Raw genomic sequence first — 63,658 nt, 5'->3', positions numbered from 1 at the left:
GCATTGCACCTGGAGACCCTGGACATCAATCGTGTAACTAAGGAGCAAACGTCCATTACACAGGGTGAAATAAGTGTTACTAAGAGCAAAGCAGCTGTTGCTCTGACCTGGAATGAGGATGTTGTGGTCAGTGAAAATCATGTGACTCTGAGGACACCATGGCGTTCGCAGTCACCAGATATCAACCCCATTGAACACCTATGGGAGATTTTAGATTGATGTGTTCAACACCTTCATCAAAGCACTATGTAAAGGAATATCATTCAGGAAGGATGTGTTTCATCCCTTCAGTAGTGTTGCCAAGCAGCATTAAAGCTGTGGTTGGTGGCAGCCCAACCACAGCTTTAATTGTCACATGGGTGACAAACCCCATTTGTCACCCATGTGTATGTGCTTGAATCTTGAATCGAAAAGTGTCTCTTCCAATTTGTGGTTATTGGTTAATTGGTACTAATCAAGGATAAATTGACCTTGCTGCTTCATTAAACAACAAAACTATTTACTGTTGTTTACCTGTGAACAAATATCACATTTTATGTGTGTTTCGTTAAAGTGTACAAATCGGACATTGTCTCTATTTTCCTGCAATCAGTCAAGGAAAAAAACATTTTATTTTTTTTTACAGGGAGCTTCCTGACTAATTAAGGAAGTTACAAACAAGTCATATAATCTTTCATACAGCGTGTGTACACCTTATGGGAAGTTCAATTAGCACGTGCATAAATTCAACATCTAATCAAACTGACGCCTGACACCTAAAACAACAGATTAACGATGAAACCAAAGGGGATTCCTGATGGACCAGTTTGTATAGACACATATATTTGTCAGCATAAGAACGAACTTTTCTTTTTTCTTGTTTTTATAATCATCTAATGATCTCTCCATGGCAGTTTCATTCCTGAAATAAACTGCTGGTTCACTTCACACTGACATCGGTGAACAGTGAAGCCAGCATTCAGAGCTGTGGTTGACAGGCTGACCTTTCTCTTGAAAGAAAACAACATGACTAGCTGCTCATTAGCAACAAAGAGAAGGTGCCCCGGCCAATTAGACACAAGTGTGATTCAGAAGCAGTGAACAAACAGGACATTTACAAGATATTTTCACTTTTAAAGAGACATCTTTACAGATTAATAGTTTCCAAGAGCCACCAACACTGTGACCTATTGTTTTCCGATAAGATCATTTGCTGCAGCTCTCCTTTAACACAGATCACCGGTCCTGTTATCTGTCTGTGATGCATTGAATGCAGTGAGCGGCTCCGAGTTTCTCTATCAATCAATATCAATCAGTATGCTTCGCCTGTCTGCACCAATCTCGGGACAGATATATGTCTGGAGCACATGCTATTACACCAGGCAGTTACTCATCATAATGCAACCATATCCATCAGATTTCAGTCACTTACAAACTGTCACACACATGTGTAAACACACACACACACACACACACACTCACAAACAGCCTTAGATTTCAAGGTCTAACTTAAAGCCTCCTGCTGTAATAAATTTTAGGAGACACTCGACTTAATCTGTTCTGTTCATCACTGTAGCCCCCGAGGTATCATGCATCACGTCAGCCTTATTACCTGAATGCACCACAGAGATGTGTCGGACTTGATCGAAACGGTAACGTCTAAAAGGCAGAAACGGCTGAAAGAGGAGGCTCAGGCTTACACAGGCTGTTACTGTCTTTGATGATAAGAGCCTCCGCTTTTACCCTCTGCAGCCGAAGGGGTCACGGAGAGCAAGAGGCTGCCTGTGGTGGTGCATTTCATTCGTTTGTAGAAGGAGAGTTGAAAAGTCTAAGACAAGCGAAGCATGAGCTGCCATTTTTCCAGCTGACCTTAAATGCAACATCTGGCTTCATCTCGTCAGTGTAGGAATGCCATTATTCAACAGGTAATAGAGGTAAGTCAAACACAACAATACATCCATGATATCCTTTTTAACATTATTCACCTCCAATGCATCCAATGCAATGATTTGCAAGAGAAACTGGAGGGTCTCACCTTCTTCTGCAGCAAGCACTAATTACAGTCCACATCAGGAACATCACCTACCCTCATTTACCATGTCACTAGTGTGTTGGCGCATTCATCAAGCACACTGCTGCCTCTGTCTCACTGCCTTGCCTGAAGGGAGACTTAACCTACTCCCGCACACTGCAGCGTGGAGGAATATGTTAACTCATGTCTTTTAATTTAGTAAGACAGAGGTTATTTTTACATGACGCAGTAGGCATTGAACTCACTCAGTTCAGGTATATACAAAAAAGTGTTTTGCAGAATGTCAAGAACAAAAGACTTCCAACATACAGAATAGTTGCAGTTCACATAATCTGGTTCTGATTCATATACTTCACACTTTTTTCCACAGCTAATAAAAACAAATGGTCTAGTAAAATATAAAAATATATATACAAATTGTCATATTGACGTTTAAGATGTGTTTATTGATTCACTACTTCAACTCAGTCAGTACTCCAGGCTAAAGCGAGCTAACGTAAAGACGAAAGAGGAAGCAAACTGTCTTTTTTTATTCGTGATATGTTTCAAAGAAACATTTTACAGCCAGCCTGCTAAACTCCGCCAGCTTGTGTCGCGTCCACAATGCCGGCAGGAAATGAAAGATGCTTCGCAACGTTTTCAAGCCTGAGGAGCTTGACCTCTGGCTGCACTGCAGCTCCTAATCAGAGTGGATGTTTCCAATGCTGCTTCATTTGCTTGGTACAAGTAAGTATATTAAATCATGTTTATTCGCCTGTACTGCTTAATGCCACACTAATTAGAACCTTTGAAATTATTCATAAAGTCAGTTTGACATTTAACCGTGTGGTCAGTTGTAGTTGACTATGTAAACTTGCCACCGTTGGAGCAGCTGAGCATATCTCCACCTTAGCTTAACTGTTGCATGCACGCATACATGCAAGTCAGCGGTGCACTCCAGTATTTAAAGAGCACTACAACTCTAATTCTAATACCAAAAACTTCCAAAAAAGAGCACATTTCATTGCAATAATCATGCGGCTGGGATTAAAGCAGATTTGTTGTGTTTCATATCAAGCAGGCAGCTTCATAAACCCAACATGTCCTTCATCTCTTCTGGTTGTGCCATTTGTGTCTCCAGAGGACACGACCGGCTCGACCTCTGCATCACAGGACAGAACGCAGCATTTCACACATAATACAGCACTGCTCATCCTGAGCTGACAGACCAGGGGAAGTGTATGTGTGTGCGTGTGTGTGTGTGAAATCCACACATGTGGGACCATATAAGTGAGAAAAGACAGGTCTGCGAGCAAGCAACGCTGGCTTTAAGAGAACAGTCATTTTACCTCTGCATGTTCAGGTACGCTCACCCTAACATTATCATGCATTATCATAGAATACAGCTTCTTTTCAGCCCACACAGCGACGGAGGGCACTGAGTACAGAAAAACAGGTGACATTCAGTACAGACATAATCCTCCCCTGGATGAATAGTGAATGGACAGAATCTATTTATAAGAGAGAAGTATAAGTTCAAGTCAAACCAACAGGAGGACTGAATACAATCCCTGGAGTCAGAGACAGGTCCTCAAGGTTAATTAAGTGTTTTTGTTAGCATTAAAATCAATATTCTTGTGTTGTTATCTTGAAAGCTCTCTTGAAATCCCTCAGAACGAAGCATAGAATAACAGCTCGATAATAGACACAAATCATCCAAGTGGACAGATTTCCAGCTCAGAAAAATAAGTAGATTTCAAAGGATGAAATAATGGCTATTTAAAAGTGTCTGTTCACTATGGAATTTGCCTTCAGGTATTCAGATGTTTTGTCTAAAGCTGCTGAGAAGAAATAAGCTTCTTTTAAAATGTGATTTGAAATCAAGGTCTACATGGTGGATAAAGGCGGTAGTGTTGAATTTAGACACAATTCACCTTGAATCCATATTTTCAGAAGCTAAAGTAAGTAGAATCGTTTTTGTTCACTAAAAAAATTTTTTTCATCCTTGTGTGTTCACTGAATAAGCAAACCTGGTTTTTGATAGCAGAGAGCAGTCCTCCAGCATCCTCTCACCCATATTCCAGATGTTCATCATCATAATGTTTCTGTGCGGCAGCAGACATATCTTGTTTAGTTCAGCAGTTGAATATGTCACAATAAACACTGGCAATAATGTTTTGTTCTCAGCTGGGAGTCCTCTGCAAGAGGCGCAAATCAAAAGCAACGGGAGGAGGAGAAAGATCATTTAACACAGAGACAGAAAGCTGCTCACAGAGGCAAAGGGGAAACAGTCCGCAGCCATGTTAGCAGCTCTCTGGCTGCACAGTGGTGCTAACATGCTGATGTTTAGCATGTATGATGTTTACCATGTTCATCATTTAGCGCGCTGATGTTTGTTAGTATGCATTTAACGCAATGCAAAATTACCAGTTTTCATGGAAATCCACCCAATAGTTGTTGTGAGATTTCCCTCAAAGCACACACCTCATGGTGGCGCTGGAGGAAAGTCAAGGAATTATAGTGGTTAGTAGGGTTCATTCTCCGGGGGCCATGAATGTATATTAAAAAATGTCACTGCGACCCATTCAATTGCTGAGATATTAAGGATTGAGTGGACTGAGCAGCCGAGAGACAGACAAAACCACGGCACTGGTGTAGCTAAACAAACAGCACAAATGAGTCTTAGCAACCACAACTTGTTCTCTGATTCTTAGAAAAGGGTTATTTTTAACTCTGCTCTTTTCTAACGCTTATCTAAAATTAGATGAAGACTCCTGATCGAATAAGACGGCTGTTGTGTTAGTCCCCACTGGATGTCCATGTGCAGCCTCTGGGCAGCTGTAGCATGGGGACACGCACAGATCTAACAGCAAGACAAAATAACTTTTTGTATGGCCTGACGTCACAAAGACAGATGATAATATTAACTGATTGTAAAGGTTATGTGAGCCCTCAGCAGTGGTCAAAGTGGACAGTCACAACACATTAGTGACCTGTTGTTCTAAATGGTGTCACTCCTCGGTGGCTTCACCGGAACCGAAAACATTCAGCTTGATATGAATGTTTTTGCCTCTGACCCCCAACCTGCACACAGGAACATATACTGTATTTGACATCAGTATTCCCAGCATGTGGCTGCTCTCCAGCAGAATGAAGCACTGAATGAATGTTTCATGAATGTGGAGTCTTTTTTGTGTCCGTCCTCTCTCCCCTCTGATGACGTAAAAAGGGACTGTGGTTTTCTGTCACTTGCATTATCAATACGGACTCGTTCACTGTCTGCCCCCGCCTCTCCTCCGATAGATGAGGCCGCCTCTGTCACAACAGCACAGATTCACTGATGATGGGGGAGGGGGGACGAGGAGAGGAGAGACGTCGGTGTTAACACCCAGCTGAAGAGGTAAACGCTGACCATGCATCCACTTTCACCTGGAAGCTGTGCATTCGTGATTTTTCTCTGAATCTAACTTGTATTATATTAAAGGCTTTAAATAAAGACATAAAGATCACCACGTAGCCTTTCACCAGCTCTTCAGCGTCTCATCTATACATCAGTCTCGATATTAGTGTCAAGTGTTTCAAGATGCACAAGTTACACACGTGTGTTACAAAGTAATTTATCAAAATAAAGTAAGAAAAAAGTATTTTATATGCGTTTATATGCACAGGAAGATTTTCAAAAGCAGATTTTAATAGGTTTATGAACTTTTTTTAACCACCGTCACATACTGTTGTGGTTTGGAAAAGCCATTTCAAAGCCTTGCTCCTGCTTGTGGATCATGAAACACCCATTGGCACCAGTGTGTGAGGACTCTCTGTCACCCAGGTCATAGTCATCCAAGGAGGGTTGAATCGAGGGCAGCTGGACTCGGTGGAAGGAACTTGAAGACGTTTCGCCTCTCATCTGAGGGGCTTCCTCAGTTCCAGCTGGCTACTGTTAGGTATTTAACCTTTGTTGGGTCATAAATATCCTCTTTCAAAAGAGGCTATTGATGTAAAAATAGAAAATAGAGGAGGAGGAGGTCTACGAAGGCACTTATCCCCACCTACAACGCTTTCCAGGGAGATTCAACATCTCCTGGGAAGGAGGCTCACACAGCCAGCCGCACCCAAGTGGCATCAGCGACTGTGATAACCACACAGAGGTTAAATACCCAGCACTCCCCACCAGCCTGTTACAACTGAAGAAGCCCCCTGGATGAGAGGTGAAACAAGGCGAGCCCCCCTCGGATGCCAAGCACACGCTAATCTGTACGCTCTGTTCCTCGCTGTTTCCTGCGCAGGCCCCTCTCTGACGTCACAATGACCTCACTGATCTTTTTTTTTTCTTCTCGTGTCTCCGTTTGGCTACTTGAGCGAAATCACTTCGACACATTTCATGTGTTTTGTCCACCTTTTGTCATGTTGGCTGAGCCGTGGCCGTGACTCACGCTGAAAGAATTTTATGTAATCAAGGGTCAAGTCATTTTATGTATCGTGTATGAAAATGCTTAATCACGCACTTAATCACACCGAATGTGCTTAATTGCACTTCAGTGTTTTCACACTGAATTGGAGCAGCTGTATTAGCGGCGGTGGATTAGCTGCAGGCTCTAAGCATCACATTGAGCGTCCTGCTGATTAGCATGACATTGAAGACAGGTGAAAACATGGCGTCTCCCAGATGGCAGATTATATGACCTGAAAGAGATTCAGCTTGACCAGTGTTAACTTGGGGGTTTCTGCAGCGGGTTTTTGAAATGCATGTGGTTAAATATATCCCCCAACCCCCTGCACACATGAACAGACATCCAGACAGAACCACCTAACAGCACTGAAAGGTAATAAAAATGGGGCATGCATCACAAACACATGATTTTGGACGCAATTACTATTCCTGGGCCTTGCATCTTCTTATCTTTGCAAAACAGAATGCAGCAATAGTATGTGTGCAATGTCGCATATATACAGTATTTGTCTTGTTGACACAAAGAAGGCATCATAAAACTGAGAAAGCAGAGGCAATATTATGTACTACTTTATGACCTGATTCCTCAGTGTCATGTTTATATCCAACCCTGTTATAGCTCTGTGAAAGTGAAGTGTCTCTTGTTTTTACTCACATCACAGTTTACTACATTTTTAGCAATTCGCCAAGGCTGCAGGAGCTTTATGAAAAACTTGGATATAACAATGTTTTGCAGAGGTAGCTGGAGGTGCTTTATTTATGTTTCGGGCCAGAAATTTCTCTGAACACTCCAACTATGTGGCCATGGTGATGTGTTAATTCACACATTCATATGCATGCATATTTTTTCCACAGGCACACAGAAGGCGATATACGACGGCAGGCTGTGAACTTCATTTTCACAAGCTGAAAATATTAACGACCCTTAGCTGCTCCCATATCTTATCTTTTCGTTATTGCTTGTGGCTTGTGTAACTTGTGCATCCTGACATGTGGAGTAAGAAATGAGCGACTTGTACAACTGTAAGCCTACATACTGTATTATCATCTCAATGGGATCTGTGCGTGGGCTTCTTCAGTTTGGTTTCCTGTTTGCTGAAGGCCGCAAAAGCATCATCGTATGATCACCCAGTGGTTCTGTCCAGTCTGTCACATTATAATCCGCAACAATATTTGATAGGTAAATAAGAAGCCAGACAACCCAGTGCACACAACAAGAAAATGATTCATAATTACACTCAGGCTGAAAACTGACCAAGATATAAACTGGCAAATGTTTCAGTGAGCAGCACATGCTACGAGTTTACAAAATGCAATGCCCAGCCACAAATTACATTAAATAACATGACCTGGTCACCATGGCAACAAAGCACGGCCATTTACAGAGACGAAAAGAGACCCCGTCCTGCTCGGATGAAGGTCAAAAAAAAAAAGAGAAGGGATGAAAAACAGAGAGACAAGACTGGATGTTAGCATCAGGCAACAGATGATGCATGGGCACCAGGCTCCGCCGCTGCTTATTGCCTTCATGACGAACAGCAGCAGAGTGATGAACTTCCACAACCGCTCAGGCTGCGCACCGAACCGTAACTCCATCCTCGCATTCTGGCCTTTCAACTTGCAGCTCACCCTGCCCACTTTTTGTGCTAATCACAGGGGCATGCCGACTTTTTAATTAGGTTAATGACAAGAGGAATGAGTTTGTGCCTGCGCGTGTGTTTGACCATCCTGCAGCCTGCCAATCTTTGATTACAGGATTCTGCTGCCTCCAACTATTCGGTCGACCAAACACTTCTTCTGGATATCCTCGTTCCTGGCAACGAGGGACTAATTACTGCTTAAAAGCTGGAGATCCTATCAATGATTCAGCATACGTTATATCAGCTAAAAAGCAAATATAAGCAAATTAGATAATTACTTGCGAGTTTATTTCCTTTTTCCATCCATATACATAAACATAAACAACCATACAACTTCTTATTATGCAGAACCTCCTCACACATCAATTAATTTGCTCACTAATTTATTTCTTTTCCCCTTCATTTATTTTACCTACTTACTGGTTAGTTTGCAGACTTATCTTCTGCCTTTGTAGTATGTCTTTTGTTATATATAATAAAGATTTCTTCATTTCCATAACCATCAATTCCCCTGAAGACGGCAAAACCTGTGATTGGGCTCTGGGGGCTGAGTGGGGTTTGTTGGGGTGTGCACAGGTATGGGTGACAGAAACAAGCACACGGAAGAAGCAGTGCGTGGCTCTAATGGCTGCTTTTCTTGTTTTCTGGCACTGTTTCCCTCTGCGCTCCTCCAGCCTGCTTTTCCGCCCACACTGTCTCCTCAAACCTGCCCTGCATCAGCCTCTTTAGCCCTGCGCTGCTCCCTGTGTCTCCCCCAGCCAATCAGCTCCTTCCCTCTTATCGCCTTTGCATTCCCCCCACCTGAGCTTCTCCACCCATCTCTCCAGCTGCTCCTCAGGGGATGCCCTGATTATTTTGTATTTTAATCCTTGGTTCTTTCGTTTGAAACATTGTGATTGATACAAAAATGTGAATCGATGATCCCAGATCAGATCAGACTTTTAGGTCTTATTCAACGGAAGTCCTCAAGGCCTCTAGGGGGACTCAATGGAACAGCTTGATTTTTGACCGAAATAGAGAGACCAGACCAGAGAGAGTGTTGAGAGGTGTAAAGAGATGACAAGATATTAAAAGGTATATTGTTTTTACATTTGGCCTCAGTCTTTTTCTTCCTGCAGGCCGACAGGAGGCACGATATTACATCTCGAGAGCAAACTTGTCAATCACTGACACTTTGACGACAGGAGGTTTTGGTTGCAGTCACACACATTCAACTTAGACGTAAAAGCTCAAATTATTTTATTAATTAATGAATTTCCCTCTCTGCTCACAGTTACTGTCACTGTTTTTACTGAGATACCAGAAGAAGAATGCGTCCTGAAGTTGTCAACTGACTCAGGAGCTTGTCACAGTAATGGTGCGTTGGGACAGGACACAAGCTTAGTAAAAAGTTTAAGGCATCAAGGTGACAAATCACAAGAAAAAAACACCATCAAGTGTCTGAGTCTCCGGTCATTCTTCCATATGATAATGCTCCTCAGCTGGGTTGAGATCTGGTGCATACTGTAGCATATGATTCACCTCATTTTCATCCTCATCAAACCATTCAGTGACCCCTCATGCCCTGTGTGGAAGCATCTGCATTCATTATGTTTCTCCACTCATTTATGCAAGTTTTTCCTCTAATGTTTCGCCCATCTACAGGTAAAGGTTACTGTCTCTAAATCATTCATTTATATGCAAACACGTCTCTGTGTGGTTTAAAAAAGGGCAGCAACCCGTTTTACAAATGCAATAAATGGAGAATAACAGTTGGAATTATTATGAATTACATCAAAAACCTGCCCAGAGCTAACAATGTTTTGCAAATTGTCAATGAGCTCTGACTCAGTTGGATGTACTACAAGTAACTTCTAACTAGATGAACTCTTAGAGCTAATGGCTACAATGAATAGCATTTCAAGCATTAGTTAATGTGTCAAATAAAACAGTTTGTAATCACAATTTGGCATAGTTCAGTAGTTCACTTGTACTTTACAAGCACAAACAAACAAGATTTACTGCAGCAGAGTGATTTCACAGTAGCTGCTGCTTTGAACGGATGTTAAGAGGAACAGATAATCAACGTGATTAAAAATCGCAAGGGGAAGAATAAGTAGTTAGACCTCCCTGTGAAGTGATTGTTAATAGCTTAATTTGTGTTCACCAGCACATTCAAGAGCATAACTTTCTTTTCAGAATTGGAGGAGACTGGGAACTGCTCCAGCCAAGACAATTTTATTGTTCACCAGGGATGATGGGATACCACAATACCCTGCGTCTATACTCCGCATGTCATCCTTTGGCGCCTAAAATGACAACACAACCTGACAAGTATGAGGAACGAGCATGTTGAACCTTTTGTCTGACTGAGATTTAACCTGTGGTGTTCTCATAAGGGCTGATTTGGTTTTTATTAAGGCTAGCAGAGCCTTGGTATTTTGTCTTATAAATAAACAACACACACACACACACACACACACACATTCGTGTTCACTTTTGGGGACATGTGACTCACAGCATGTTAATTTCCTGGATCCCTACCCCTACCCTGGATTTTTCAGATCACAACTATAACCGCTACTTGTCTAACTCTAATCCTTACCCTATCCTTAATATAACCAAAATCTAAGCGTACCCTTACTTTAACCCAAGTCTTCACCCTAAAATTTAATGATTTACATTATGGGGACTTGCCTTTTGTCCCCGTAAGTAAGGTGAGTCCCCGCAATGTGCCTGTGTAAACATATTTATGTCCCCACAAGTAATTGACATTAACGTTCGACCCAGGCAAACAATAGACATTTGTGAGGTTATGGAAATACTTGCTGGATAACACAATAGCATTTTTTTTACGTAGGCGACAATATGTGACTGAATCAGGGAACACCGTATGCATGAAGAGCTGTCTTCACAAAAGGAGCTAGACTTGTAGCATGTAGTGTACAGTATGCAAACAAAAGCTTAATCTGCAGCACACCAAAAAACCTGGAGGTTGTACTGATTCGTCAATTAATCAATTCGTCAGTATGCATCGGACCAGGGTACTGCTTCCCACAATGCAAAGCACTGGAGCGGTCACAACAACCAGCCAGGCCAGCAATGGGGAGGTTTTTTATTCGTTTGTTTGTTTGTTTTTACAATTTTTTCATCTCTAAATTCAATTCTGACAATTTCTGAGGTGGGAAACCAACAGTTTTCAGAGATTTCAAATATTAGCAGTTTTACAAACATTGATGTCAAACTAAAAAAGGGTTGCAATGTTTTTGGAGTTGAGACGCTCCATAAGCACCTGCAGGAGTAGCTTGCTAGCCAGCCAGTCACTTCTGCTAAGCCCACAGTCACACAGACCAGTGCAGCCAGCACTGCAGACTTCAGCAACAATGACCGAGGAAAGCCAGGCCCACTACTGAAAGATATTTTTAATTTTTTGTACCACTGTTATCCTGCCACTACTTGCATGTTTTAAATGTATTTTATTGAACTTATGCAGCTGTTGCCAAGAAGGAAGTGTGTTATTGTCACTTTGTAAGGTTGAAAAGCAGCAAATGTTTAAACTTTAATAACAGCAGCAGTATATATGTCTCGTCTGCTGCTGGAATGGGAAAGATCAACAGTCACTAAGGAGACAAGGACTCCCATAATTTGTGTTGTCAGTCAGTTTCAGAGTTCGTGCTCAGTTCACTTTCTCCAAATTTCACGAGACTGTTCGTCTCCCTCCTCGTCTGAAAGCCCAAGACTTGTGCTGCTGCTTACAGGCATGAGACAAAGATAATGAAAATTGCATTCTTGAATTAAATCAAGGATTATATTTCAGCCGGATGAGAAGGGTAATTTAATTTCTCCAAATTCAGGGGTCACTCGTGGTAACAAATACAGGAGCGTCCTCTCAGGGCAAGTCCCCCATCCCTCTGCAGACTCAAACCCACTGCGTTTGTCAGCACGATAAACGCTCAGATAGCAGCAAATAATAAGTGCTCTCGATCTGATCATAATGAAGGGCAGCAGATTTTAGAAGCTTAATACTGATGTCTTTGTTTTTGCCGTCAGTGTGAAAGGCTTTCTCTCGTCTACACTGCAGTGGCCGTCGTGACGACAGTGTGCGCACGGGGAGAAGATTACATAACACACAATGTAAATGTTGCATTTTGTGGTGCTGCCGCAGCATATTTTTTTCATGTGATGTGTTTGTGCATGTGTACCACAGTCTGTGCAGTGAAATCCCAGATTCCCACAGCCTCTTTTAAAGTGATGATCTTAATTTCATAGAGTAAATATTGAAAATTTAAGTCCACCTTCTTATTGTGGTACTAGACTTCTGAAACAAATCAGTCTAATTATAGGCTGCCGCACGCCCGTATACTCCTGCCAAAGCTCTCCTGCTCTCGGTGGCACAGCAGTGGCTGAGTGCAGTGCTAAAAATTGCTTTCATCTTGAAGAAGCTGGTCAACAGCTGGGCACTGTAGTTTTTAGAAAATGCCACTGAAACAGGAGTAAAAAGTGCATTTGTTGGGGATTATTTTCAACAGTGCATTTATACATATTTGGTCCTCGAGAGTATATTTAGGGCAGCAGGTCAGAGTATGTGGGATTGACTCAAAAAAACCCTGCAATGCCAGGTTCATGGTAATGAGGGGAGGTAATGAGGGGAGGTCAAGTTATGTGTTTTCAACACAACAACATCAGACTTTGACTACATACTATTTAATGGCATCAATTCAGTGTTGTTTTTTGTCTTTTCATGGGAATTGTCGACAGTAAGAAAAACATATAACATCACCAGCGTTAGCCTTTCAGCGGGCACAGATGTTTCACCTTGGCAGCTGTGCATCTTTTCTCTGGAATAAGCTGAGCTATTCACATCTTTTACCTCTCAACACCGTGTAGCCTCTGCAAGACCGTACACAATAAATGAAAAGGGCTTTTCAAATCCAACTATATGCAGAATGTGTATATTTAGAAATAAATCAGAAAATAATGACAGACTCCTACACATAGGCAGAATTGGTTGGAGGTAATGTGTATTAAATGAGTACTTGCAGGAAACTACAAGTACATACAGTACGCGGATTAAAATGATGATAAAAGTCTAATTTATCAGTGAGCCAGGAGCCTTGTAGCTCCCTTACAACATCACTCCTCATTGTTATTCAATCTCACATCATGCCCTCACTCAGCTAATGGTGCCTGTGATACCTACAGTGTCTGGGAGAGAAACATTTGCTCTGTCGGTGAAGACCACATTCTTCTCTGGAAAATGACTTGGGCGATTGGCGGGAAAGCTGCATTGGTTGAAAAGCTGTAAACAAAATCGAAGTCTCATGGCGGGAAAATGCCTTTTCCAACACCTCATCTCACAACACTTGAGGCATGAGGATGAAACACTTCGGAGAGTTATTAAGTTCATCGGGCCCTGAAATGTCTGTTGCTGTGGCCATGTGGTTACTATAGCTGCTCCTCAGGTTGACGGTTGACGGCTACACAATGAACAGCCTGCAGCACTTATGTTTCGCAGCAGTGTAAAGAGATTGCGAGAGCGAGCTGTCCGTCCTCGCTGCAGACAGCGCTTGCTCAGAAAAAAATATTCCCGAGTTCTTTGAACTGCAGGAGGCAGCAATAAAGTGAAGCTTTACACAGATACTGTTCTGCTCTGCAATACGTGAAAAATGTTTTCTTTCGAGCAAACTTATTATTATGTATTTTGAATTTGAGACCTTTACCACTTCAAAATGTGTCCTCGCCACAGACCCCATGCCCTGGGGGGCCAGGCCCACCCATCAAGGTATCTGACCCTTCCAGGAGAAATCCATATAGATATTTATTGGATATATATGTGCTTTATCCAAACCTTTTTTTTTTCTAGGGATGAAAGTCTGAAAGAACTGGCTCCATTTCTCATTATATGGTCTAAATACAGTCTCTCTCTCTTTAAGTCAGTCTGATGCTTCACTTCAGCCGCTGTCTAGCTAGCTTGGTTTAGGTGCTAGCATCGTATCGTATTTCTCTGTGGAAGAAAAGCTCAGCTCACTCAGCAGGTGCAGCCACACAGCAAGAATCAGCTACTACTAGCAGTTTTTTAGATTCCAGTAAAGTAACGGGAAGCCTGTCCCCTCTCCGCCACCACCACCACTGCCGGACCCTGGGTCGCTGTTCTTGCCACCAGCAGCTACCTCAGGACCGGACGGCACTGGTGCATCTGTTAGCATCTTCCAATCCTCATCTTGGAGAATTAAGCTTGACCTTGGGGTACCTCCTAGATAGTTTTCCAGCTCTGCTCATTTAATTCAGCTTGCTTTTGAGAAGGACCTGACCAAGAACTGCAAGACAAGAGTGGAAAAAGTTACTCAGGAGATTACATTCATCTGTAAAAAGCTGCAGCTTATAGATCAGACTACACATTTTTTTTGTCTTGGGCCCATTTATGGGCCCATCCATAAAAATTAAACGCCCTGTCGGTTCCTTTCCTCTGGTGCCAGTTCCTGCGTCATCATACGACAGTTCCACTGACAGCTTGTCTTAGAAAACGCTCAGGGCCAATATCCTCTTCTTGAGCAGGTAGATAAGACCAGGAGTCAAAAAGGAGGAAATTGCTTTTAAAAAGTGCATACTGGATGCATTGTGGAGAGTTCACTATTACCAGTGTATTTATTTGTCTTTTGTGTGTGTGTGTGTGTGTGTGTGTGTTTGTACCGTGTATTCCTTACGTTGTTGGGACATAAATCTGTTGTTTCCTTATGGGTACAAAATGCAAGTACCTATAATGTAAACCATTAAATTTTAGGCTGATGACTTGTGTTAAGTTAAGGTTAGGGTTAGGCAAGTAGTGGTTATGGTTATGGTTAGGGTAAGTCTTCAGGAAATGAATTTAAACCTATGTAATGTCCCCAAAAATGATGGAAACCAGACTGTGTGTGTGTGTGTATGTGTACGTGTTGCCCAGAAACACAAGCTGCCTTCATTGCTATCATTTTGCTGTCACCAGCATCAAGGAGCAAATACAGGTCAGTCACTCAGGGTTCAAACATTTAACCTTTCCCCCGCTCTTTAAATCAACATCACATCTGAAAACACATCCCGCTAGTGTTACACAACCCATAAATGAGGAAAAAAGGATTCGTTGTGAAATATAACAACACATCATTTCCAAATAGCAACAGCAGAGATTTTTCTGCCAAATGAAGAATTCGAGGCTGTGATGCTGACAAATGCAGTGTCACAGTACCTGCAATACACTAAGGATCCTACAGTACACCACACCCACAGATAGGGTCAGTCCAAAAATTGTAGTCACCTTTGAGTTTAGCAGCAGATCTCTTTTTCTTTTGTTTTCTACAATATTTCTACAATAAGTGCTTCACACACCCGAAAAGATAAAAATGAATAAACAAATAAGGTAAAATACAGTACAATATAAAATACAGCACATTGAGTGACAGACCAAAAAAACAAACAAACAACAAAAACAACAAAAACAAAGCCCACAGTGGAGATTTATAAAAAGGCTTGCCTATAAAAATGTGTTTTTAGAAGCTGTTTGAAACAGTCCAAAGACTCGGTGAATCTGACAGATGGGGGAAGATGATTCCAGAAGGTTGGGGCTAAAACAGCAAAGGCATGAGTGCCTTTTGTTTTGCTCTTAGAGCGAGTAATGGATAAAAGGTCAAGATTAGAGTTGATCGAGAAGTGGATTTCAGGATGAGGAAATCAGAAATGTAACTGGGGGCGAGGTCATGCAGAGCCTTCTGAGTAATCAACAGGATCTTGTAGTTTATTCTGAGCCAATGGAAGAAAGCAAGAACAGGGGTAACTAGTTAATAGCCTGCAAGTATGGATTAATAGTTCAAAATCTGTAGAAAACGACATAAATCTGGTCTCTGTGATATTTCTTAGCTGAAGAAAACTGGACTGAACAAGCTTAGTAACATGTTGGTAAAAAGTCATGCACTGATCAAAGATGATACCAAGATTCTTAGCAGTAGGCTTGATATTGGAGTGAAATGGACCAATAAACTGATCAACTACTGAGGAAAAGTTATCAGGAACAATGAAAATCAGCTCTGTGTCAGATCAGGTGGAGGAAATTGACATACATCCTTTGGTGGAAGCAATCACGGAGAGAGGACAGTTATTTCAGGTTATTGGGTTTATCAGAGAAATATATCTGTGTGTCATCGGCATAACAGTGATATGACACATCCTGAAAGCAGCTAAGCAAATGACCCAGAGGAAGCATGTACAATGAAAAAAAGATTGGCCCAAGAATCGACCCCTGAGGGCCACCTCAGCAAGGAAGAGGAAGTCTAGTTCATGGGATGTAATTAGATTGTTAAGGATGAAAGATTTATTAGATAAAGACGGAGAGTTTTCTGCAACACCATACAAACAGGAAGACACATGAAGCCACGGACATTAAATTCCAGGGTGTAGAATACAGAAAGTGATCCACTAGAAAATGTATATTGACACTACGTTATTTTGACAATAGCTATATCATGGAAAGGTTTGATCATAAGTAATACCATTTTAAATCTGGGCAGTCATTCACCAGAAATTACTCATAACTATAGATGCCTTCTTCATAAATTGTATTTTCTAGCACTGAACCTAAAATGAATGACTATGATGTATTATTTACACAAAAACACTGAGAAAAAAAAAAAAGAATACAAGCCTTGGCAGTAACAATTGTCCAGCTGGGCCTGACTATCAACAGTCAGCCCTCCACTTAAACTGTTATTTTCAGTCCAGGTTTGAATTGTGTGATGGTGTAGTGATGACTCAGTGTTTAGTAGTTTGCTACCATCCAAAACATTTTGTGAATTACCCCAAACATGATAGTTATTGTAGGTCAAGTCCTTCCCGCAAAAATGAAGGATATTTTTCAACAGTAAATCTTTGTTCACCCTCGGAGCTTTGTCAGCACTTTGATTTTGTAGCCTGAGGGATATTCTGTATTTTTCTTACAGTAAAAGATCCCATAAAAAGACCAAAGTAAGCAAGTTTTTTACACTAGCAGAACATATGTGGGATTTACTCAAAATAACGTCAATGTGTGATTTGTGCTTTGAGTGAGGCTTTTGGCTACACAGAAAGGAGGATAAATCCAATCTTGGTTTTGGTATTTGGATAAGATTTGTTGACAATAAGAAAAATCTCCAATACCACCACTTATCCTTTAATTTCTATTATGAGCAGCTGGGAGTAACTGGCAGCAAAACAGACACTGTCACTGTAGCAACTGTGCCAAAGAAGAGATACTGCTGCAGGTAAACAGAAGGTATTAGATTAACATCTGGTTACACTGTATGTCCGTCCCCCATTGGCATGATTTCCACACAGATGGCACCTGCTTGCTGGCAAGATAGTAGAAAGTACACAACAGAATGAGACAACACTGAGCTCCCCTATTCATATTCATTGTGTCTGTGAGTGGCAGAGTAAGCTATATCTGCTGTGGTGTACAGCACATGGCGGGGAGTCCTGTGACCTAACACCCACGCCATTCATCCAACTGATGTGTGGCACAATGAGTGTTTGATGAGAGTGTTTAAAAAGCAGCGATAAAAATGTCCGGTTGATGTAAAGCACTCTCAGCTCACTTTCAAACGAGAGCTAATGCAAGTTTTCATCCATATCAACATGCAGTTTTACAAACAAAATGGTATGCACCTCTTATTTTAATACATCTGTTTTTTAAGATGAAGAGATGGCATATACTATATGCTTCCAGGATGAGTGTGTCACCCAGCAGATAATGAGCTGTGGGTTGAAGCCTCCAAGGGGAAACTGGTAACCACAAAGTCAATGTGATAGGAGGAGAGGGAGGACTTGTATGAGTGCTTTCTTATCAAAGTCCACCACATAATAATGTCTTTCGGCAAAAGGTTGTTGTGCAATGTGCGAAACCCCCGGTCACTCCAGCAACCTCACACTCAAAGCTCTCCCTCTATTTGCATCATCTCTGCTGAATATGTAAGATCGTTTTCCTGGTGTGGTGATGTTGTTCTTGGTTATTGGTCATGTCTGTGGGGAAGGAAAATGTGAGAGGCCAGTTCACTTGTATGGATTTCTCCCGTTCAGCTCTCAGACATGTATTGATTAGTCTGTCATTGTCTCTGACCGCAGTGTGTCACTTGCCTGTGAAGCCAGAGGAAATGCTCAGACGGGTGTGCGCTGAGATCAAAGTGAAGATTCCCTCAACACATGTGTGTGTGTGTGTGTGTGTGACAGACAGTGGTGGAGCACCTACAGCATTTGGAGGAAATCGAACAATTATGAAACCCATAGCTTTTCTGTTCCTTAGACGCCTTCTTAATTAATGAATCAATCTACTGTCAGGAGCTAAATTTAAACTATTAGAGAAACTCTGTCATTCTGTCAGTTTTATGAATAGTTCCCATAGTTTTCACCACACAGAGTGCTATTATTTAAAAAGCTTACCTCCTGGGTTATTTGTGGCCACTGCTGTCATTGTGTGTGTGTGAGTGTGTGTGAATGTGTGTGTGTGCGTGTACTCCAACACTTTCACTCTGCAAACCTCCCTGTCAATCAAACAACCCCCAAGGAAGAGTTCCTTGTTTTCTCCGTGACAGGATGTGTCGCCAAGCCCATAATAATCTTGGATCCTGCAGAAGGAAGAAAAGGCGGGAATGAGCAAAATGATTGGTTAAAAGGGGAAAGGCTTTATTGTGTATTATCATAATGAGTCAAGCAGGAAATGAAAAATATGCATGAAGTATTGTAGAGCTACTATTTGTGCTATTTCCTGCAAAAAAGTGAATTCTCTGACTTACTGAATACAGCATAGAACTGTTTTTCATCGTACAGCTGCAACCCCACCACCTGTTTCTGTTTCATCATCAGCTGATAGAGCTTCCACTTTATACCTGCCGCCTGCGCCTCATTAGATCTCAATATTTGTTATTGTAAACCATTCTCCTGAAGAGGCCAAAGCCACAAATGAATTTATCCTGTTAAAGCCTGGAACATGCCCCTCCACTTGCACGTAAAACAAAGGGCATTCATGTTGCTCTTTATCTATACTTGTTCAGACTTCGGGGGTATAATGTTAATGTAACTGGTTCAGTTTCAGTGTGAAGTTTCAAGTATTTCAAGTGTGTTACAGCAAGGTCACCCAAAAATCAGAATACAAAACAACATGAGGTTAAAACAGAACTAAGATAATACAAACATTGGATAATAGTTTAAAGGTGCAAGCAGACAGTAAACATGATTGAATGTGCAGAGATGCATCAGTATGCTAGTTCCTGCTAGTTCAAGGGAGTCTCAGCTAGTAGTTGGGAGCCGTGAATGGAAAACATAACCTGGAGACGTATTTAAACGTTTTTCAGTTCAAAAGCAATTTCAGATGATTTCCTTTTTTCATTTCACCCTTCCTTGTGGCTTGAAATTATTGTCATGAAGGGTGGCCGAGTAACATGTCATACCACTGAAGAAAATTACAATCTGAAGTTCATTTCCAGCAACCTTTGAGGAATGAGGACGATCTGCCAAGTTTCTAACGTGTTACACTTGAGAGGCCCAGTGAGACGACATCAGTTTTATCACTTTACACCCATTATTTGCTGTCCTGAATTATGTTTTCCTATATCACATCATGCCGGACTCACAACCCGGCGGTTATCTCCTCTCACCAGTTTGCACAGTGAAGTGTGTGTATCAGCTCATTCAGCGTGACCCTTGCAAACCCGCACAGTAATCTTAATTAACCCCCTCCCCCGCCGCTTAGGTGCACCTGCGTGACAGAGTGTTATGGGATAGGTGACATTGCCATCTCAGCGGGTGGTGAAGAATAAGGGGGACGGAAACAAGTGCTCTTCCCAACATCAAAGTCTGAATTCTGATGTAATAAAAGGTGTGGAGAGAAAATGTCAGGGTCACCGCTGAGAAAGCTTCAGAAGATGTTCCACACAATTAAAAAACCTGTTGTAGCTACAACATCCATGCAGTTTATTCCTCTAGCACGCTATAGTGTTGTTTTTTTTTAGCTTGAGATCACAGTCATTTTTTCCATTCCTCTTAAGGCCCACGAAATGTCGAAACCCATTGATACAGTGACTGCATTGTGCAGGTCTTTCCTCAAGAGACTCAAGATATTTGTCACTGAATCAAACCACATCCTTGACAAACACAATACATACATTTAACAAGCAGTGTCACTGTAAATGTGAAAGGGGTTAGTGAAGTTTAGTTTTGCCTCTTCACTGCCATCATAAGTGTCGCTGCTGAGGGAAATCAGCAAAATGCCAATTTTAGACGCTTTCAATGTTTAGCACTTTGTAACATGTTTCCATAGTATGGCACATTCTGGGACAAGCATACCAGTTACTCTCCATAGATGCATTTCTCCTATGGGCCAAATATGACGCCAACCATACCCATCGTTTGGCGCACCCCAGCCCCATGTGACCTGAAACCACATGAGCGTACACCAATCTAATCCATGTTGGGTGTCTTTAATGTATATTTTTTAATGTTTTGAAGCATTTTTCGTCCAGGCCCGTCCTGTTTAAATGTTCCTTTGTTCTGCTTTACGATGATGCACTGCTTCCACAATAACTCTGTTCTTGATACTACAAGTGTTGGCTGGCATTTTGACCTCTTCAGTCTATTCTCACCAGTTATGCAACAGTCCTGTGTGTGGGAGTTTATGCGAAATTTTATGCTGTAGAAGGGACCAGAAAAAATAAGAAGTGTTACACTTTGGACACATGCAAAAGAAAACTCATTTAAAGCCTGAACACTAAGCTCTGAGGTGTGCTGCTACAGCACTGACATCAATTTACACTGATGATTCAACTTCGACCTTGAACTGCATTCAATTACATATAACATGGAGCTCTGCCTAATATTATATGTATAACAGAGATGCATTTGAATAAAGCATCAAATGCTAATTTTTCTGTGTGATTGTGTCTGTTAGGAACAGATGGGCAAAAGCAATCATTTTTAATAACTCAGGCAAACACTATTGCCATAACCACTATAACTCATTCTTTTTCTTTGATAGTCTGTTACATACGTGCAAAAAGGGGCCCCGGCTGCCTGATGAATACTAATTCAAGACTATCAAGTAATTATTGTTGCAGCACTGATTTTCCTCCCCAGGCTTTTATACTTCAAAGCACTGCAGGCACCAGAGTGGCTTCATATGCTGTGTTAGCTTGACAGACGTGCATGCCGTGTGCATTTGCAGGTGTTTCACGTGCACATGCACATTGCTCCAGTTGGTTTTTGCTCAGTTGTTCGTGATGATTAATTTTTGCAGGGCTCAGTTGACAAAGGAGGAGATGAAAGACTTTCATCTACTGCGAAACCAGAATCGCTCTGTCATCTGTCAAGAACCAGCGGCTGGAACAACCGGGCCTGACATTGAACACGCAACATTGTGTGAAGCCGCGGCTTAATGAGGGAGGAGCTCGAGACCAACATCAGATACGGTTTCCACATGAGTGGCAGCTGTGTATAAAACTACGTCTTATCTGCTCTCACCCCGATCAGAGTCACTGAGCATTAAAACACCAGAAATGACTTGGCAAAAAGACTGCAGTTAACTGGAGTCATGGATTTATTGGAGCTTTGTGTATGTCTCTTTATTCTAAAGACTTTCTGGTTATTGCCTCGCTCACTGTCCTCACATTCAATAGGTTCCTCTGTTGCTGTAACAAACTTTTCAGCACTTATTCAGCAGAGATTCACTCTACTGTTCATGAAATTGTACCACAAGTGCCAGAAAAGTCAAAACCTCATATATGTCCATTTGATTACAGATGACAGATCAATCTAAAAGCAATCATTTTTATCCAGTGAAGGCCCTGCTGCTGAAGATAACTGCTGCCAACTCTCTGCAGCGTGAGGAACCTGCAGCCCCAGTAGAAATGGTCGGTTCAGCAGCATTTGGTGTGGAGACATAATTCATTTCAATCTGGAGAGACAAGTGAATAAAGTTAAGATAATTGTTTGTTATGGCAGAAGATATGTGATAATTACATCTTATCAGAGAGTCTTTGGCGCTTAGACACTGCAGGTTTAATCGTTAAGAAACTCATCAAAATTTCAGCACTTTGGTTCGCAGATGTTGCTGCTAATCTGTTTTCTGAACCATTTTCGTCTCACAACCAGCTGAGAGAAATGTCCACTAAATGGCACACGCCATGACAATGAGCTCCAACGTCAGACTCCGGTAAGAAACCTCTTTGTAAGCACCTTTTGTCGAACAGGTCCCAGGTGAGGTGTTAAACAGCTTACTACACCAGTGTCTGGCATTTTGCTGTGACACTAGGAGAGATTACTATGGTAATAGCGTCCATTAATGCCCCACTGTCACTGATAACAAGATTACTGCCATGGAACAAAAGCCATATGTTACAGGTGCTGTCCTGCTGGAGGGAAGCAGTCAGCAAATTAGGACAGAGATGTTGAAGCAGGAGTTCTTCTGAGGCAGACTCAGTCCAGCTTGGTCCCTCATTTCTCCAGAGCATTCATGTTAAGTAACTCTTAGCATGAATGCTCAAACATTTTTCATAGCTACATTATATCCATAGACAAACTGCTTCCAAAGTCAATGAAAAATTAAGCTAATTTAACTTCTAACTATGTTTGCCTATTACACTGCGCTCCATTGTGTGTGACCACACATTGTTAGACAGCAAGTTAACTGGCAAGCAGATGTAGAAGCGTCTGGGATAGAAGAAGAGGCTTTTAAATTGTTTTTTTCATCTTTTGACCTTGATGAGAAATATAATTGGGTTGTTTGACTACAAATTCTATCGAAGTTTGGAAATAATCAGAGGAGCAGGAAGCAGAGGAATAAATGCGAACTGCCTCACATGACAGGCCATAAAGCCACAGCGAAAGAAAGAGAAATGTACGAAGGGAACGTTTCATATTCAGGAATTTTCAGCATTTTAATACACGATGATCAGATCAGGTTATAAAAAGACTTGGTGCTGCGATGCTTAGAGTGACAAAAACAGATGAAAACGACAGAAAAAGTTGCAAAACAGCCCTAAAGCTGCAAGTCAGACAGATTTACAGGCTGTGTTGTAGTTCTGCTGGCAGAACATGACGACAGTAATGATAGGCTGGGGTTTTAAAGTATATTCCAGGAGCAGAAGCTCTATCAAATGCATGCTCTCACCTTTGCTCGAGTGCTTACGAATTTGACTTTTCCTTGGCTGACCTGACGCCGACCCGTTTGAGGACATCAAACTAAAAATTGGAGTTCAGAGTTCACAGTATTTGTTGACTACTGTACAGAAAGATGAGTTCAAGCATGAGTTCAAACTCAAAGCCTACGTTTTTTTCTGGCTGCTGCTCAGACTGTTTGTTTTTTTTTGCTCTCCATCTGGCTGTTGACTCTGTGGCTCACTGCAGCAATGACACACTGCCCTGTAAGATACAGAGCTAGCTGCTCATCAAAGCTAAAGAACCTTTAACAGGGTGAATTTACATTAACACTGGTGGGATTTCCCGTTATTTCCTTTTTATTAGATGCTTCTGCCAGATAATCCATCATGACATTATATATTGGTATAAAAGAATCTTTATAATATATAGTAAAGCTTGTAAACAACTGAAATATGCAGCTACAGCATCTGCTGCTACAATTATAGAAGAAGCATAACCATAGCAACACAAGCAAAGCCAGCACTCAAGCCATGAATCCTGAGCCTTTGGTTCTTTGGATGAAATTAAAAGTTAATATTCAATAAATTAATCATCTCTACCTGACTTCTTGAGTACACAGTGACACGACTGGATGTAAAACAGAAACCGGAATGGGAGTCAGAGATAACATCAGAAATGAAGATGTCTTTCTATCCATAATTTATGTCTATAAAGAGAATGAAAGAGAATTCAAGTAAAACAAAGTCAAACGGACCACAGAAATAACTTTGCATTGTTACGTAACTACTGAAACACACAGCAAGATGAAAAGCCCCAAACCTTAACATATTTTGAATAGGAATAGGTCATCCATCTCTTGGATGATGAAGCAAACCCTCTAACTAATGAGCTCAAACCATCAAAAGAGAGAGTCACTCCGAGAACACCGGTTACAAGACCAGTCGAGGACGATAGAGGACGAAAACATGGCTTCCCTCATATGGAAGACTCAGACGTCCTGTGAAATATAAGACGGAGTAAGTACAGTTACTGCAACTGATAATTTATGATGGAACGTGCAATTATTGTAATTTGGCCACAATCCACTGAAAGCCTTTTATTAAGTGGTGGAGCACAATGCGCGTGTGAAATCGTTTTATGGTTTTATTGTCGTCGTACTGCAGACTTTCCGCAGCAAAGTCTGACATGTCAGCAAAAGTGGGTATTAGGAGTTATTCTTATCTTTCAGTTTGCACTTAGATAAAGGTTCTGCAGCTTCACCGAGACGCAGAGAGGATCTTTCATTGTGTGTGCGTGTGTGTGTGTGTCAGAGCACCAAAGATAAACAGCACAGCTGCACAAGTCTCTGCACAATTCAATTAGCTGAAGAGGGTCATGCAAATCAATGTTGTGGACACATGTGCACACACACACACATCCTTTCTTCTGCACAAACACACACACACTCACAAGAACAGCAAAAGGAGCTGAACCGCAACCGACAATCAAGTGAGTAAAAATGCCTGTCGGCCTCGGTTTGTGTATTCATGCGGTGACCACACCTGCACGCCAGGGACAATAAGCAACATGCTGGACATAAACCATGCAGACTCGCTAATTCAGATAATTCAATTAATGCACTGACAACTGCCCTTCAGGGTATGCAGCCACCGCAACCTGAAGCCTGTTCAACTCATAAGGTGGCTGTGTGTGAGATATGATTGTGACCGGAATGTCACTGAATTAAATCATTGATCCAGCAGAGGAAAATCTGTTTTTTTTCTCCCTCAAACAGAATGAAAACACCCTTGAGAAAGAAGCTGAACAAATGCACAAAGGTAGTTGTAGGAAACCTCTAGGCTGTTACAGAGAATCAACAGAACAGGTTCCTCAAGGCTCTCTAGATGGCATACAGATTTAGCAGTTTTGTTGTGTTTTTCTGCCCAAAGGGTGAAGAGACCACTCTTTACTTAGCAGCAGTCAGCGTGCTATTGAGCCAGGTACTTAAATCCCAAATGGCTGCTCAGAGCACACCGGAGCAAGGCAGCAGGCAGGCCAGACAGCTTCTTGGATAATGCTAGAAAGAATAGTAGGCTTTCATAACGCGCAACCAAATTTGAGACATCATCTACTTGCAGCCCTGTTTTGCACTGTGAGGGAGCTTGGAGCACCTTAAACATGTTCATCCGCTGTTTGAGATTCTGCAGCATGGGAAGCGTCTGAAGTGCTGAGCACCAAGCAGCCCACCCCCCACTCCTGCCTCTCTCTCTCTCTTTTTACAGCAGGAGTGTCCACGCCAGAGCGGTGGGAGTGCAGCGCATCCAGCGTGTCACACCGGTGAAGCGCATCCTCTGACCCGCGCAAGCGTCCGTCCATTAAGGCACCTCGCCGTGCGCAATGTCCCCAAACACCCGCGTGGATTCCAGGGAGGCGATTTGCTCCTTTTACGCTCCGTTTTAGCGCGTCTTGAGGTGGGAACGCGATGTCCTGGATGTATTTTCCCCGGAGGTTGTAAAGTGGAAGGAGCGCAGCTCGCTGAGACCATGTGGAGAGCGGCCACGTCCCTCGGAGGGAGCACCGGAGGCAGGAAGCCACACTAGTTCCAAAGCATTATTTGCGCTTCCTTGGAGAAAAAGATCCGTCGATGAGGCAACAAAGACAGACGAGATGGTAGAGAAGTAAGTGCGCTGACAACTAAATGGCACTTGATGGAAAGATTACAAATATTCTGCGTGACTTGTGTTGAGTGTGCAGCATCAGAGAGGAGGAATCCTCATCATTTAGATACTGAGGTCGACTTTCTCCTGCCTGTTGGTGCATTATTCCTATTTGAACTGTAGCTTTTCTATGAAATGGACCTTTTTTTTTCTTTTTTTGCATATGCTTGAATTCAAATGAGAAAAACATCTAACCAGTCAGAAATGAGGAAAATGCTCATTCACTCATTGCATTTGATAGAGTATAGTAAAATAAAACAAGCGCTAAAAATAATCTCATTGTCTCTGGATTTTTTTCACATGGTTTCTGCTCACTATTGACTCACTGATCCTCCTCACAAGTTGTTTATTGTTTGTGAGGACCTCACAGGGAGGCTGCATCTCCTGAAGCTGTTTTATAAACGGGATTATGACAAATACTGTTTAATATTTAATGAGCTGCCCAATCATCATATTAATTTTTATTTGTGGGACCCAAAAGCAACGAAAAGCCATAATAGTACTTTTGTAGCAATTCATCCACTATAATTTGCTCTTCCGTCGCAGTATTGTAGTATGTTAGAGTCATTTTTAGGTGTTGTTTATAAGGTTGTAATTACTGATGTGTATCCAGGTAGAAATCACGATTCTCCGTGTTTGATCCAGCTCAGAAAAGGACGCTATCATATAGAAATATATGTGTTTAAGTCCAGATGTAACTGTAACAGTAGGTGTTGGAGAATGACAGGTGCTACGAAGCTGGTTACAGACAGCGCATTGAATAAAAAGCTGCACCCGCTGCAGAGCGGCAGGTGGAGTGGCGCTGTTTTACTGGTGTCCTGTTGGAAGAAATAAAAGAACTAGAGCACAATAAGAGAAACTGGCTTTATGAGAAGGAGTTCCCATACTGAAAACTTACAATTCATAGTATTTCGAAGCGGCGGAAATAATGAAGGTTATTATAAAGGTTATTATTGCAGTAGTGTTGAGGGGTAGATCTGTCCTGGAACACTTTATATCAGTTTAATGTCCATGACTTACTGACAGCAGTGAGGATGCTGTAACAGCCTTTAATGGTCAAGTTTAAAGTTCTGTGCTCACCCAACTTTATTCAGATGGTTATTGCCTTACAGCTTATTTTAATTATTTATTTTCTTATACAGAGCTGAAAAAAATAATAGATTAATCAGTCAGTCATGTGACAGAAAAACAATCAAGATTGCTAATCAAGTCTTCGATTGAAGTCATTTTTGAGCAGAAATGTCAAACATGTCCAGAGTCTTCACTGTGATGATTTCTTGCTTTTTTTAATCAAAATGAGACACCTGAAGACTTTGAATTTCGTGCTGGTTGGTTATTTTTTTTTAGTGTTTTCTGATTAAGCGATCAATCGAGTAAATAATCTCCAAAACAATCGACAATGGAAAGAAGCCATACTCTTACACTGTGTGACCCACATGGCACATGCAGCCTATTTGTGTCTGTATCTAATTGATAAATAGATAAAACTCAATGCGAAGCATTGAGCGATGTGACGACCATGAGTGTGTCCAGGATGGGCTTCTTTTGAAATAAATTGATCCACATTAATCACCTCTGTTCTTGCAGTGGCCGCACCTGACCTTCTTGACCCGAAGTCTGCCGCCCACAACTCCAAACCCCGCTTGTCATTCTCAGCCAAACCGGTGGTGCTGAACACCCCAGATGACGACGAGTGCGACACCCGGACCACTGTCATGAGGTGGAAAACCGTGTCGGCCATCTTCTTCTTGGTGGTGCTTTACCTCATCATTGGAGCGACGGTGTTCAGGGCGCTGGAGCAGCCTCATGAAAGTTCCCAAAAGCTGGCCATTCTTGCAGAAAAACTGGATTTCTTGGCCATGCACACCTGCGTAAACTCTTCAGAGCTGGAGGATTTGGTCAAGGTAGGTGGAAGCATCAAGATCATATTAATAATTCAGCTCTTTTCCAGTCTGCAGGACCTGCTGACGGCTGAGAAAGTATATTAAAATCTTTCACGCTGGATGTACAGATTTTCGATGAATAATGTATTCCACACAACAGAGAGAACAATACATACTGATGTATTCGGCAGCTTTTCCTTGTTTAACATTGGGCTTTGAGGATTGCGCCGAGTTGTGAAAACAGTGACTTCTGTCACAGCTTTAACCCGAGGACATTTTTCAGCCCATTGAGCGACTTCTGAGGCCTTTGGAGGCTGTGTTATATCTACATATTTCAATACAAGAGGCTGCTGTTTGTTTTCAAGCTTCCAGATTTTTTTTTTAACAAACGTGTCCTCGCGGTCAACCTAAACGACAGAATTGGTCGCTTGACAATGACTCCCAAAACGACGTATATGACTGTTGGAGAGTAGCAGCATCAGACGCACACACTCATAGAACTGGAGCTCATCCAGTAGTTACTATTTAACTTTGTGAAACAGTTGCAGGTTTTGACACACAGATGTTTGTTACATAACTTAAGTTACATTATGCATGAGAATTAATTGATGTTACATAAGAAGAAATGAGCCATTCATTAATTTTCAATTACAAAAATGTCACATAAAAATACGCTATAAATATCCATACTGAATGAGCAGTCTAATAAAGGACACCCACTGACTTCACATGTCTCCTTTATGGATTACTGGATTTCGCCATCAACCAGGATTGATGAAAAGCATTTCCTCTTGGGGAATCTAACTGGTATATTGGTCTGGTGGATGATTACTTCTTTCAGGTGCTATGACTGAAAGGTCTTTAAATCCCGGGGGACACTGATTTGTGTAACCTGCTAATTTTTGCCTCTTGCTGAATCTGATTTTGTTCCAGCAGCAAAGGTGCCTCCTCATGCCTAAACGTCCTTCAAGCTCACTGCTTGTGTAATATGCAAGAAATACAAAAATGCATATATTTCTTACAGTAAGTCAAACACTTTTATTATATGCAGTATGGATATGGCTGCAATTTATGTCATCATTGCACATATTTTTTTTCTGCTCCCACATTAATTTACCTGTAAATTAACCTGTCAGAGTTTTTCAAGGATCCACAACTTTCTTGAAGCAGCAGAACAGAACTGTTATAGTTTTTCAGATAAGAAAGGGATCTTGTTATCAACAAAGCCACTTTAGCAACAAGAAAACTGAAATAAGACTACATTTAGCTCTAATGTGCATTATTCCTGATGATGGAGCATCAGCCTCCACTGTACTCTCATTGTGAAAAAAGACTTCACTGTAATGATCAAGTGTAATTATGGTAACTGGTAATTATGAGTAAACTGCAGATATAAGGAGATAGTGCCTGAATTACTTTTTCTCGCTCTTGCATCTCTGGGCTGCAGTATGACTGACATACGTAATAGCAATTCAAATATGGTTCATGCGTATTCACCATTATCCATAATAGCATGTAAATGTTGTGTAGGTTTAATTGGTTATTGTCTGAGGTGTGGAATAAGTATGAGGCATCAATCAACTTTTCCATGTTCTGGGTTTGATATCAGAGATGCGGTGGCTTGAGCAAGCAAGTATATATATATATGAGTGTGTGTGTGTGTGTGTGTGTGTGTGTGTGTGCGTGTGTGTGTGCGTGCGTGGAATTAAAAGCTCTTTTACAATCTTACTTCAGGAGCAGCTCTGACCATATTAAAACTGACCTAAGCCGACAAGGATTTATTATTGAATAATGTTCAGCGCCCATCTACTGTATGTAAATGATGCTGTTTTCAATTAAGACAGGCTTGTAACAGATGGCAGCTGTGTGGCTTCGAGATGATGATGATGCTTTCTGTCACGAGATCATTATCTATCAGACTGAATGATCTCTTGTGAGGGGTGGAATTAATGAGGCAACGGGCTCCTAAATCTGAACACCCTCTTTTATTGGTTCTTCCATAAACATATAAAATACAGCCCTAACAACAAAATGCTAGCTGCTGTCTCGTAATGATGCTTAAAATCGAATGATGCTTAAAGTATTTGGTGTCATTCAGACGTCTTAATGCTCATCATTCTCCTCATTTTTGCTATTACCATCAATATTTCTCGTTTGTCCTTTAATCGGCAGCCCAAAGTTATAATGCAGTCACCACATGTTGTTGGAGGCGATGAAACAGCAAACACTAGCAGCAGTCGATTCTCCAATTAAGAAAGTGTAATGCTCTTTGTTTATGGCACAGCTTTCTAGACATGCTAGAAGCACATTGGAAATGAAATTGCAGACATTTGTACATTTAATGGTGAAGCCTGATGACTGTGGTGAACCACTGATGTCACATTTTTCACTATCCAGGTGAACAGCTTAACATATACTCATGGAGATCACTAAACTTCAGTTGTACGATGTGTTTAGTCCTAATTAGCGAATATTAGCGTGCTAACCCACTAAACTGAGATAGTGAACATGGTAAACCATATATCAGCATGTTTGCATTGTTATTCTGAGCATGTTAGCATGCTGGCGTCAGCATTGGGCTCAAAACACGGCTAGCTGGAGGAAAAAAATCTATGAACAGTTTACATTAGCTATGATAGTAAATCAATGTGTAACAAACCAAGGGCTGTTTTTGAATCATCATCATCACCTACTGAGAAATTGATGGTCCTGTACTGTTGACCTTTAATATTTAAACTCCTTGTCAGGCTTCTGCCTCCATACTGCTAAAAGTTGGGGCCAAATGTCCTTAAAATGTCTTGTCAGCCAGTTAAACTTTTGCTTTCAGGCAAGTATGACTCCTTCTGTTACTGACTCGTCCACTGTGCTCACTGCAGTTTATAAGAGCCAATAGTACCACGTACGCCTGCGCAGGCATCATGCTGCTTATCCCTGTTTTTATGCGGCTGGTCTGTTTTTTTCCTCTACCTGTGGCTACACGGGTCCTCCAACAGGTAGAAACAACTGTCTTAGATAATAAATAATAAAAATATGTCATTTTACCAGAGGCAGTACAATGCAGCGGAGCAACGCTGTGGGTGTTGCACAATACAATAAAGCTATCAAATCAATGTGCATCCATGATCCTGTTGTTAAAACAGTCCAGTGAATGAATTCACTACCAGTTAACATAATCCACGCTTCTAAACTCTGCATAACCAACTGCATTATCACTTGGCAAAACTCAGTGTGCGCACAGTGAATCACAACCACATGCTACAAAGATGGAGTCAGTGTAGCCGTTAAAAAAACCCCACTCCGCCCCACCAAGAGTCAGCCTTGGACCTCAGAAAAAAAGTGCAAAATGAACTGAATTCATTATTGGCTCCAGATATTAAGCTTGTGAAAACTGGGCAATTTGCCTGTAGGAGGCATTTAAGAGCACTTAATGTTTTCCAATGCTGTCAGGCTAATTCTGAGTCAGTGTCTACAGCACATACCCGTGAACCATCTTCAAACATCTTTGTGCTTTTACAGCAGTCTGACCAATCAGCTCTGCCTATCATCCATCAGACAGTATCCGTACGAGTTCAGCAGCCTTTCAGGCAGCTACTTCTCCTCTGATGATTTATTGATAAGCAGCTTCTATACAGGTGCCCCCCCCCCACTCACTCACTTTTACTTAATCATGTATACAAACACACACACATCCACCTCTGCAGGCTCTCACTGATCAAAAGGCAGCCAGCGGAGGACTGAGGAGAGATGCGCTCTCAAAGGGAGTAATTAAAAAAGTGAGCGATGTCAAAAAACCCAGACGATTCAATCTCTCTTGGCTGTTTGGCTCAGCCTGGAGACAGCCAGTGTGGTCTTCACATTACCCCGTCTTTTCATTTCCCATGGCTGTAGTTAGTATGCATGCAACCAAGTGCCAAGACAGTGAATTGATATGGCTGCTTTGGCTGGGAAACAAAGGGGCTGACTGAGCCGAGCCTGTGTGATTGTATGAATTGCTAAATGATGTTTATAGAGGCACGACGAATGCAGGATCTCAGAATTGTATCTTTGAAGCATCTCCTTTGTTGTATTTGGGGATATTAAGGGCAGAATAGATCAAAACACTGAACGCCAGTATACTGAAGTTCACCTTTGTTCACCCACATGAAGTTTGATTTAAAATTGCTTTTATTGTTCTGCTGTGTTTTCCCCTTAGTGAAGCAAGCTGTAAACACAATATTGATATATTACAGTAGTCTATCGCCTCATAAAGTTGATATGAATAACTTGTAGCAAACAGTTGCCTGTTTACACATGCAGCAGACACAGATCAACATTAGCATTCATTTGCAGTAATGCCTGTGTCCACCTGACGAATTTAAGTCCAGTACACACCCTTTTAGCTCTGCTTTTGTTTTCCTCCGACTTCTCAGGGAAATATCTCTTTAGCAGCTAAATGTTCACCAGCCAGTCGAACTTTCTTGGTGCTTTGGGGGTTGAGTACAGTGCAGTCATCAACAGATGTTTTCCTGCGGCTGAAAACAAGCTTGATGAGGTTGGTGAGAGATGTTGGATCAATCAATCAGCTGGCCTGACATGCAGGTCTGCACTATGCATTGTTGAGATTTGCAAGGTCTGGAAGTCGACTCCACTCTGAGCCTTTTGGACCACTTTTGGTTACATTATGATTGCAAAGACTTTTGTATCTCTGCAGAATCATAATTTCAAAATATGCTGCACATATTGCTTTGTTCTGTTGTTAATCTAAAAATATTTTTGCACTTCCCTTAGTTGGTATTAATCCATGCCAGTTGTTCTGGATTTCTTGGTCTAGTTTTCTTTGGAAATATTCTCTATCAAAGAAACAGTTTGTATGAAAACTGTGTTTCCCTGTTTTTATTGCCTCTGGTACAATGAAATTTTGAAATGTCACAAAAACACATCACAATAACAAGATGGCGGCGCGTGCAGACGCAGCGGCTCGTAGCTCCCGTGTTTACGTTTTTGTTTGTTTGTTTTTACTCGTTTCCACTTTTACTTCTCTTCTGGAAGCTCTGACACAGTACAGCAGGTCTGAACTGTGGAACTTTGGAGTACAGTTCGGACTTCACACACGCCCTAAACTGGACTTTATTCCACCGGAGCTGCTACGGACCCCAGAGCCCACCACCATCCCCCCACTGCTGCCAAGGAGACGGAGGAGGCACCGTAAACAAAAGCGGGGCAAGAGAGCCGGCGTGCGTGCTAGGCTACAAGCTAACCCTCTCAGACCGGCTCTCCCCAGTCTCTTCCTCACCAACGCCAGGTCTCTCACCAACAAAATCGACGAGGTCCGTCTAAGGATAGTCTCTCGCCGGATGGACAGCTGTGTTACCGTTGTCACAGAGACCTGGCTGGACGACAACATCCCGGACGCAGCAGTGGAGATAGCGGGGCGCTCTCTGTTCCGGGCGGACAGGACTGCAGCTTCAGGTAAGAGCAGAGGCGGAGGCTTGGCGCTGTATGTACACAATGCCTGGTGTACAGCCACACGCACCGTCAGCACGTTCTGCTCTCCTGATTTGGAATACCTGGTGGTGAAATGCCGACCGTTCAAGCTGGTTAGAGAACTCTCGTCTATTGTTATTGTGGCCGCTTACATCCCACCGCGGGCTAATGCTAAGTTAGCATTAGAGGAGCTGTACTGCCTGATCAGCGGGCAGATGAACGACAACCCGGAGGCGGCCGTGATTGTGGCGGGGGACTTTAATCACGTTGAACTGAAGGCAGTGTTTCCCAAATTTCATAAGTACATAAAGTTTCCTACCAGAGACAGTAACATTTTGGATCAAGTTTACTGCAACATCCCTGTTGCTTACAAGGCTGTAGCAGCTCCACACCTGGGCATGTCAGACCACATCTCCGTGAAACTCATTCCTGCCTACAAGCCTCTGGCCTGCAGAACAAAGCCGACCACCAGGACAGTACAGATATGGACTGAGGAGGCCTCCTCTGCACTTCAGGACTGCTTCGAACTGACAGACTGGACTGTGTTCAGAGAAGAGGCAGACCTTGAGGAGTACACATCATCTGTATTGTCTTATGTTCAGTTCTGCACTGATGCTGTCCTCCCTGTTAAGACCATCACAGTGTTTCCCAACCAGAAACCATGGCTGGACAGCACAGTGCGGTCCCTGCTGAAAGCCCGGGATACTGCCTACAGATCTGGAGACAGGCTGGCTTATAGCAGGGCTCGAGCAGAGCTGAAGAAAGGAATCAAGCAGGCCAAGCTCCAGTACAAAAACTAAATTGAAGATCACTTCAAGAACAACAACCCACAGAGCATGTGGAGAGGCATCAGAACCATAACGGACTACAAGCCGAACACTCAGCTCACCAGCCACGACCCCGCCCTGCCTGACACCTTGAACAGCTTCTTTGCCCGCTTCGACACATCAGGCAGCAGAGAAGTCACACACCTACCCCGGCTGGAGGAGCAGCACCAGCCCCTCGTCCTGCAGCAGCACCAGGTGTCATCCACCCTGAGGAGGATCAACACCCGCAGAGCTGCAGGACCGGATAAGGTGTCAGGCAAGACTTTGAGGACATGCGCTGACCAGCTAGCAGGAGTGTTCCTGGACATTTTCAACCTGTCCCTGCAGCTGTCCACGGTTCCTGAGTGCCTCAAGTCCTCCACCATCATTCCGGTACCGAAGAAGACATCCATCACCTGCCTGAATGACTACCGGCCTGTTGCACTGACCCCGGTAATCATGAAGTGCTTTGAGCGGATTATTCTCAGGTACATCAGAGACTTCATCCCCTCGGACCTAGACAGCCTTCAGTTTGCTTACAGAGGGAATCGGTCCACAGAGGATGCTGTCTCCATCACCCTGCACACAGCCCTGACCCACCTGCAGCAGCCCAACACCTACGTCAGGATGCTATTTGTAGACTTTAGCTCAGCTTTTAACACCGTCATCCCAGACAAGCTGGCGCTGAAGCTACACACGGTGGGTCTGCCTGCGTCTCTGTGCCACTGGATCAGAGACTTTCTCACCAACAGGCCTCAGGTGGTGAGAATAGGGAACATCACATCATCCCCTCTGGTCCTCAGCACGGGCACGCCACAGGGTTGTGTGCTCAGCCCAGCCCTCTTCACCCTGTTTACTCACGACTGTGCTGCCATCCACCCCACCAACACAGTCGTGAAGTTTGCGGACGACACTACAGTAGTGGGTCTCATCTCAGATAACAACGAGACCCACTACAGAGAGGAGATACACCAGCTCACCCAGTGGTGTTCAGCCAACAACCTGGTGCTGAACACAGGGAAAACCAAGGAGGTCATTGTGGACTTCAGGAGGTCCAGGAAGACGGATCACGCCCCCCTCCTCATGGACGGAGAAGTGGTGGAGCGTGTGGACAACATCAGGTTCCTGGGCCTCCACATCACATCTGACCTCTCCTGGTCCATGAACACCTCCCGCCTGGTGAAGAAGGCACAACAAAGGCTCTTCTTCCTCAGGAAGCTGAAACGGGCTGGACTCTCCTCTCGGTTGCTCGTTAACTTCTACAGGGCCACAATTGAAAGCATCCTCTGCCTCAGTGTGACAGTGTGGTATGGCAGCTGCACGGCACAGGAGAGGAAACAACTGGCACGGGTGGTTAAAACTGCACAGGGCATCGTGGGCTGCCCCCTCCCTGACCTAGAATCTATATATGAAGGTCGGGTCAGAAAGAGGGCGAGATCCATCGCCACGGACCCCAGCCACCCGGGCCACAGACTGTTTGTACCGCTTCCATCAGGAAAGCGGTACAGGAACATCCGCACCACCACTAACAGACTGAGGGACAGCTTCTTCCCCAGAGCTGTTAGAGCTATCACCCCCAGCAGCCCCTCACTGCAGTGAGAGACTGTGTGAACTGTAAACACTGCACACTGCACTTTACACCTACACCTACACCTCTACCTCCACCTGCACCTTCTGTGTACTTGACTTTTATGTACACACATATACTATAATTATATACATTTTAGTATATCAGCACATTTCAGTTTCATTGGCATATTTTATTCTGTCGGTACATTTCACTGTGTATATTTTATATTTTATTCTGCTTGTATATTTTATTCTGTTTGCACATTTCACTTCCATATTTTATTGTTTATTGTTTAGTATATTTTATTGCCTAAGTATATTTTCATTCTGTTATATTTTTAATTGCTTCACGAATATTTTTTTTATTGCATGTTGGTTTATTTTATTTTATTGTAGTTATCTTAATTTTATTCACTCTTTCTAGTCTTATCTTTCTTACCATCTAACATGGGGGTTGCAATGAAAATTTCATTGACATGTGCAATGACAATAAAGACTCTTGAATCTTGAATCTTGAAAAAGGAAAAACCTTTTCATAAACTGGTTTGGAGCAATAAACTGGGCTCCACAAATCGTAGTTTTGTCAGAAGTTGGTGGTGTAAGCTACGTTACGCATTGCTATAATAAACAGAGTAGAAGAAGAAGAATGTTGAAAACCGGAAACAACATGAGTCGCCTCAAGAGAAAAGTGAAGAGAATCTGCAGGAATTTGCTCATTTGGGCAAGTTGTAATTGCTCTTTTATGTCAGCTAGCAATGGTGTTTCACGCTGCCCGGTGACGAAGAGCATTATGGGAACACCTGGAAAGACGATGACAGCAGAAACAACTTCTTTTTCTTCTTTTTGGGTTTTGCAGCAGAAACAGCTGATCACTCGTGTTTGCTACGTCAGAACTTATTCAGCAAAGGTGTTTCCATCTTCCATTTAGCGCACTTTTTTGAAAAGGGCAAAACCCACTTTGTAGCAACTTTTTTGCGAAATTGAGGAAGTGTTTTTGAATTTTTTCTTTTCCATCAAGTTTTCGAACGCGATATTTCAAAATGCGCATTAAAACACCCTGATTTTCAACTATTGGAGTGAAAAAACACATTGAACAGATTTTTCTTCAGTGTCAATTCTTTAATTACCATTAACAAAAATTTATTCAATTATTATGTTCATTGATGACATTTTAAAAAATACTTTCAACACTGTCTATGCATGTTAACAATGGTTAAGATAAGGGAAAGATCATTTTAACAGTTAAAAAGATGAAGGTTAGTTTCAGGTCTGTTTCTGGATGCATACTCAGTGTCGAGTGAGCCAACCCCTCAGGCTGTTGTTTGTCAGCTTATGCGGAAAAGCAACACTCACTTCCTTGTAAGCTACAACAGTGCTCACTGCCATCAGCCCATATCTGTCCACCTTCTGACCCGCTGTGTCATGTTAACTCGTGTGTCCATTTCCAATCCATCATTCACCCATTTCAGCTTTTCCACACTTGATCTCTACTGCCTTATCACACTCAACGGTCGTAGGTTAATGAAAGCTCTCTCACTGTCACCGGTGACGAATCGCAGCAGACATCACTCTGACACTGCAGTGACCCAAAATTGCGGATGTGCATGTGTAGGCCCCGAAAAGCTGACAGCGCTAGTTCAGCACGACTGTGGGGAGTGTTGCATGCTGTACGTCATTATTGTCTCATTACTGCTCTATTCCTGAAGGTTTGTGGATGTTGGATACAAATAATGGAGGTTGTAGAAATGAGCTACACAAGCAATACACAAGAATTAGATCACTTTTATTGCTCTTGATTGGAAATACACATGCATCGGGAAATAAGAGCTTCAGTCCGGTCAAGCATTTTTCTGCTATTTATTAGCATCGGCTCTGCAGCAGTGCCTGGTGCTCCCCAGACGTCTCAAAGCTTTTCTCTTTCATTTGTCTCAGTAATGATGCTGTATCTTGAGCAGCCACTTGGGCCAAGAAAATCATTTAAAACCATTGCGTATGCACAAAATAGGGCCTGTAAGAGGTGTACACCACTTCCTGTACAAAAAGTTGCTATATTTAAAACAGACTTGGCGGGATAATGTGCCCTTCTGTATGTAAACTCCGACCCATGCATGCAAATTGGCAGCACAGATGGTGAGGTGGTGAATTGAAGCCAGATTGTATAATGATGCCTCTCACACATTTAATTACACTTGGTAATTGTAGATCCACTTTATGATAAACATTGAAACCTGCAGTGTATACTGTATGTATGAATTATCATCATCATCATCATCATCATTGGTTGTACCTATCCAAGCTTGAATCAAATTAAAGATACAGAATGGAGCATTAGTAGTTTTTAATAATATCTTCTAATACTGTGCATATCACCAAACATGATTTTAGTTGTTATATAGTTTTGTGTGTGAAATCGCTGCAGTGAATGCGACTGTGCTGTCAGGCGCACAGAGCGCACTGGAGACCCCCTCCCCGAGGAGATGGGATACAATTCTTTCTTTTTTGCCTCCGTCGTCAGATCTGTGCTCGATGCATCAACTGCAGCAGCAACATGTTGCCACTTGCTGCATGCCCTTTTGTTTGCGACGCTACCTCACAAACACCTTGATTTCCGTTTTCTTCGTCTTCCTCTCATGTGTGCATCAACATTTACGTGGTGCTTTGCATTGACAATTTATGGCTGATGTGAGGAATATGAGGCACATTTCCAGGTGGACTGTGATCTGTAAAGGGAACATTGCCTGCAGGTGTGTGTGCACACGGTAGATTTTTTGGTTTTTGTTATAAATTAGAACCCTGGGGAGATCCGATCAATCCAGCATTGAGAGGAACCGACCATTTACTAAGCCTTGCACCCTATAGTTGCTGCAGTTTACAGTGATAACGGAAGGCAGTCGTACAACACCTTTCTTAGTAATTCTTAGTAAATTGAACTCAACTCAAGTTAGCTAGCTAATTAAGCTAACATTAGCTTCATGAGTAGGTTGACCTGTCTCTGGCATCCGTTTTGAGGTTTCCAGCAAGCTTGTTCTAAAATGTGAAGCTTGCAAAAGGGGTCTAATATGCTTGATGGCTACATATGTACATGATATATATATATATTTTTTTTTTTCACTTTAAACATTAAAAGAGAAAAGGCTTTTAAGCTGATGATGAGCCAGTGTTTTTGGCACATGCAACGCCAGGGACACACGGAAGGAGGAAGCACTGAAAATGGATCAATTCTCGCTTGAGCAGTAGACTGCTTCTCCAACCAGAAGCACATTTCTCTGCAGCAGTGAAGTGATTCTGCTCCTCTGCTCTTATCTAATCACACATGGAGCTATAGCAACATCACCATGAATCTTACAGTCATTCATTCATAATGTAAAGGTTTTAATGTGTTCCTGATTGTGAATTTATAAATCCCACTATGGCATAGGGACGACCCAAAGCGGGTGTCTGTTGCCTAAATACGGTTGCAAAGCTATGATTGGATGGTTGCTGTGTAAGGCTAAAGCTTCAACATAAAAACAAGAACTATAGAGTGTATAAAATATTTAGAATTTTAACAGCCTATGGTACAAAGTGTGTGGTTGCACATCTTTCAGTGTCTGAGCGTCACTGCTCCTCACATCTATGTTTAGGTGATGGTGGGAATGAGGAATGGTGCAGCTGTGTTTTTCCCTCCAGCTGGTGGCTTCGTTCCCCTCTTGTCTCCTGTCACGAGAGCACAGCCCTGAGTGGGAAAACATGTTGCTGTTCTGTTTCCTGCACAGCCGGCCGCTGTCTAAAGGGTTTCTCGCACTCGGCTGAAACTCGTGTCACACTCAAAGTCACCTGGGAAAAACTAATCAGGGCAATGCTGACCCAGCTGGTATCACCTGACAACCACAATCCCCCGTTTGTTCCCCTCAAAATGACCTTTTTTAAATTTAGAAAATCAATAAAATGCTTTAAAGGTATTAAAGCTCTGTTACCTTCAACAAGAGTAAGAATACATGTCCCTGGTTTTTCGTACAAGCAGAACCGAGCCAACTTTGAGGCTATACTTTTAACATGAGGAAGCCACAGTGTCACATTACCTCAAACCTACAGGTGAAGCGAACATGTGTGTGGAAAACGCTGGTCAGGTGTTACACGGTTGATTTTTTGTGGGTACAAAGCTGCTTCTCCCTCACCTTTTCAGTCATTGTCACTTACGACTGCTGTGTGTAATCATATAAGTATTCAAGTATTTCGTCTAAATTAGCTGATTTAGATGTGAGATGTTACATAGATGTGACATCTTTATCCAGGAATGAGCACTGGATTACATTACATTTACTAATTCCACTCTTTGACAGCTGGTGAGGATGTTGCAGGGAGTGTGAGCAGCTTCAGTTCAAGAACGAGACCTCCAGGCTGCCGTGTTAAAACACCTAGCTGTTGATGGTCCGTTGAACCTTTGGCTGGCAGGGTTGTCAACTCTCATGCTTCTGGTGTGACGCACTCTTTCACCTTCAGTTTCAAGCTCTCGCACTGCCCTGAAAATCCTCACACCAAAACACTGTGACAGCAACACAGATGAACAGACAGTCAAGGTCTTTCTGATAATGATTAAAACAAGTGAATGTTAGTTACATACTGTAACCCCAGATTCTATGAGCATAGGCAAAGGATGTTAATACATGGGCTCAGGAACACTTACACTTTAAACGGCTTCCTAACTTTTGTGGAATCGGGGTTGAAGTGCAAATGTGAATGTTAGAAAGTGCTGCGTAAGTTCACTTATGGGTGACAGCAGTGTGTTGCCAAAGTTGTGGGTGAATAAATAACTATGACAGGCTTTGCTGTTCTGTGAAGAATACAGATATTAAAATTTAAACCTCTCATGCGTTTTCTGATGCTCCTTGTTGCTTCACAGCTCTTAATTGGTTTTGGTTGGATGTTTGTCTTGGCTGCTGTCTGTTCCCCTAAGGAAACTGATGCACACCGCAAATTTTCTTACATTCCTCAGCCCACCTCATACCACGCTTCCCCTGGGAGACGGAGCTTTATCTGCTAACTTTTTTTTTTTTTTTTTTTTTCACTTGTCGCTCCAGCAAGTGGTTTCAGCAGTCCGAGCAGGTGTGAACCCTTCAGGAAATTCATCCAATCAGACGAGCCTCTGGGACATCAGTTCCTCCTTTTTCTTTGCCGGGACTGTTATCACCACTATCGGTAAGTGCTGCCTCACTCCTCAGCTCCTCCTCCTTCTTTTGTCCTTGAGGGGGCTTCTGACAAGACATGCATGCAATTATTTGAAAATGCATAAAAAGTGAGAAGATGGTCATGTGTGTGTTTTTCTTCACACACATGACCATCTTTGGCATGAAATTGAACTGACATGAAAAATGACTTACTAACCAGAAAACCTGCATGGGCTCATTTTCCAGGAGTGTGCTTAGTTTGCTGGTGACTCTCACTTCTCCCCAAGCCTGCACTATCCTTTGCACTTGCTTCCAGTTTCATGAAAACAGAGGTTTTCTAGGTAAAATATTTCTCAGTGCTACAGACCTGGTGAAGTATAGGGTTCTTTCCCAATCACTCTTTTTCACCCAGATGCTATACCTTGATGTCCTGCAAAGGCTCATTTGTAGGTCATCAAAACACTACTAGTTATAAGTCTAATAAAGTATGCTTAATGCAACAATCTCATGTCATTCCAACACAAAAAACAACTCCTGTAAACACCATGTTGTGCTTTACTAATATGTGTCATGGTTGCACCAGCTGAGCTGCGTAAAGTAGCTGTTTGTATTGACAACTAGAACAGATGAACAAACAACATCTAACCCTAAACCCAGTCACTGAACTGATGGATAACTCAGATTGTAGATAATATTAGAGTGAATCTTGTGGTTTAAACATTGCCGCAAGCAGGTGTACTAGGATCCAGGTACCCGACACATCTGGAGTCCAAAGGTGGACTGACTGGGGACAACCAGGAGACCAGAAACAGTGGCTTTTATCGGTTTCAGAGATGCAGCTCTTTGATTTTCTTCAACAGAACTGCAGCCTACAGAGCATAAAGGGATTTGACATTGCATTAGAAGAATATGTTTTTTAAGGGCCTGTGCTCATTTGCTCTTAGCTACAGTTCTGTGTAATCAAGAAGCTGTCATCATGTAGCACGTTCACACAGCCTCAGACTCTAACACGCTTCCCTTTTCCATAATGTTTTTTTACATCATCGAGCCCTCTCTCTGTCACCTCCAGCTGTAAGAGCTTACTAATCAGGAAAATGGACCCGCTCACACACACACACACCCACACACACGGTCTAACACACACAGCTAGTCTGACAGATCATCTGGCTCTTCCAAGTGAACCTTGACAGATTGGTGCTTCTGTTCTGTGGGCTGTTGGCCTAAATTTCACATCTCTAGCATCCTGTCAGAGTTCATTCTCCAATCAAAAAATGTATTACCCTGGGTAGAAATGAACTGATTATGCTTGTTTCTTGGACTAATGTAGACAGAATGCAGTCTTGATGAATATTTCGGCATTAAATTGCACTTTTTTGCACACCCAAACGGCCCCTTTTTTCACATTTTGCTGCACTGCACCAAAACTGCAAAAAATTCATTGGCCACAGCAACAGCACACACACACACACACACACACACACACACACACACACACACACACACACACACAAAACTAGTCTTATCTGGCTCGTCCAAGCAGACCCTCAGAGCTTGTCTGTTTGGTAGCTCCACTTCACCTCTCTAGGATCCTATCAAAGCTCATTTCCCTGTCAGAAAATATTACAGCAATGCAATAACTTGATTTTCCCCTCTGGTTGGACAATATGTGCACTTTTGGATCAGATTAAAGGTAATTGCTTGTCGGCAGTGTAAAAGCTGCACTGTGGTTTTTCAGCTTGCCCACCTTAGATTGACTTTCTGTTTTTCACACAGTTGCATCAGTGATTTACTGATGTCGAGTTCGCTCTGTACGAGAGGCAGATTTACCGCTGTTAGACTTGAGTGGTGTTTTCTCATGAAAAGAGACGAAGCAGAGCTCTGTGGCTTTAATTTAGTTTCGAGTATAGATTTGTTTGCTTTTTTGGGGGGAGGGGAAATCTCACAACATCTAGAAGAGGCTGCAAAGTGAAGACATGAAAAAAACAGGAATAAAAACTGGTATTTTTTAGTGCTTTTTCTTCACAGCTTTGACTTTGCTGCAGAAACAAGACTCCCAGGTGGTGTTTTGTGTGTATTACCCGATGCCTGGAAGTGTAAACAGCACTTAATTGCTGTGCTGTCTGTTGGCAATTGTTATAGTTTTGCCTGATCTGTATAAAATGTTCTGTGGCAAATGCTGCCATGCAAAGAAAATGATGTTGCAGAGAAGCTATTTCTAAAGGCATTTTGTAAAGTCTTTGTCAGTGACCAACCTATTAAGAGACAATTTAAAGTCCGGAAAGGAAAACAGTTCAGCAGCCGAGCCAGATATTATACTTTGCCTCCTCTCTCAGCTATTTTCATTCTTCTGGTTTGACTGGATTTAGCTAGAAGTGGTTGGGCAAGAATTCATATCCACAGATTGATTTATTTACGCAGAGATCTTTAATTGGATGTGCACTATTGAGGCAGAGCATCTCTCCCCCAATACTACTATACTATACGAGGAAATAAGTAAAGTAAAATAAATCATATATGTGTTGCCTCCTGTGTCGCCTCTCCCGGGAGTAAAAGAAGTGCGCCAACGATTGATCTCACGGTATTTCCTCCCTGTGGGATTTCTTAGATTAGTCTCTCCAACTGTTATATTCCTGGTAGAATTTGCCATAGTGTGTAGATCAGAACAGATCTCATACCTAAAAGAAAAGGTCGTTATTATTCTTTTTGACAGACTTGCCCCCTTGAAGTCTGTCAGCACAGCTGTCCTGAGTCCAAATAAATCTGTTTAATTTTACTTTAACATTGCATTTAACTGTGCGGTCCAATGAAAAAACGCCCCTTCCTTTGCTCTTTGCTCTTGAATCTGAATGTGGCAACACTAATTATAGGAAGTGAAAGCAACAAACAATGAGCTCACTTATATAAAACCCACCATCACAGGATTTCATTATAGTGAAAATGATCCAAAAAAAAAAACAAAACAAAAAAAACAATAAAAGCAACACTGTGAAGCTAATAAAGCCACTCAATTAAATATTGTGCTCACTTAATGAGTTTGGAAGGAAGTCATTAAGCTTTTATTGTCCAGGAGATGGAACAGGTCGTGACGCGTTACAGCACACGATCATTACATGAACTCGACAGTAGTGTCATAAACGCTGCGATTTGTGACTCGTACTGATGGATGAGTTTGCCCATTTGAAGGCTTCGGCTCATTGTTATAATAAGTGGAAATTTTAAGGTTATTGTATTATCCGTGCAGGGGGTGTTGTCGTCAAGGGTGACACTAACTGACATTTTTAGTCAAATCATCTAAATGCTGAAATCCCTAATTTTAATACATATTAATACATGTTATATGCATGTATTAGATGCTGAGCACCTGTTGGCTGCTTTTCCTCCATCTCATTTCAGACCATCTGATTTGGGTTGAGGTTGGATGATTGTGGATCATCTGATGCAGCACTCCATCACTCTTCTTCTTGGTCAGATAGCCTCTATTCTGGCAGCGCAACCTAGAAGGCATTCACTCTTCTTCTTTTTGTATTAGACAGTGCCTTATTCAGTTTAAAGTGCTACATCGCCTACACTACTCAAATGTAGAACTTGCTAAAATATATCCTAATGTCAGCCCAATGTGTTTAAGATGTCATCATAGGTCAGCTACTGTAGGTCATATGTTTTGGCACTGTCAGTCTTTGAGCAGTTTCTGGCAAAAAGTTTTTGAGGTTCTTTCATGTATAAGTGGCAAAACAATTGCCCCATCCCCACATATTTCGATCTTTGGGATCCCTCCTCCAGAAATTACAGTTTCTACATCTCAAGCTAAAGCAATCGCCTTCGCTTCACTAATGGCCCGAAGACTCATTCTCCTTCAGTGGAAATCAGATTAAACCCCCTCTTTTATTAATTGGACTAAAGAAATGCTCTCTTTGTTGCAGCTAGAAAAACTGAGATATAGTCAGACTAATTGCTATGGAAAATTTAGTATGACCTGGCGCCCTTTCATTGAATATGTTAAAAACCTGAATCTATCATAAAATGTTTCCCTGTCCGTGTATGTGTAATGGAATAATATCTCTTTTTTTGTTATTTATGTATTTTTTTATGTATTTATTTTACCTATGTTTTGCATAAATATGTGTAATACATAAATCCTAGGTGTTTGCATATGTTTACTTATTTATAGATGTACTCATTCAATAATAATAATTGTTATTATTATTGTTATTATTATTTTGTTAGTATGCATTTTGTATTATTTATTTTTTCAGTCTTGATTTTTGGGGGTGGGGGGGGGGCATGTTTGTTTATAAATGAAAAACTATAAATAAAGCATTTTAAAAAAAAACAAACGATGGTCCCACAAAGCACAGACTAGTTGGTACATGTAGCTGCAGAATGCTACAATAGTAGCCTTGCTGGTTCAGTGTGCCTTAAATTTTTAATAAATCGCCAACAGTGTGAGGAGCAAAGCATCCCCTTGTGTGGGAACCACACAAGAGACCAGAGTACAGATGTCCACCGGTCTAGTGTTCATTCCTTGCGTTTCTTGGCCCAAGCAGTCTCCCCTACTAGTTGATGTTGAGATGTAGCTACTCCTTGAACTCTGGGAAGAATGTCTGTGGGCTCTAATCTGCCAGTTCCTGAGGCTGGTAATTGATGATATCATATTCGAATACAAAGACAGTCAATTATTTCTGCATGTCACCATTTTATTCCAGTGTGTGACACCATCTCTCTGTGCGAAACTTTCTTGTCGTGTCTGATATTGTGATTCCCGTCAAGAACTAAGAATATTAACAAGAATTAAATGTGTCTAATTCAGTCTAAAAAAAAAAAACCTGGAAGTGAGCGCAGCCTCAAATTGGAGATCTGCTGTTCCTTGTCTGTTCTGCAGCAGAGGCGCCCAGAGGTGTTAAAAAACGAATCCGGCACCCTGTCTCCCATTGAACTGATCATGAAATTACTGACACTTGATTGACAGTTTTTTCTCACATTTATTGTCACTCTATTTCAATGTGAGACCGGGAAGTCATTAGAAGGCACCCTGCGGCTCCTATCCCGAGACAGATGACTCCATTAAAGGAGAAAAGTGGATGTAGTTCATTATGCAGGCTCCTTATGAAACGTTAAACAGTGAAAGTCGTGTGTTGTCGGGTATGTGGAGTCAGGCCTTGAAGTTTTTTGTTTACGAGTATACGGACTTTGACAAGGTGTTCATTTCACTTTTCTTTCATTTTTCATTCACGTCAGAGTTGCTTGAGGACCAAGGGTGTAAATTATAAACTCTAGTCTGTACACGACTTCACTGGTGAGATTTCTCAAACCTCCGCGTCTGTCTGTAATGATGTTACAGCACAGTCAGGCTTTGGGAACAGTGTTCTGCTGTAACCAGTTTAGTTTAAACTGATATACCGTCCTCTGCCAGATTTGATGAAAATATGATGTGCGCTAATGAGATACAGAATGTGCAACAAAAAGAAATTATACACTGACAAGCAGTGGTAACATTCATAGCTTATGGTTCTATAACAGATAAGGACCACACTGTCTTTTAGCACTTTATTCCAAGACAGTAGCTTCAATTTCCTGCACTTGCAGAGAAACAAAGCATTCACAGGGTCTTTCTTGCATTAATGCTTTCTGTTCCTTTCCCCAGGAAAAGTCCAAAACAAAAAGAGCAGAAGGGAGCATAATATGTGCAGTACTATTACAAAAAGTAAAAAGTAATGCAACACGAATACAAAATGCTTTGTGCTTGTAAAGCATTTTGTATTTGGTGCACTCTGCAGCTGTACTGCAAGCTCCACACACACGCCTCGGCAATCTTCTCTTCTACTACAGGTTTCTGCATGCAAGCAAATAAAACTGTAGCGTCAAAGTATCATTTATGCTTGTTGTAAGTAGTGTAACTTAAACTCACACTTATGGCAAAACCACAGAAGGTGAACAGAGTGAAAAGAGAAAAGTCCAGAACGCAGAGACGGAGGCTTGCAGATGTGTAGCACAGTTCTGACATAAAACAATCTATTAAAACACAGAATGTCCACGTTTATTATAGGAATTTATTCAAATTCTACATGACATGTTTGGTCCCATGAAATAGTGCCAACACTTTCCAGTAGAGAGTGCACAACAGTTAAAGAACATGTGTGACACCTCCAGAAGTGTGAACCTGTACGCTTTAGAGCAAGTCTGACAAGGATTTCCTCTTCATGACGAAGGGAACTTTAATTAGGGTTAAGGTGTGCCACTGTATGCTGCGGCTAATTAACTCTGACATTTTCAATTAATCAGCTGTCTGTGTCTCCTCTCTGTCAGGATTTGGGAACATCTCTCCTCACACAGAAGGTGGGCGGATCTTCTGTATCATTTACGCTCTGCTGGGGATTCCCTTATTTGGATTCTTATTGGCGGGCGTCGGGGACCAGTTGGGGACCATTTTCGGGAAGGGCATCGCTAGAGTAGAGAAGATGATTGTGGTGAGCTCCCTTTGTTTGCATGAGCTTGTTCTTGTCTCTGGATCACTCCCTGTGTGCTTACCTGTGTGCAATGAGTCGTTTGTCATGGACAGCACAATCAGATTTGACGACTTCATTATCCGGGTAATGCACTAAACAGGTCTAAGGTTTGTTTTTCCCTTAGACCCTCAGTACATCCCTGTGTGGAAGATCTGGATGCAGTTTTTGGGTTGCCATGTCAACAGACTCCTGGAAACCAATCTAAAAGGCAGACAGTTTTTGTCAGCATCAGAAACCCAGATCAATAAATACTACAGTTATTTTAGAGCTGTATTTCAAAATTCAGCAAAGAAAGGAGATTTTGTTGCCTTTTGTGCTGAGCTCACCGTGCTGTTGCCATCTTGTTTCTTTGTTCACGGCAGTGGAATAAACCAGCAGCGCACACCGATCGATACATCACACTGAAATAATGATGGTAGGCTTATTTATGTACCACACAAGTTACACATTGACTTCTGTCCATATACATGCGAGTACAGTATACACAGGCACACAAATTCTGCATTTAGAAGGCACCATTACTCATGTTGGACATAGAGAATATAAATGGACTCTGCCGGACAGTCTGGTTGATGGTTAGTCATTAAGTTTCTCCTGGAAACTCATCGACTCGCCCCGAAAAACCAAAGCAACCAAACTGTGCACAAGCCAATAAGGAGGATATCTGACAACGGAGACTGTCGATGCGTTTCCACACTGAAACAAGTTTACTTCATCTTCTCAAAGTTCTCCCTGTACCAGAACCGCATGTGCTTTTTACAAGCTGTGTCATTTATCAAATGGACAGCTATTTGATGACTGGAAGGAAAATAATGAGCCGTAATAATTTAATCACACAGATGGGTGCTTTAGAGAGCAGTTCACGGAAATAAAAGGCAGAGCAAAGAAGTTGCTTTAGATGCAACAGTGGAAACCAAAGTACAGTAACTGAAAATCACATTTTAAAACTGAAGTTATACTATGCAGGAATTAGGAAGACCTGGATGACTGAGAATCCTTGCAGACAGTTTGTTGCTTCCTCTTTGATGTGTGCTGCTTACGGTCTACCTTTTTATAAAGTCCTGACCTCCTGTTATTGGCTGGGGTGACAGGTTTCAGCCCAGAAATGTCACGACCACAGCAAAATGAGAGGAAAATAAGGAAATACAGGCAGAGGGCCGCTCACTTCTGGTGAGTTATAAGTGATGATTGAGAGGGATTGCTTTTGTATAATGATGTGGATAGCATACCTTTAAATAAATACATTAATAAACAATAACTTGGTGAAAAGAAGTGTTTTCATCATTAAAATGACAGGGAGGATGGTCCAGTGGTGGGTTGAGCAACAGCTGCAGTAATGTTTGAGTCAGCAGAACTCCAAATTAGTTTGCTGTATAATAAAGAAAAACAGCACAGATGCTCACACTTACTCATCATTTGTCTTTATACGAGTGTGAAGAGTTAATGAGGTGGTTGAGTGGCTGCTAACACCCATGTCCCTGGTCGATCTGAGCGCCAGAGGAGTGTAGAGCCATGTATGGTACGACGAGGAGCCATAAGAACCGGCTAATATCATGGCCCAGTGGGAGGATGGGAGCGGAGAGTGACATCCCTTTTCCCCGAGACGACCCTCTGTGATTTGAAACTGTTCAGACTGCTGGCGGGTGGTGCTGTTGGTGCTGTCATGCATCACCATCTTTGAGGCACACAGGTGCTTTTACAGTGAGGCAGGATTTGTGTTGACTGAAGCTCAAAGCGGATCAGTGAGGTAAACAGAGCAGGAAAGCAAACTGAATGCTTTGTCACTGAAAGTGCAGGCTGGCAGATACGCTGCTACAGCATTTTGTTTGATTAATTGCTGTTTCAAACAACTATTATATAAATGTAATTTCTAGGAAACAGTACTATGCGCCTCGATCTAGATGCACTCATACCTGAGATGTGCTTCATCTGAGCAGCAGAGAAAATCCCAAAATCATTGAATCTTTCTGCCACTTTTTTTTTGTATCTGCGTGCAGTCATGTTTGCATTTTTGCTAAACATAGTGCTAATAAAAGTCCACTAAAATGGTCTCTGATGTGACTTTAAGTGCATCCATTTTCATCATAAAAGCACTAAGAATGGCATTTTTCAAGATACTTGGCAGCAACAGGTTAATTATAATCTTGATTGTCTGTGACTTCCTTCCCAGGAGAGGAGGGAGAGAGGTTGTTAGCCGGCTCGAACAATAGAAAATTAATGGACTGTAGCAGCTGCTGAAGTAGCTGCTGTGCGGTGAAGATGCTGGCCGAGAAACCACCTCAGCTTCACCAGTCCATAATTTAGTTCGTTATAGGTCTTTTTAAGATGTACGGTACAGTACTGTGCTTTGTTCAGTGCAGCGAGGACATTAGACATCACAGAGTCAGTGATCTGATGCCTGCCTGCTCTTTAAGCTTCCCCTCCGAGGCACTGTGCTTTGGGCTTACATAACTGGAAGGGAAAAAAAGGCCACAATACACAGGGAACCAGCTGAAAGCAGTCACATCAAGTGGAAACAGCAGCAGATAGAACTACTCTACTGCAACTGTGATGCAAAAGAGGAACTGCAGGGCTCGCATCAAGTTAAAATCCTTGTAGCACAGGCTGCAACAGCAATCAGTCCATTATGACATCTGCTCTTATGACTGCATGTGAAATATTCGATAACTGATTCATATTACACGCGAGGCGCCTCTCTGCAGCTCGGGTGGGCGTGCCATCTGACAGCAAAAGTTATGTCACATGAGCTCGGCAGCCTGAGGTTTGAGAGGTTAGGAAACGGCAAATGTATTCCTAGAAGGAGGTCGAAGGAAGTGACTCACCACAATGTGAAGGGAGCACAAGAACATCAAAGCCTTTGGGGAAATCAGGCGGCGGGACAAAGGCGGAGTGTTTTCAAGTGTTAATTTCCTTAACAGTCATTGGAGGAAAGGACTTGCTGCTACGAGAAATCACTTGTACCTGTGGACTAAACTAAAACGTGTTCATGATGGTCAAATTAAACGAGCTGCAATGAGCGCCTTTGTTTGCACTGAAAGCCTCTGCACTGCACAGTTCCCCTGCGATGAGTGTTTGATTCTCATTCCCACCGGTTTCATTAAAAAGTGCATGTCATAAATTCTTTGCCCCAACAGAAGTGGAAAGTCAGCCAGACGAAGATCCGCGTCTTCTCCACGCTGCTCTTCATCCTGTTCGGGTGCCTCATCTTCGTGGCCCTGCCGGCCGTCATCTTCAAGCACATCGAGGGCTGGAGCACGCTCGAGTCCATCTACTTCGTCGTCATCACCCTCACCACGATCGGCTTTGGAGACTTCGTCGCTGGTGAAAAAGGTCACTTGATTTTCTTGCTGATTTATGGGCCGTCTGTCATTTTCATGCCCAGTTTAGAATCGGTGTATTTATAGTTGAGTTATTCCTCAGACAGTCTGGCTCAGTGCATGTGCACCGCGGTGATGAGCCTCCCATCGGCGCGCTATTCCATTCTGTTCCTCACATGATGATGCATGTCAGTTTTTTCTAATGCATCTGATTCCCTGCAGTACGTTTAGTGCTCCCATCTCTCACACCAGAAAGATAGCCATCACTCACAAATTGTAGATTAAAACTGACTTGTTATTAAACAACCATAACGATCGCAAGCAAATAATGTTTTAATGACTACAACAAATTACAGATATAAATGATCATTTTGTGTCTGATTTCCATATTCATACACATTTATCTGAGCCATCCCATGCCAACAAAATGAGAATTAGATTAAGTTTTTATGTCTGTACGGTAAATATGAAGCTTGGAAGGCAGCAGCCGGTTAGCTTAGCTTAGCATAAAGATGAGAAACAGTGGGAAACCTCTAAGATTCTAAGATAACGTGTACAAAACAGGAAGCTAAAAGATGACAGTCTTTATGCTAAGCTAGCTAAGCTAACCAGCTGGCAGTGACAGATTCATTTTTACTGTTCAAACATGAGAGTGATATTGATCTGAACCGAACTGCGCGATGAAATGATTTAATGTGGAGTAAATTCATTCTCACATTTTATAAAATCCTCGACAAGAGACATAACAGCTCGATAATTAATTCAAATTAACACTTTATACGTAAAAAGTAAAAGTGTGAGTGCATCGCTCTGTGAGTGTGTGTTCGTAAGCAGAGTGTGGTATCTTAATTTGACCTGCTTGGCAGACAAAAGGAGAGAGGCAGATGTGCAAAATAACACTTAGCAGATTAAACTCCCCTGAAGAGGCCTAATGATCACAGATTAGATTACATCACCTGTGGCAGCAGTTACAGTAAACTAATCAGCCTGGACAGCGGTTAGATTAAACTGCTGCTGCTGGAACGGCTGCTTATCTAACTGCCTGGCTGTGCAGAGGCTCTGCTGCATCAGACCGGCTGATTTATCGAGGTTCTCATCCACAGATACAGCTCACGATGAAAGTGAAAACAGTGTTTAAATCTACTGAAGGGAGGTGGTTGTAATTAAGGTAAAGCAGAATGAGTCCACGCAGCTGAATTAACGTGTGTCCAGTGTGGCCTCAGGTGCTATAACAGCCAATAAAAAAGCACTAATCATAACATAAGCCTTAGATTTCACATTTGCATTTACTCAATTTTCAAGTTACGAATAAACATTCAAAGAAATTGTGCACCAAATAGCAGAAGAAGAATGATAGGAGAGAAAAGCTGAAAGGAGCCCTGTGGGGCTTTCTTCCCTTTAACACTTTTTCCAAGAAACTGACTTCATGTGAAATAATTAAACTTTAATAGCCAACTCAGCTTACAGAGCAAAGTATTCCCAGTTGTTAGTGTATTTATATCAATTCTAATATATACAGTTTAACAATATTCTGTATTTATCGAAATACCGTATACAGAAATATTTGCACAGATCCAAGTCAAGATTTTACAGTTTTGCTCTATGAATAATAGATATTAATTATTATTAGAGCACCAAGATCACACAAATGATTTTACAGGGAAAGACAACAGCTGCTGAATATTTTATTTTACATGTGACATTGTGCAATTTTATTCTTCTTTTTCGTTCCAGTTTCTCTGCCTCTTTATATTCTTACAAAATGGTCCTTCTGAGGGCCAATTAAAGACAATACTACAGCAGAAAGACATGACCACCCTCTGGAATGGAAAGACCCAGACTCATTAAACGATACAACTATGAGCGTTAAAGACCCGTTTGACTCCACTGACTTAACTGACTGCATCAAGTCGTTTCCTGCTTGTTTCTATGCCTCAGCTGTGGCCGGAGGTCTCTCCCATTCTCATGAAGGAGATAACTCAGGAGCGCCTTGAGGGAATTTCTTCAAATTTGGCACAAACATCGACTTGGACCCAAACATGAACTGATTGGATTTTGGTGATCGAGGGACAAAGATTAGTGTGACCACAGATGCATTTTTGGCATTAACTCAAGAGTTCAAACACTAATCATGACACAAATGTCTCTCAGGTGATTGTTGTTGCACCGTGTGATAAAGCTTTCTATCAGTCCTCTGGAAAAATAGTCTCAAAGTGAAGACAACATGTTTCTCACTGGACATTATTCACTAGAATCGTACATGTCAATATAGTGAGAAAAAGAAAAACTCTTTACACCTTTTATTAAATTACCTCAAAGTCTTGGTGGAGGCAATTACCCCAGAGGTGGGAATTCTAGCCTGTTCTTCCCCTCAGAATGATTCAGTTTCATAAATAGCACATGTAACGCATGATAATAACAGACCCACTTGTTGTGTCTGGTTCTGCAGGTGGCTCAGAGAGTCCAGAGTATCTGGACTATTACAAGCCTGTGGTGTGGTTCTGGATCCTGGTGGGCCTTGCGTACTTTGCCGCTGTGCTCAGTATGATTGGGGACTGGTTCCGGGTCATCTCTAAGAAAACTAAAGAGGAGGTACGTGCCGATGTGCTGTGAGTTATGTCGCACTAGAGGTGACACAAGTGGGAGATAAGAACCCTGTCTGTGGTTCAAGTGCATGAGCCCGTTTTCACACTTTAAATTGTTCACAGGTTCCCAACCAGCCCCACAAGGCAGGAAACGTGTGACTGTTAGTGAATACGAGGATAAAGACTTACAGGGGACTCATTAAACGTCACACATTGATGATCCAAGCTTATGGCTGGCACTGCTCCTACTGCAGTGATACTAAAGATAAAAGATTTAAACAGCAATTGTCCTCGTCTTTCTGTCTTCTGCCTGTTTTTGCATTCTCACACAACAAATTATGCAAATAAAGGCAGCCACCTTTTAGCCGCAGGGGTAATAGTGCAGCTCCACATGCATTAGACCACTTCAATCTGCTGCTGCGTCACGTTGAAGCCTATGCGCCTCTTCGCCAGCCTAACCAGCCGCAAACACAATTTTGTAGGTGGTGCAACGTTTGCAGTAAGTTCACAGGTGTGATCACATCCGTCTCCCCAAATAGCGACAGAGTAATACCTCACAGGGTGTGTTCCAGCTCCCTCTTCAAGCCATAAATCTGAAGTGATGGATCTCCATCCTGGCGGTACAGAGAGAGAAAATACCATCTCGCACAAGAGTTGGATTAAACATTTGATGCGCGGCTACTGAGTAATAAGATACCTTGCTGTTCTGGCAGTTTCATCATTTACATGTAAAAAGGATGGACATAACCATATATCCATGCACACACATACACACACATGCACAGGACTGTATGGCCGTCTGCAGCGGGAATCCTTTCACAGACATAATTAGGAGTGCAGCTGTGAGCTCCACAGAGAAATACATTACTGAGGGAGGTGGTTGGGGGTTTGGGGGAGGGCGGGTGAGGAGGATCAGGCAGAGAAAGTGAGAAGAAGGGAGAGAGAGCACGTTCTCGAGGGTTCGTGCTTCAGCGTGTGTGTTTAATGTGCGCACACATACAGACTCACGCCATAAATTTGAACTTAAGCGCACAGAAGTCTGCCTTGTACAAGGCGGGTGAGTAATTAAACATCACTGAGAAAGAGGCCTAATGGATTATAAAGGTGAGATCAATATTGTGTTCCTTCCTTTCCCCTGCGTTGCCTCTCGAGGATTACAAACAAACGATGAAACAGTCTTTCGTCACCAGAAACCTGGGCCATTAGGTCCAGACCGCTCACACGCAGAGGACATTTCTTTTTATTGTTTATCTTAAGATTTCGTTTGTTTAATCAGTCGGGGAAATAAAGTTTTACGTGCCGTTATGTGCTGGATTATTTCTTGGCCAGGAGCAGAAGCTTCCTGAAGCCGCTGCTGGTTGAGATTTTTTTAAAGATTAAACAAACCAGAAGTGTTTTTGATCAGCAAGCAGACAGGCGGAGTTCGTCTGAGCCAGGTTAGCTGTTTTCGCATGTTTCCAGTCTTTTTGCTAAGCTAAGCTAACACCCTGCTAGCGTAACTTATAACAGGCGTATGACTGCGGTATGTATCCTCTCATCTTACTCTCAGCAAGAAAGTGAATGAGCTAATGCTAAATGGCAGGTAACCAATAAGAACTCACCACATGTGCTCCTCAGATATTCTCCTCATTTCTGTCACATCGCTGTATTTTTTTTAACTCTCCACATCTGCAGTCACTCTCTGTGACAGATGAACATTGACTGCAAATAATAGATGATGGTTATAGCACTCTTTCATGGGGTTGCTAATTGGAGCGCGGCCAAGACACGGGAAGAAGGCTCAAGGCAAGAAATCTGATCAGATTAATGAACACGGCATTTATGTATGTAGAGTGAACTCCATTTATTATTGGTGAGCTGTTCACATTTAGGCGGTCAGTTCTATTAAACTATTAATTAACCATTAAGTCATTCATTAACCATTAGACAAAAAAGCCTTTATAGCTTCTTTAGCATGCAAACAGCAGACAACATGAAATAAATTGAGTTTTTGTAAAGCCGAAACCCTCTAGCTGCAGGTGGAAAAGTGTTGTGTGTGGATGTTATAATGGGTATCACTGTGTACGGAGGAACAGGTTGTGCTTGATCACCTGCAGGCATCAATCTTTACTTTCTGTTGCAGGTCGGGGAGTTTCGGGCTCACGCAGCCGAGTGGACGGCGAACGTGTCGGCAGAGTTCAAAGAGACCCGCCGGCGGCTCAGCGTCGACATCTATGACAAGTTCCAGCGCGCCGCGTCCATCAAGCGCAAGCTGTCATCTGAGCTGGGAATCAACACGTCCATCAACCAGGAGATGACCCCCGGCAAGAGGACGCTGTCGGCCAACCTGTATGAGGACAGAGAGGCCTACCCCAACGTGACTCTGTCCCTCAGTCCTGTCTCGGGGGCCCTGGCCAGGAACGGCAGCCTCTACCTGAACGGCCTCAGCCCGGACTACGCCGACCGGCGGGAGATCGCCATCATCGAAAATCTGAAATGAGGAACTGCGTGAAAACAAGGTTTAGAGTGAAAGACATCTGGTAGTGGACAGAGCTTACAAACACATAGACACATCTGTTCGTATTGACTGATCATCTGCGATAAGGTACCACTGCGCATTCATTGAGTGGATTGTGCTCCAATCATTGATTGAAAACCTTGAGTGTGACTCAAAGACAGATCGATCGTCGGGCTCCGTAGATTCACGTGTTTCACACTGAACCTTGTGGGGTGTTAGCTCGTGCGTTCATTCTGCCAAGGAGTCCGACTTCTTTTCATTACGTCCGTGCCAATACGATCGACAGCTGTGCTGCTGATTGAGTCTAATCAGGGGCAGGAACTACTGATTGTATCAAAAGGCACCGGTTTAACAAACTTGTTACTCATGAGCAGGAGGGAAATGAGAGCCCGCGTCGAGGCAGCAACACACTGGACATCTTCTCATATACCCACAAGCAAGCCTGTGAACACACAGAAGTGAATACGCTCACCAGACTTAGAAAGCAATAGATGCATCTGTGCTCACCCCCTGTTGCATTTCCAGAGGCCCTGAAATCTGCATCAGATCAAACGGATCCTCGCTGCTGAAAACACTCCAGCGTCCACAACGAACACGGGGTCTTAGCGAGACAACACAACGGAATGTGGCTTTTTCTCTGCGTTTACACTTCTTCCAGTTCGACTTTGCGGGCCTTCAGTCAATCTGCCCTCGCTAACGAGGCGAATGTTGATGTTTCTGCTCCTCCATGACTGGCATTCAGCTTTTCACCCTAAGGAATAATCCATGTGTGCCTTATTGAAAACCACGCTGAACATGTGAGGATGGTGATGAATGAAAGACTGAGCAACGCTTTGTCCGTCCACTCATGATTATGGTAGATATGTGCACAGTTGTGATAAAGATATATATATATGTGGAGGCAAAACAATATGGAGAACAGGCCAATGAAAAAAGAGGAAGTGGACATTTTATTTAACTAATTAAAAGGCAGGTTTCTTGGGATAAGATTAACAACTGGGATAATGTCACATTTCTGTCTGCCAACAGGAATTAGCCATTTACTACCCGTCTTAAAGTGCTGAGATAGTTACATTAACCACACAGTGCCAGGATCACAGATCAGACCCTGTTCTCCCCATACCAAAGTAAAAATCAATTTTTTCCGACAGAGGAATCAGAGCCTGATCAAAGGATCAGGAGCGCTTTCTATTATTTCGAATCCCATCCTGCAGGTTTTCTGGAAATTGAACCCACTGTTGTGTTTTGTTTTTTTTTCATCAGACTGAAACATAGCGCTTTGATGCATCAACAGTTTTTGTCCCAACTGAAAAGCAATCCCAGGCATGTCGGGTACTGCAGCAATCAGAGCTGTGGGGCTGTGAAGCATACAGTATCTTTACCTTACCGCTTCTCTTTATGCTGCAGCTCTCATCTCCACCTCCAGATGTAAAGTTAAAGGGAATATTTCCTCAGCTGATGATGATGAGATCCTTTATGTCTTGCCAACACTGAATGTACGCCATCGGAAACCTCTGTTTGCTGTGTATTAGTGCTGTGGTTTTAGAGGTCTGTGAGTTGCATCACACCAAAATAGAAGCATTGATTTCAATAAAAGCCTCTCTGTGGCTGAGTTGGTGTTTAGTAAAGCAGCTACAAGGAGTTTTAAGTGGTTATGAAACAGTCTCAATTTAATATTGATGCCTCCTTACCAGTGGTTCCCAACCGTTTTCCTCAAGGGACCCCTTTTCTATCATTGAGTAAACTGACGACCCCTGACTAAGTGAGGTATTTTATGGATATTTCATATGATAATCAATGCATAACGTCTGATAAACCCGAAAAGTGAACGAGCGATTTGGATGAATTTTGAGCAGATTATTTCCTGTGAATATTGCATCAGAGATGAGTTTTATCCTGATATTTTTAGGAACTTTTTATACAATTCTCTATCTGGATAATGTATTTTTTTCAGACATAATTCTTCTTCCTAACACGTGGCCACTGTTCTTTTCTTTCTTCAGGCTGACGGCTGTGTGAATGTAGCTTGTGTTCAGGTCTTCACGGTGCCCTTATCCTGTCAGATTTTTAACCTTATATCTTAGAAATAATCTCAATTTTAAAAACAATTTCATTTCGCCCTTTTCACATAAATGAATGAAATGCTGAGATATAGGCCTGAGGACAGCTTTGCCAACTCCTAATGGGGGTCAGGGTCCCCAGGCTGGGAACCAGTGCTCTATATGACCTATATACGCAAATGAGACCATCAGCGAGAAGCTTGGCTGTTTGTTGTTAGTGCTCATCCCCGGGCCTGTGTGTACATTTTCCAAGTTAAAAGGAAGCAGGAGGAGAGTTTTCGTTAAATCTTACAGCCATAAATAGATACATTACCTAGAGCTGCGTGCGTCCAAAATAAACGCACGCGCTAGCCAGATCAAGATCTGCGGACAAGCTTTAGTCCACAGGGGGGCGCCAAAATCGACACAAAATGAAAGTTCCTTGTAGTTGCTTTAAAGATTATGGAAACAGGGATGTCATGGCGACGCAGTTAATATCTTTGATTTTTGACATTTTGATTTCACATTTGAAAATAATCAGGCTATGTCTGCAAGAATGACAACGGATTGCTTACGATGACATTATGCAACAATGTTTTAGGTTCTGATGTCTCCCGGTTGAACGGTTTGGATTGTGTGTCTCACTGTCTGGTGTTATTCAGTGCTTATAACCAGCAAGATGCTGGAATATTCTCAATACATTTGACAGTACAATTTACTTTTTGTAGCATTAAAATACATTTGCAGTACAGTGTGACTTATAAAACAGTATGTCATATGTGGCAAAACACATCTGCTCATCTGCTACACCAAATGTCTGTAATTCATGGGTTATCGGTTGGAAAAGAGTATGATTTGTGTCAAAATGGACTACATTTGATTTTGTTACAAAATACTTCAGGGCAAGTTAACATCCAGTGTAACTTTATTCCTCAGCTTAATGGCAGGAAATGCTTGCGCCAGCTCTTTGTAAGTTTAAACTTAGCCTATTTATAACTTGAGCGATTAGGTGGACGTTTATACGTAACTAATTTGAAACAGGTTGCACCAAGCAGTAGATGAGTTGTTACTAAATATTTACCCCCAGTAGCTGCCAGATGCAGCAGTTACGCAGCTAACTAAATTAAATGGCCAAACTCAAGTTAGCTAATATATAAGCTTAATTAGTCCCTCAGCCACCTAAATTTTTGATCAGGAGGCGCTACAGATGGTTGCTAGCCACCGATTTACACATTCTCAAAGCCTTTACCATCTCAGACATTCCTTAGGTTTTAATGGTCCAACTCGAGTGTGAAACTAGCCAGCAGTCACAAAGAAATTAGGAAGAACTTTACTTGCAAACTTATAGCAATGGGTTTACGAGTAGCTGGTGCAACCCAGTCGCAGCCAGTATTAGTAGGTTATGAGACGATTTGTCCAGACCCTGACTGACTGCACTGTGAGCTCGTCAGCTGTAACCTGTAATCCAGTTGAAGAGGAGTCACAAAGTGACTGTGAAGAAATTAAGACAAAAATAAGGATAGTAGACTCTTTCTAGAAATATCATTCAGATCGTCTTTTTGTGTTTATATAAAGCAATTAATAGCATTGAAACACTAACTGTATGTTGCACTGACTTACAATACACAACAAAACAGACTGCTAGTACATTAATGTTGAGTCGCCTGTGGGGAAGCATACCAAGCCGTACTGCAGCTGCTTAAAGCGTAGCCCCCAAAAATCATCCTATTGCTTTTTCCCAGTCGGCCGTGTGATTGACAGCCAGCGAGAGGCGAGCTGTCAGTGCCAAAGAAATTCAAGGAGTGCTGTCGAAGGACCGTTATGTAATATGTCAGGCCATATAAGGCATCATGCGAGGATACGTGCGCTTGTGTTTACAGTAAGAACCTGTGTGTGTGTGCCTGCGTGAACAAATGTGTGATTGCGCATGTGCATTTTTGAGATTTCATTTCCACCCACACAAGCATTTTCACAAGTCATCCTCTTCTTTCCCAAGGGTGACAGTTTTTAATTAAGTCCGTGGCTGCGTCAAAATCCTGGTTCAAGCATGTTGAATGTATCTATCCATTCATGACGGCAGAGACACGCCTCATTATGAATGTAAGCACATGATTCAGTGTTGTGAGTTATGTATGCAAAGAAGCTCAATTAGCTAGGCGGGTATGCTGTGAGCCAACTGCAGGCTTTGTTAAGCCACTTGTCTTGATTATGTACCAATCAAATTCATCATAATAGCAGATAACTGTTCATGTGGTTTCAGGAAATAAAAATAAAAATGTGCATCAGTGACATCAAGATCCATTTCTCATGAGCCACAACTTTGGTTTTCATTTGGTCAACTTCCTAAAATATATGCATGAAAATCCGTTTTGTCAGTGCAAAAACAAAATCTATAAATTCCCAATGAGCCCATTTGTAAAAATTTGCCGATATACATGTTGGGGGGGGGTCATGTTATCCACATGCACATTTTTAAAAATCAACATGATTTCAACGAGTGTTGCATGCTACTTTAAATGTTCCTTCCAGTGTTTATAGATCAGATGTGTCTATAATCGCAGGCTTTGCTTTGATTTTAATAACATTTTGGCGACCATGTGTTTCCAGTATGTTAATATGTTAATGTTGGTATGTTACCTCAACTCATGGCAAACTTTTCAGAAGGTTTAGAATAAAATATTTTATATGCAAAAAAACACAAAAAAAATCTTGAGGCCACTGTTTTCTTTCAGCCCTTGACAAAAGTTGCTCATTAAATGAAAGGACAAGTTTTGTGTGATGCTATATTTTTCTTATTGCCAACAGATCACATGAAAAGACGTCTCACAACTTCCCCAGTCTGTCTGTAGCACCAGGCCCACTGATTCCTACTGCAGACAGCTTTAGCAATGACTCACAGAGACATAGTTTCAGATAAAAAAAAGCTAAGTAACTTCCTCAAACAGCAGAGCACTGTAGTTTTTATCAGATGTTACTCAAACAGGAGCAAATTGTGCATTAGTTGAGGACTATTTTCTGCGGTGGATTAATACACATTTGCTGCTCTTGCGAGTAGCAGGATGGTGGTGTGTTGACTAAACGCTACAGCGGCTAAGTTCATGGTACTAAAGGACCATATAACCCACTGCAACAACGTACATTCATGTGTATTTAATAGTTTTTAATTGCTTTAGGTTTAAGGTAGGTGGACATTGTTGGTTTTGGTGTTTTAGAGTTTGCTGACAATACAAAAGCATTCTCAGTCTTTTATCACAGTGAGTTTCCCCATAAGACCCTTACTTTTAATAAAGAATTAAACAGCACAACCTGCAGCCGGCTGTTCTGTGCAGCTCACTAATGCGCGACACAGTGGTGTGTAATCACAGGAACAATGACAGACACTGGCTGATAATGCCTCAGGGCTGCCAAACTGATCTGACTCACAAGCTACAAACTGTTCTCCGCGAGCACAGAGTGGACGGAGAAGGCCACCGCTCATGAGTGGCACATTGACGGCTTCACTTAATTTGTATATCTCCACCTCATATGAGGATTTCTCTTTGTACTGTTAATAGGACAACTTTCCTACACTCTGCCCATACTTGCTTGCATACAAAATTAAACACGCGATCTGCACCATAAAGAGAAAACCCACTCTGATCCGGGTCTGTGATGGTTCTCCTTAATGCGAGCTGACAGGTTACTTAACGACTCTAAAGATAGAGAGTGACTTTGCGCGTCACCTTCCAGCCTCCGCTCCGTCACCAGACAGACAGGACCATAAGCACATCCCCAGATGCTGCGTTACACCGAGAGGACACAAGCCACGACTGTGCCCTTCAAATGGGAGCCAGTATGATTCAGTGCTGAGGTGACAGCACACTGATCTGACAAAATCAACTGAGCTGTGCTCTTTGTTCAGTGTTTGAACGGGCAGAACCTACAGACTCATTACATTTTGGTAAATTGTTGATCCGCAGAATTTTTTGATGGGTAGAATTGCATGGCTGTGCAGCCACTAAAAGTACTCAAAGCTTGAGATGCACTGACATGCAGAGAGGGAGTATTTTGCAACCTGCAGACAGGCGACCACAGAGCCGGCCCGGTTGGAGATTGGTGGGTTCATTAGTGATTCTTTCTGCAGTGACATCAGAGAAAAGCGGTGACTCAGCCACCAACCGATACCATCTCAAGCTGGAGGGATACATGGTGAGAGCGGAGGTTACCTCACACATCGAGAGGGAAGTGGGTGGACTGGGTGTGTGTGTGTGTGTGTAATGACTTCGTTTGACAGGTCCTTTGCACTGTCTAATTCTCCTGTATTATTCAGCACATAATTGGCCTTATAATGTCTTTCCTTTGTCTTTCTTTTTCTTTAGATTTGGTTTCTTTGCACCTATTAAGGAGCTCTGCGCTGAGCCGCCATCGCCACTGAACACACCATTGAATGACTTTGAGAATACTGATTTTGGAAATGCAGTTCGATTGACTCCCTTGTGAGACATCCATTGTGGCATTGAGCTACCGTATCGACAGCCTCAGCTGAATATGATGTATATCACTGCAGATACATGAAAGGGCATTTGAAGCTCTGCTGCTCAGCAATGTCTGCCTTGTCTAGACAATGAGGAATTTTGGAATTTAAGGAATAGAAAGACAGTTTGAGACATATGACTTGCAGACAGATTGGCTGCTGAGACACTGCCCATATCAATTCCTGGCGTCCAGTCCAGCTCGCCATGAAAGAGAAAGCAATTCTGTGAACACACTACATACAAGCCCCATGCTTATATTTACTGTCGTCAAGAGCAATCCATCCAATCAGTGTGGACCAAAGCGGTGGGCCGAGTGATTGAGTGACCAACATCCTGAAAACATGCCTCTAAAGCTCACAAACGAAGATGGTGCATCTTCTTTGTTTAATCTGTACACAGACAGAAATGTAGAAAAGCCTGTTTGTGGTCCGTCTGGGACGCCTGTGGAGGTGTTGCAGCAGTGACTTCCTGTGGTCCCATCGTTATCTTTGACTTTCCTCGAAACAAAGCTGAGAAAGTGCTGGCTGATAAACCAGCATTCATCATAAACTTGCACAATGAAACTCCCTCCCTCTAAAGCTATAAATAGCTTCTTTAAAATACAGATGAAATAAATGAGACACGCTGTGTAATTAGTGAGCTTTAGAAGTGCTGGTAAGCATATTTTTGGCTGGACTGCAGCAAAGCCTGACCAGCCTTATAAATGCAGTCTGCCCATGAGTGAGAGATGAAGTTGCACCATTGGTCCATTGAGTGTTGGTGTTTCCACATCGGCCCTTTTAAAATGAATGAAACAGTCCCCAAGTGTGTCCTAATGAGGATTTTACTCCAAGGGACAAATAGTCCTCAATTAGGTCCTCATAGGCGCATTGATCATACACCATATGCTAAGTTTGGACCTAGTCCTGTTTTAGCTCCACACAAAACACACAGACATGACAGCGGTGTTGATCTTCTCATCTACCGGAGCAAGAAAACATATTGCTCAAAATGTAGTTAGTCCTTTAAGATTCAAGGGCTGTTGTTTCATTTTTTGTACCGTAGGGAAAAAGGCTATAATCCAAACAATAAAGCCAATCAGTTGCAAGTTGGGGATTCAGTTTGGCTCCATTTCAAGGAAGAATAACCTATACTGAAAAATGTGATCGCCCCTTTTTAATATTGACCTTTTAAACCAGATAACCAAGTCTAAAAGTGAACCTGACAATAAAACTATCATCCAGAGGGGAATGATTTAAACTTTGACCTTTCCATGAATCCAACAGCACTTTCCTGTCGTGTACTGGCTGTTGCTGATAGGATATCCTCTCACGCTGAGAGGATGAATGACATCCTGCCCTTTACTGCTTCAATACTCCCTGTGGAGCATGAATATATATATATTTAGCGAAGGTGTCCTTGTTAAATAGCAATGACAGCAACACAGCGATATG

At 42.3% G+C, this 63,658-nt stretch overlaps 1 protein-coding gene across 1 annotated transcript; it reads left to right on the top strand.

Moving 5' to 3' along the window:
* The first annotated feature begins 25,664 nt into the window (after nucleotides 1-25,664).
* LOC121622042 (potassium channel subfamily K member 2-like) lies at nucleotides 25,665-55,924 on the top strand. The gene is made up of 7 exons (XM_041958841.1): nucleotides 25,665-25,863; nucleotides 27,490-27,806; nucleotides 40,684-40,801; nucleotides 47,074-47,234; nucleotides 50,408-50,594; nucleotides 53,040-53,182; nucleotides 55,298-55,924. Coding segments are annotated over exons 1-7 (1,284 nt in total). The 5' UTR covers nucleotides 25,665-25,862; the 3' UTR covers nucleotides 55,655-55,924.
* The last annotated feature ends 7,734 nt before the right edge of the window (nucleotides 55,925-63,658 follow it).

The sequence above is a fragment of the Chelmon rostratus genome, chromosome 18 (assembly GCF_017976325.1).
Source record: "Chelmon rostratus isolate fCheRos1 chromosome 18, fCheRos1.pri, whole genome shotgun sequence".
Lineage (NCBI taxonomy): Eukaryota > Metazoa > Chordata > Actinopteri > Chaetodontiformes > Chaetodontidae > Chelmon > Chelmon rostratus.
Note: the sequence above shows the minus strand (reverse complement) of the source record. Positions and strands in the feature narration are given on the sequence as shown.

Excerpts from the sequence above, each read along its gene's own strand:
- LOC121622042 (XM_041958841.1), top strand. Across the intron at positions 27,807-40,683 it reads AGCTGGAGGATTTGGTCAAG|CAAGTGGTTTCAGCAGTCCG; the intron begins GTAGGTGGAAGC and ends TTGTCGCTCCAG. Across the intron at positions 47,235-50,407 it reads GAGTAGAGAAGATGATTGTG|AAGTGGAAAGTCAGCCAGAC; the intron begins GTGAGCTCCCTT and ends TTGCCCCAACAG.